The 72,089-nt window shown below is 39.2% G+C and overlaps 1 protein-coding gene across 3 annotated transcripts; it reads left to right on the top strand.

The window, feature by feature from the left end:
- The first annotated feature begins 245 nt into the window (after positions 1-245).
- LOC121508095 (MICAL-like protein 2) lies at positions 246-40,369 on the top strand. 3 transcript variants are annotated; one of them, XM_041784612.1, is made up of 17 exons: positions 4,655-4,720; positions 10,171-10,219; positions 13,467-13,600; positions 19,403-19,544; positions 19,625-19,812; positions 20,103-20,230; positions 22,121-23,374; positions 23,465-23,661; positions 26,161-26,227; positions 27,010-27,152; positions 27,572-27,636; positions 28,780-28,903; positions 29,028-29,130; positions 29,458-29,531; positions 29,612-29,726; positions 32,384-32,430; positions 37,178-40,369. In XM_041784612.1, the coding sequence occupies exons 4-17, from the start codon at positions 19,460-19,462 to the stop codon at positions 37,252-37,254; spliced, it is 2,667 nt and encodes an 888-aa protein (XP_041640546.1). In that variant the 5' UTR covers positions 4,655-4,720; positions 10,171-10,219; positions 13,467-13,600; positions 19,403-19,459; the 3' UTR covers positions 37,255-40,369. The 3 variants fall into 3 exon arrangements, with proteins under 3 accessions (XP_041640545.1, XP_041640543.1, XP_041640546.1); XM_041784611.1 differs by lacking the exon at positions 13,467-13,600 and having other exon boundaries at positions 246-4,720; positions 26,164-26,227; XM_041784609.1 differs by lacking the exon at positions 13,467-13,600 and having other exon boundaries at positions 247-4,720.
- Positions 40,370-72,089: the final 31,720 nt, after the last annotated feature.

Consider the following 72,089-nt stretch of genomic DNA (forward strand, 5'->3'; position numbering starts at 1 on the left):
CATAAGTGGCAGGAGTGGGTGGAAACTTTGGTGAAATGGGACTTAAAAGTGGGAAAAAGTGGTTTTAACTGGCAAAATAGGGTAACTAAGGCAGAGAAATTGGCAGAAACTTGCAAAAATAGGTATTACAAATAGTCAAATGTTAAAATGCACAAAAATGGGTGCAAAAAGGGGTGAAATAGGGTAACAGTCGTAATAATGGGTCAACAGAGACATCAATAGGCAGAAAGTAGCAAGAATTGGTTTAGAAGTGGGAAAACAGAAAAAAGTCTTGGAAACGGTTTTAAAAAAATGAGAAAATGGGTTAAAATTGGTGGGGGAAAGTGGTGAAAATGGGTGGCAAATAAGGCATCTGGTGATCCCCTTAAAGTGTCTCATTGAGAACCACTGCCTTATACAACCCAATTTCAAAAATACAAAAACCTCCTTTTTAATCAGAAGTATGTTCTCTTGCTCAGTGACAGCTGGGATAGGCTCCAGCCCCTGGACGAGCTCGTACAGCAGAGGTCATCAATGACATTTGTAACAGGGCCAGCTTTTTCCTGAACAGGCACTTTGGGGGCCAAACTTTCAAAAAAACTAAAGAAATCTTTAAATGGTCTAATTAAGATATTTTTGTATATATTTATTGTTTTCTTTCAAATACATGCAATTTTTAGGCTCCAACTGTAAGATCAGTCCCTATATCGCAGCCAGCCACAAGGGGGCAACTGAGATATTTTAGCTAAATATTTCTGTGGCTGTCATGTTGTCTATGCTGCTCAGTGATAAGCAAGAAAATTACACTCCAAAAACACCTTAAGCCAAAATTTTCCATAGAAAGCTGCAGTTTTTTTAAAAATCAAGAATGAACTGATAAATAAATGTTTAACATGCATTATATTTGCTAATATTGACTTACAGGTGGATTTCTTCAAAATGGATTAAACATAAAGTAATTCTAGATTAAATAGTTTCAATCTCAGATGTTTTTGGAGTTGTTTTAATAGCTGTAGGGAGCTCATAAAAAAAAAAAAAACATTAAAAATAAACATAAAAAACCATTCCCAAATACTGCATAATTTTTTCCTATAGAACTTTCCGTCTGCACGTATTTTGAATTTGATCTTGTTCTGGGGCCTGATGTGGCCCCCAGGCCACTAGTTGATGATCACTGCCGTACAGGATAAGCAGTGTAGGAAATGGATGGATGAAGTTGTGGACCGCAGATCCTAAAAACTAATTATAGCAAGTAAAACACCAAATGCAAATATGTTAAAATCTTTCACCAAATACTTGATTATTTTGAGGCAAAGTCAGAAATTCACAGTGAAGAAGAATCTTGTTTTTCAGGTGTTCTGCAGGTTGTTCAGGCAGTTTCAGTCATAAGTTTGTGTTTAGCCTCCAGACAGTCATTTTAACTCTCAGTCTGAGTCTTCAGGCAGTCTGCTGCTCCAACAGCCAGCCAGGTATTACTCCTGTGGTGAAGTTTTTACTTTTTCTTTCACTTTTACTTTAATTTTTCATCTCCACTCTGGATAACATCATGCATGCATGGTGTGTATCTGCCCTGCAGACTGCTTATGTCATTAACTGTTCTTGTTTTTACAAGCAGTCAAAGCCTGCTCAAAATAAAGAAATTATTTAACTCATAACTTACTCATTATCCAAGAAAACCAACATTGTAATCCTGAAATAACAACATACAAAGGTCTAAATCTTGAGAAAAAGATAAATTTGTTCATGTTATCAAGGAAAATTTAGAAAAATAAAATGCATGGCCATGTGTCCTCACAGGGCTTCCATACAAAGGTGAGGAAGGAATTGTGGATATACGGTAATTTTATTGTACTGGATTCTTTTGTGAGTTTTTGATATCTTTCCTGTCTTTTACATTATGTAGCTTCAAGTTCCTCTCATTGAGCAAGTATATATCCATGACTGAACTTTAAAGAAGCTTTCTATGATCTGCAGAACATTTGGCCAACAGACAGACAGATGAAAATCCTAACAGTTCAGTGAAGAGGGTGAGGTAGAGCGCAGGTATTTGCTGGCATTGACTCAGCCAAACATCTCTCCCTTTGCTGTGAGTTTGCTGTGTTAAGAACAGAGAACATGTGCAGGTGTCAGGTAACTCCAGACACCACCCAGCCAACAGGACAGGACAGGCTGAATTACACAAGAAACAACCACACCTGGTGAACGGGTTTCACTCTATTATCTTGAATTACTTCACACTATTACACTAAATCAGTAAAGCACCTTCCACTTATAACAAAGTATAAATAGAAACAACATGTGTGTGTGTAATATGTTAAATGAACATGGCTCTCAAACACAACACACCTTCACTTTTGTTCCTGGGTGATTCAGCCGGAGTTTTCAAGGGGAATTAACATGATAGAAGAGCACACAGATCACATGGTGTGGGTTTCTAAAGAAGCTGTATGTGTTATTTCTATTGATTTTATAAAAATCATATGATTATATGCTAAATTTGAAACACTGGAGAAACCTCTGGGTCAGCCTCAGTGCCATCATATAGGAGGTAGAAAGAAAGGATTTTATGATGGTTCAATGATGCTAGAGATAATTTCAAGTATTAATTTCTCACTTCTCATTTTTTAAAACCGTATGGTTATGATGTGATACAAGAGGTTTATAGATATTATGTGCTACTCTGTTAAAATGTTGATTGTTGTCCATATATATTTTTTTATAAATTAAATAGTGCAAGACCAATTTTCAAATTAATGTTAATAAAGTGCAACTTATCTTATTGTATTGAATATTATTATTGCAAATTGTATGGTAGTTACATACATGGGGCGAGCGCCTTAACCACTCGGTCACCTGCGCCCCAATATTGTATCTTATCTTAATGTGTTGAATCATATCATATCATATCATATCATATTTTATTGTACATCGTATCGTACATTGTATCATAAATCAAATCATATCTTATCAAATCATATTGCATTGTATATCATATTGTATATTGTAACAGATCTTTTTGTATCATATCATATCAATTTGTGTCGTATCATATTGCATAGTATCGTTTCTTATCATATCGTATCTTATCATACCGTATTGTATCGTATCATATCATATCGTATTGTGTCATATCGTATTGTGTTGTACTGTATATTGTATTATATTGTATGGTATTGTATCAGATCCTATAAAGTATTGTAATGTATTGTATACCATCGTCTCATATTGAATCATATCATATCGTATTTTACAGTGTAGTATCCTAGTTATTGTAACAGAACATATCTTGTCATATATCGTATTATACTGGATCCTAACAGATCATATCATGTCATTGTGTATCGTATCATGTCATTGGATCTAATCGTACCATCTCATATCGTATCATGTCATATCATACTGTATCATTTTGTATCATATTGAATAATTTTATGTCATTTCATATTGTGTCATATTATAATTTATCATAAGCCTTGTACCGTATCATGTCGTATCATATCAAATCATGCCATATCATATTGTATTGTATCATATCTTATCGTATCCTATAGTGTCTTGTCATATCATATCATATTGTTACTTATGGTATGGTATTCATATATCACATCGTAACAAATTGTATCTTGTATCATATTGTTTTGTAACATATCGTATAATTTTCTGTCAGATCTTATCGTGTTCTATTGAATCCTATTGCATTATTGAGAGTTGTTTTATTGTTGTATCCAGTCTTACCCTCTGGTATTATACTGTCTTGTATTGTATCATACTATTTTGATTTGTGACTTATCTTATCTCTTATTCTGCTGTTTCATCTTTTCTGTATTGTCTTTTTAATGCTTTAATGTTATTAATATTCTGTGTTACATAAAGCACTGTGAACTGCTATGTGTATGAATGGTACAATATCTACATTAACCTACTTTCTTAATGTAAAGTATCAAATCATACATTGTACAGTAATATAGTGCAGCACATTTTTCATGTTACCCACATGTATTGTATTGTATCACTGTTTTCTCTATAATGCTATATTTATAATACTGCATGGGCCTAGTATCCCATCAGTACCATATATTAAAAATAATAAAAAATATAAAAACCGTGAGGCGTCATTGAGTTTCAAAGGGCACTATAAATTGTAACATGAATAGTATTGTATTATTTTGACCACATGCTTATTACTAACTCTCCTCATATCCTCTTTTTTGGAACATATCATGAGAAAAAGTTTGCAGGCTTCTTGATGGCCACAGCTGAAACTCACTGAGGTACTGGCTTACTATCTTATCTACAGACACCCACTCACGCACACGTAAAGGGTTAAGGAAACACAAAGGCTTCGTGAACTCCACCCATGACGCGTCACTGTCGACCTTTCACAGGTGTCACAGCCACTTTCCTTCCACTTTCTCAGTCATGAAATCTTAATTCCCACGAAAACACGCTCTCTCCAGCAGTCTGTCATTTCCTGGATCCAGCGTGTCCGGGCTGCTGTGGAAACTTTCTACACTGTTGTTGAAGGGAGGGGGGAGCTCCGGGAGACTCCAGCAGCCTCAACCACGGATCAGTCCGCCTGACAGGCTCCGAGCTCCGGGATGGCGGCCGTGAAGGCGCTGCAGCAGTGGTGCCGGGTCCAGTGTGAAGGGTACCGGGATGTGAACATCACCAACATGACCACGTCGTTCAGGGACGGTCTGGCTTTCTGCGCCCTCATCCACAAACACAGACCCGACCTCATGTAAGTAAGAACCAGGAGACAACAAGCAGGAGCTCGGAGAAGATCTGAAAAGTCCGATTTTTCGTAAACATACCACAATGCTCCTTATCTTTTTATAGCCACTAAAATGTTAAGGAAGAAAGGAGTGCTGGTGTTGTTTTAGAGCTTCAGTGAAGGTTCAGCTGATCTTTTTAGACAGGGAACAACTTCAGCTGAAGGGTGCGCAGGAAAAGCAGGAACAGGACTCGGACTGTGAGCGACTACAAGGGACCAGTATAAACCAAACTGGCCCCAGCAGACCCAGTAACAACAATATAGCCCGGAGCTTTACTTTTAGACTGAAAAAAAAAAGTCAGATGTCCTTTTTAACTGAATGACAATACACGACATGTAGCTCAATATTTACAAATATTAGTCTTAATACCAGAATTTTATACTTTTTTTTATGATTCTAGTAACAAAATGAAACCATATTATAACCTGATTGATGCAACAGCATTAAAAATACAAGTCCTAGACAGTTAATACTGGGCAGTATTTCATCTTAACTAAAGAAAACTGCAGACAAACTCTTCAGCACTGTCTAAATAAACATTGCCAACAACTCTGTGATCTGTGCTGAGATTTTCAAAATCTTCTAAACATTTAAGTTCCACGTGTATGATAAAATCTCAATTATTTTAATGATCAGTGGTATCAAAACAACAGAAACTGTCTAAATTGCACAAAAAACATGCCAGCATTTGGAAAAGTTTGATATTTTTTAGCTAAATGGGGATATACTGTATAAATAAGGCTGGATAGCTCAGTGGTTTACATCACTGAATGGAGATTGAGGGTTGGTCTCCCAGTTAGGGCATCCAGTGTGGGCCCTCGGTCAAGGTCCTAAATGCCAGGAAGACCTGTCCTGGATAAATGACATTGGCTTTCACATGTAGTCCTTTGCAACCTCCTAGCAGGCTTTAATGTGTTTTGCACTGAGGAGAGGCTTTCTATGCCATAAAGCTTAGATCAGTGGGGGGCTGCAGTGATGGTTGTCCCCCCTGGAACTTTGTCCCATCTCCAGTCAGAGTGACCATCAGGTTCTTGGTCATCTCTCTTACTAAGAACCTTCCCCACTGATTGCTCAGTTTGGCTGGCAGCCAGCTCTGGGAAGAGTCCTGGCTGTGCCAAACGTCTTCCATTTGGGAATCATGGAGGCCACTGTGCTCTTGGGAACTTTCAGTACATCAGAATACTTTTTTGTAGCCTTTCCCAGATCTGTGCCTGTTAACAATCCTGTCTCTGAGCTCTGCAGGCAGTTCCTTTGACCTCATGACTTGGTTTTTGCTCAGTCAAGGTGTAGAAATATCTAAGCAAAGATCAAGAGAAAAGGGTCTGAATACTTATGTCAGTGTGATATTTTCATTTTTATATTTCATAAATTAGCTAAAATTTCTCATTCTTTTTTATCTTTGTCATCATGGAATTCTGAGTGAAGATTACAGAGAATAAAAATTAATTTTTGTTCTGTAGCATCAGGCTATAACTTAAGGAAACTGAATAACGTGAAGAAGGTCTGAACTCTTTCTAAACGCTTTTACTGACCTGTATCTGACATATTTGTGCAATTTAGACTGTGTGCGGAAGTTTGCCTGCAATAAGTATTCCACTGGAGGGTGTCTAGGACTGTAGAACATTTGCAGTCATAGCATCATTTGATTTGTTCATCATTATTTCATTTTTACTAATAAATTAAATGCTCCTAATAAAATGAATAAGATAATAATTCCCCATGTAGCCTAAACAGTTCAAACAGACCATCTTATGGTTAATAAGCATGTTGTCTTTAGTGGTTCTTTTTGTAAACAATCTTTTTATCGAGCATTATGTCTGGGATCTTTTTTTCATCCTTTACAAAGACCCAGCATTAACCCACAATAATCCAACACTTGGCAAAGTTTCAGTGGCATGGAAAAGCTTATTTTTTTTCACCTCAAGCAGAACCAGACCCATGCTGAACAGCAGCCAGCCAGCTTCAACATAAAGTACATAAATTTAAATTATATTGTTTGAAAAACATGGATGTAGCTTAAAAACTTGAGATATTGGCCAGATAGTTCCCCCCATAGCCAGATATGTTATTCTCCATCAGTAATCTATAGTTACCTAAACTTCAAAACATTGCTAGTTCAAGCTTCATAAACCTCAGAACTGGCTCTTTGCTGTCATTTTGTAAATAAAAAAGTTTGATTTTAAGCTGTTGAACTTGTAAAAGAAGCCTTACTTTTGACTGTGTGACATTTTATAAACAGACAGATCAGTCAGTCTAAAAGACAGATCTGTCAATAAAGAAAATAACTTGGTCTGGGTTTCTCTGATGCCTAGAAGACAATAGTCATAGCTGTGCAGTTAATGTCTTCAGATTACTCAATGTTTTATAGTAATTAAATTCTCTAAGTTTAAAAAGCATCTTTATGAATTCATGTGGTCAGTTTGTTTCATCACACTTGAATTCTAGCATACCAACATTTAGTAATTGAACCAGAATGGAGCGATCATAATTTGTTTCCATTACAATGAAGCATCTTGCAAACATGACTTATTCACCCCGTGCACTTACATAACAAAATAGCAAACACTTGATAGGCCTGGGGGAGAAATGTCACCAAAAACATCTCAATAGTGGACCAAAAGATTGCTTTAGACTTGACTTTTATGACCCAGAAATGACTGAGGGGACATCTTGAAGTTGCACTAAGCCTAGCTCTTCTTTGGCTTTAGTTTAGGGCTGCTACTGATAACGCTAATCGTCACCACAAATACACCTTATCTGCTTTTAGAAATGACTAAGCAAAGAGGGCAGCAGAGATATAGTTACTGCAAAGCAAACAAGCAAAAAAAGCTACAAATTCAACCGTCTACTTTAACGAGTAATCATGTTTAGTTTGACAAAAGTTAAATTTTAGAAGTCACAAAATATTAAAGCACTATTTTATATGTTCTTTAAAATAAATGTATCCAGGTAATTAGTGCATTTTTGTTTAGATCTATTAAATAATCCTCTAATTTGTATCATGTTTGAGCTTGAAAATCAAAGAGGGAAAATCTCAAAAATAAGCCCAAGGTGGTAAAATTTTCATCAGAACTCAACAGCTTAAAAAAACAGACAGATGTGCACACATGGAAACAATGTTGGTACCCTTCTGTTAAAGAAAAAAACCACAATGGTCACTGAAATAACTTGAAATTGACAAAAGTAATAATAAATAAAAAAAATACTGAAAATTAACCAATGAAAATCAGACATTGCTTTGAATTGTTGTACAGGAGAATCACTTAAAAACAATTAATGAAACTGGCCTGGACAAAGATGGTGCATCTGCTGCATCTGGCACAGGGTGTTGACATGTGGTGCCCAGTGTCAGAAAGCTTGGTCTCAGTCGCAGGTCATGGGTCCTCCGACAAGATAATGAACAGTCAAACATAGCTATGACCAAAACATTGGACTGTTCTGAAGTGGCCTTCTATGAGCCTTGATTTGATGCAGGCTTAGGTTTGTATTGTCCAGTGTGATGTCATATTGCCTCTCATGTTGTGAGACATTGCCGTCACTGTGTGAAACTTCACAGAACAGTTCTTCAGTCAGGAACTCTCTTATCATACATTTAACTTTTTTATTGCAGAATGGACTTTGAGTTTAGTTTTGCTTGGTGGAGAAAGCTCTGCTCTAGAGATGCTCACTGGGTTGGTCAAACACTATGCTTTGACTTTCCAGAGAACACATGGCTAGAAACCCCATATGGATAGAAACTTTTATGACAATGCATATTCAATACAATAAAATTAGTTCAAATGCAATTAATCCATAGTAGCATGAATATCAATACAAGGATGCAACAGTCATTATGCTATAAAGGAGGAGGCTGGGGTGGAGGAGGTGAAGCTTTGCCAGCAGCAGCAGAGTGGTGCATCAGTATTAATGCAAGCAGGGATTAGTAAGAAGTACGTCATATTTAAAAACACCGCTGTGCTGAGAGAAAGAGCTGTGATTGGCTGTTGGAGCTGGAGGGCAATAATTGGCCGTCAGCTGGGGAGCACAACAAGCTTTATGCTATAAAGGAGGAGGCTGGCGTGGAGAAGGTCATGCGCTTATTGCATTTATACACATCACTTTTTGTGTTCCTGTGCACCCAGAAACCCTGCATCCTTCCTTGTTGTCACACATTGCTGGCCAGTGTGATTTGTTGTCCTAACCCTAACCCTCCCATAGAACAATCTTACAGCCGTTTTTTTTGTCTGTCAAAATGTCATTTTTGATATGATTACTAGGGCAAATATTCCTGCCTTATTCTCACACCATGTACTCCTGTGACCATGTGTCAGAAAAGGATGTCCCGCCTTTAAATCTTGCTTGATAGGCACCCCCAAATCTTATTGGACTGGGCATGGGGCTTAAAACAACTTTCTGTTGCCCCAGGGCAACACTGTATTGTAGAGGGTTAAATCATTTCAATGCTGGCATCGAGTACACATGACTGCTGACTCATACAAGAGATTCTTTACAGGATAGAAGAAGTCACCTGTTGGACAGACTGATCTGTTTTCATGGTCAGACATGAAAATTATGTTAGTGGAAGTCTTTCACCATTTATTTTCCCAATCTGTGCATCTCTCTAAAAAAGAGATCTTCCTTTTGCTAAATCACTACTTAGCAAGCACAGTATTTAAGAATTTCCCGTTCCTGACCATCACAACTTACATTTAGATTCCAGTCTTCACATTTAGAGCTGAAAATCAAACTTGAGCAGCTCTTCTCTGTGTGTTCTGCTCTTGTTGAAGCCTCTATCTGATGTTATCAGGAGAGTAAAAAAGACGGTTATCTCTTCTGTTTTTCTTACTTGACTTCCAGGGAATTTCCACTTGGGAATGATGGTAAATATTTCAACTTGACAGCTGTGAAGTATAATCTGTCCGTGCTCGTCTCTTTGTTTAATATTTCAGACCTTCCAGAGACTTGACTCACTATCTCTAGTTGAACTTTGTCCAGTTTCAGGGAGGTCATTTCATGAAATGCACAGACTTTAGTTTCACTTTCAGAGGAGACACAGCTGTTCCAGTGGTTTCCATTCCAGTTTTTACTCTCAGCCTGAGCAGCGTGGTGGCACATTTCATGTTCATGCCCTCTGAAGCTGTAAACATTGGTGAACGGCCTTAGTTAAATGAATATAAACACTTCATGCCTGTGATGAATGCAGGCTCCTGTAAGTGTCAGCTCTATGACACAGAGAGTGTAGACATGAGATCTGTGACAGCTCTGTGGTAATGAGCTCATCGGTCACACTGTCAGTGCCATGATGTATGTTAAGCCGAGGAGCAGTGCATGACTAAAGAACACATGTTCTCCTCAGACGGCTCGTAAACAAATTAGTGAGGAAGGGAAGCTTGATCACATGTGGTGTCTTACTCAGTTTTTCTCCCCTCTGTTGCAGAAACTTCGACTCTCTGAAGAAGGAAAATGTGTACGACAACAACAAACTGGTAAGACGTGTTCTGCAATTACACCTCAGATCAGATGTTCCCCCACGTGTATAGTACATTTCTGAATCTGAATCTTCCACTTCAATTATTTTTGAAGCTCCTGGAGGAGGCTTCAGGAAACTAAATGTGGCCTGTTTACCTTTATTCTTGAGGATATTGCTGCATGGTTAAAGAGGAAATATCATGTAAAGAACACGTTAGTATTTTTGTATAGCTGGAGTATCTACTGCCCCACAGAATGTAAAAACACACAACAACACAATCCTTTCTTCGTAGTCCACCTGTATCTAAAAACACAAAATCTAAAAGTCATAATAACACCTGTACCTCACCTGGTGTCTCCTCCTACGGCCATGGAAGCACACAGCTGTACTGGTGTGAGAACAGCCTTCAGAATACGAGGGCTGAGAAGGATCTCATTTGCACTAAACATTTTGAGACAGTCTGTATAGATTAGGTCTATAAACGATCAAAACCTCCTCCAGTTTTTGATCCGTTTTATAGTTTGACCCAGCATGGCTCAGATGTTTAATTTAGGGCGCACTAATACTAGATAATCCATACCGTACCTAGACATGATTTAGCCCCGCTGTCTAGTTTGTTTGATTTGTATTGTAAAACTGACCCACCTGATGCATGCCTTAGAGCAGTGTTACTCAACCCTGCTCAACCAAAGAGCCAAATTGTTGAAAAATACCTTTGCAAGAGCCAAAAGCTAGGTGGTGAAAAGTAGCAAAACGGCTTAAAGTAGCGATAAAAATAGGGTAAAGGTGGCAAATATCGTCCAAAATTGGCAAAAAAAATGGCAAAAAACAAGGGAAAAGTGACTGAAATGGGCAAAAAGCAGTCAAGAGTGGCAAAATAGGGCAAAAAAGAGGAAACAAGTTGTATTTAATTACAAAAGGTGTCTTTAATGGGCAAAAAGTTGTGATAAAATGGTGAAAGAAGCCAAAATGGGTTAAAGTGTCAAAAAACAAGAGAAGAATGATTAAAATGGGCAAAAAGCAGTCAAGAGTGGCAAAATAGGGCAAAAAGTAGGAAACAAGTGATATTTAATGGCAAAAGGTAGCTTAAATTGGCGAAAAGTGTTAAAAAGTGATGAAAAGTAGCAAAAATTGTTCAAAAGTAGCAAAAAGGTGGCCAAAAAAACGAGAGAAATGACTAAAATGGGCAAAAAGCAGTCAAGAGTGGCAAAAATGGTTAAAAAAGGAAGCAAGTGGTATTTAATTACAAAATGTATCTTTAATTGGCAAAAAATTGTGAAAAAATGGTGAAAAGGAGCCAAAATTGGATAAAAGTGGCAAAAATGGGGAAATAGTGTCAAGAAGAAGTGACAAAAATGGTCAAAAAAATAGGAAAAAAGTGGTATTTAATGGCAAAGGTAGCTTAATTGGGTGAAAAGTGGCAAACAAAATGGTAAAAAAGGGGCAAAAATGGGATAAATTTGGCAAAAATGGAATAAATGGGACTACTGAGTTTGACAATTAAAGCCGTCTGTGTAAGTCTGGGAAACACACTGATTAATGTGACTAATATCTGAGGTCAAAGTTTCCATTTCTAAGGTTTTCTGGGGGGATTATATTTCAAATTAAGACATAAAAGAGCCACACATAATCACAAAAGAGCCACATGTGCCTCCAGAGCCACACGTTGAGTATCACAGCTCTAGAGTTTTTCTGAAGTCTACATCTGCTTATTCTTCTTGCATTTGTTCCCATACTGCATACTCATGCTACATTTTGGCAAATCAGTTTATACTTATATGCACGAGTCACAACAGCATGGCTTCACAATAAAAGGGTGTGGGCACTAGGTATTCATCCCTTTTTGGGGTCTGTTTTACAAGTATCAAAGGAGTATGAAAGGTTAGATATGCGGGTTTAGGGGTGGAAGTTGAACAGCAAGGATGTAAAGTCAGTCAGCTATTTAGTTATTTAGTTAGAGCTGTCTCATTGCTGAGAGAGCTGGGGGTGCAGGGATAGAGTTTGTGAGAGACAGTAAAGGAGATGTCAGATGAAGCAGTTAAAATCAGACAGTAAAGCTGGTTGTGGTGGAATAATGCTCATTTCCTTGAGTGCTCTAGGCCAGTAGTTCCATCACATATCAATACATGTCAATTTTAATTGTTTTCATTAACAAAATCCCAGCATAACAGGCCTTCACACACTTTTTCTTGACATATGCTCTATGATTAATCTATCTATTATTAGGACAATGTATTAGGGCCACTCTAGAAATTAAAAATAAACAGGATCTGAAATTCTCAAGTTTAAAAGTCATTAATTTACTAGAAAAAAATAGAAATCTGTTCAAAATGTGCATAAACCAAATCTTAGAATTTTTGAGATGAGTCCTATATTATCATGATTAATTATGATAAATAGTCCAAATTAGTCATTTAAAGTCAAAAATTCATGCACTATTTTCAGCTTGGTTTCATTTGAATTATTGGCTTAACCTTGTTATAAATGTAGGATTTTAAAAACTTGAAATGTTTGAGTTTCTGTTGTCAAAATTTAAGACTTTTTAAACTTTGAAATTCTGAACTTGATTTCTTGTAAATAAACAACTTTATGATCCCAAAAATTTAGATTTTTTTTTACCCTAGAAATGTTCAATTTTAAGCTCAAAACTCAACAGATTCTCTTCATTCTTTAAATCTTTTAGGTTGGCCCTACAACTTTATGCTTCCAATCATGATTTTAAAAACGTATATGTACATGTAATTCTGACAGCAACAGAGCAGACAGGGACCCACGCCTGCCCTGAGAGCCTGGACCACAGGTTGGGAACCAGTGATCTAGGCCATATTTTCCAAGTTAGAGCCACTCAGAAGGCAAAGGCCACAGTGGAAGACACTCAGCAGCCTCTTCATGCACAGTTAGACCTCTGCCAACAGGAAGGAGCCTCTCTGATGCTAAGAGAGGGCCAAATCAAACAGATATCTTGCACCATCAGTGTTTGGGTTTTTGAGAAGCCATCAGTATTGTTCCCATTGCTCAGATACTGTGATCTGGACTCTGTGTCTCATATCTCACTGCACATCTGTCATAATGGCATTCTGGGGAGTAATGTATTATATGACTGTATTTATTTCTTTGTGCAATGTTTATGATGTGTGTAGCCTGTGTGCACTTCTGTTCAAATCTAAATGGTCTTTCTGGGACAGTAAAGATTTTACTAAAATATCAACAAATATTTGATAAAGTGCCATCAAAGTTTTTACAGAAGTTCGTGTTTCTCAAAGGGTGAATCCAGCTGACCTAAAAGGCATACTTGAGGCTTTTACAGTGTGGCTGTATGAGGCACTTATCAATACCAAGTGTGAACAGCAGATAACAGCAGAGACCCTTTCAGGGGCCTCCAGCTTTTACCTGGAAGGTGAGCTATGCATCTACAGACAGGGTCAATAGTAGTAATACATATTCAAGTCTCTTAAAAAAAAAAGACACCAGTACAAACATACATATGAAAATAGTGCTAATGCTATAGTTTGTGACATTTTCACTGCTTCAGCATGATCTCAGACTGAGGTTTCTTTTGGGACTATGTTTAACCTTTAACAGCTGTGTGTAACTGCATATCTGGACTGTTATCTACAACTACGCAGGACAGTTACTATTGATAAGTAGCTCAGACACACCCACTTCTAAAAAAAGATATATTTTTTAGAAGTGAGTGTGTCTGAGCTACATATCAAAGTGAGGACATGCTGGCTCTTGTTACATCAAAACAAGTATTGATTCAAGTGATCCTGAATGTCTGTTGGGGGCTAGAAAGTTGGGACAACTGTTAAGAATGAGTGGGAATGGAGAAAAGTTAGCACTTTACAGCTCTAAATGGACCTGTGTGCTTCCATTATCATCAGTAAATGTCTACATACGTTGAAAAGGATCCCTAAACTTTACAAAAAAGTGATTTCTACCACAGCTTAACAGATTTACCTGGCATGAAGGCTATCATTATCACAAATAACCCCTCTCTGCAGACCGTCCACCATCTAGCATCATCTAGTCAGATGGAGGGAAACAAGTATCTTGAAGAGTTTTGTACTGAGCTAAGAAGCTAGCAGAGCCCATTTAACTGTGCTCTGGAACGGCCCGTTAATGTTAGCCACTGCAGCTAGCTCCTGTTTAAGTGCCAGTTTCCTTTCCTTAATCCTTTGTCATTATTTAATTCACATTTAAAAAGCCAAACTGGTACCAAATGAAGAGCCGTTTGGGAGCCAAATCACCAGCTTTACTGAGCTGAGTCAAATGGTCTGGATCTCTAAAAAGAGATGGGATGAGTGAGACTGGACAGACATCAGCTGAGGAAATGAGGGTAGGATCAGAGTTTAATGTCCTAAACTCTGACAAAACTGTACTAAACTAAACTGGAATGCTTTGTTGAGTCGGACCGTACAGTCGCATTGTGTGACATCGCTCATACGGGCTTTAGATGGACGCTTTTTAAATTCCTGCCAGCTGCTGGCGTGAGTTTTTTTCACTTAAAAAAAGTTTGCCTGACTATTCCACTAATTTGGGGACACAGGTCACAAGTGTCTTAAAAATTAAGAATTTTAAAATATTTTTTGCTCTTTTAATGCCTGGCATAGCTCAAAATCTGGCCTTTTTGTTAGCTTTTCTACATGTAGAAATCACTTCTTGCCCCACGAGGGGTGTTCTTCACTGCTGCGTGACATCAACTGCAAAGAACTCATTAAAAAAAACATCTGCCATTTGCTAAATTGTGATTTTTAATACTGGTGTTGGCCCCAATATTTACAACCTGTTTATATCTAGAAAGCATACTGGATTCAAAACCAGGCCAGTTGATTCAAAGACAACAGCCTCTTTTCATGGCGTGTGCAGACATTTCCACTTGGCTACTGGTGCCCTGAGTTCAATCTCTTTTAAAGAGTTACTTTACAGAAGTTAAACTATGCACGACTGCAGACAGGGCCACTAGAGACATGATCTTTAGCCCATAGTCATATAAAAAAGATTTCACTTTAATAGTACTCTAGGGCTGACAAGGGTTAGATTCTGATTAAGCAGTTATTACTTTTGTTAGCTTATTTATTTAAGAGTTTCTCTTGAATCTCCCTTTTTCATTGTCCCATTTAAAAAAAAAATCCACTACTTTGCTTTTAAACCTGTTCTTGTTTCATTTTTGTTCTGACTAAATCTAAAGGTAATAATTCTTTTTTGATACAGACCTGCTTTTATTTTGAAGGAAAATGACAATAATAATAACGTCAGGTAGATACAAGGCTGTGGAATGAAATTAACTGTGGAAAAAGGAACTTTTTATGGATTGAAAAGGAAATAAGGGGACAGTTAATGGTAAATGTTTGATATCACAAGGATTTAGATGACTTCTGATTTGTCTAATGAGCTATCTGTGAGCATGTGATTAATGTTATTAAAGAAAAACTAATGCACTGAGTACGGACCTTACACACTTAACAATTAATGCATTAATGCTGGCAGCCCTATTGTACTTTATATTTGTGGATATTTCCACCACTGCAGCTCTAAATCAGACTGACATGGCTCTGTATTCCTGCATGAGGACTATAATCTACTTGCTGTAGTACCGGTTTTGTTAAGCCCCTCAAAAACACAAACTATCTCTTTAAGGCTAGCTTGCTTCAGGTCTGTTACACTTAAGACCTGCTGTAGCCACAGAGATCTGTGGGTCCTTTCTGTATTTTATTGCTGATTATATGATGCACTGGCCTGCAAACAGTGGAACACCTTTCAACTTCTTATCAGGTGGTGATGGAAAAACCCTACAAGGTATGCTGTAACAGGCCAAGAGAGTCAGAGTTGGTGAACATGGTTGTGAAAACAAGATGAAAAAGCTTTGCTAGTGTTTCATGGGAAATGTAATGCATTTAAGACAAGTCAAACTCTGTAGAAATAGCAAAAGTGTTTGCATGATTTGACTTGCCTTTTCAAGGAAGAGGGGGAGAAATCTACAGGTTGGTGGTTCGAGATAAAAAAAAATCAGTTTTGTAAGAATGTTGTGTACACCAATCACCACCAACAAAACATTACATGCATCTTTGAAGTGTATAAGATGGATTGCACTTGTCAGCATGGTAGGATTGCTGTTGTGATTTTGTTTGCATGCTAAACTCTGGTGTTAGTTTAGGCTTAAAGAAGGTGTGAGTCATGTTAACACGGCTGTTGAGACCTGCAAAAATATATCTAACAATGTCTTAACTGAATTAATCAACAAAGGCATCCAAATATAAATGAATAATCAGTAATGGTAGTAACTGTCACCCTCTGCCATGTGGCATTTCTTCATGTGCATCCGCTCCGCATATTGCATCAGCACCACCTGATGTTAGGTAACAGGATCTTCCAGACTCGTTGATGTCTGCGTCCAAACATAGCTGAGAGGAGAAGTCATTGCCAGATTCAAAGTGTTTCAATCTGGCACTTTGACGTTGGCTGATTTGTTGCATTCTTCTTCTTTTAATTTCTTCCTGGAGCTTCCTTCTTGGACCGCGAGTCCTCTGACTGAAAAGGCCCAACATCGCACACTTTGCTCCTTTTTTAGTGTCACTAGAGCAAGCTTTAATGAGTGGCTTTGTGTCACTATTCATGAACTTTAATAAGACAAGAATAAGAGATTAGAGTATCGGACAGCAGTAAAATAAACCGAGGTTTTTACTGCTGCCTTGATCATCAGATTACTGATAAAGTGAAAGCTCTTTTTTCACATTGGCCTGCTTCAGCCTGCTGTTTTTTCTGCTTCCTTGGAATCTCTGAATGTGAGTCTAGTTTAGAAATTCCTGACTCACCAAACACAAGAGGTGTTGATTTAATCTGTGGTGAGATTGAAGGCTTTTATATGAAGTCAAAGCAAGAAAGTGACGGTAGAAGAAACAGCTTTTATTAAAGAATGCACGAGGCCTCAGCTGAGTCCTGCAAGAAAATAGAAATGAATAGGAAGTAAAAATGGACAGAGTATCATTTATGTCATTTAAAATAAGAACAAGACACTTTGTCCCAATAAAAGGATGAGTGCTCAGTGAATAGACCCCTAATACCAACTTCCAAATAGCTGGGATGCTGTAAAATGTGAGTAAAAACACACAAAATGTGATTTGCAAGATATTTTTAAACTTTATTCAACTGAATACAGCACAAAGACAAGATTATTAATGTTCAGACTGATAAATGTTATTGTTTTTTTTTAAATATAGCCACTTTCTGGATTTGATTCTAGCAAGATGATCCAAAAAAGTAGGAAAAGGGGCTCAACAGGGTTTCTATTGCTGTATTTTGTGCCTCATGATGCACCATACATTCACAGCGGAGACCGGTCAGTCTAGTACCATCACTCTTCTATCGTGAAGCCATGCTGTCTTAGCTTGTGCAGGATGTAGCTTGCATTGCACTGAAATAATCAAGGACGTCCCTGCAATATGATGATGTCATATGGGTATAAACACTAAACACACCAGCAATGCAGCGTTGCATTGTATGACTGCCACTCCTAGCACACACCAGCAGCCGTGCGTTAGTGGTCAGACTCCCCACCAGTCGCTGCAGGTGCTTGATCCCAGAGATGAGAGCCTGCTCAGGGCTCACCTACCTGCCTCACTGGGTTAATGAAAAGACCATAAGAGCAGTGGTATTTTACCAGTGGTCAAGGCCCCCCACTTATTCAACACCTTGAATAGAAGATGGTGCTAAATTTCTTCTTCTTTGCTCTCAAACAGAGCAGACACTTGGCAACAGAGATTGTCAAAACAGCTGGTCTCTCAGGAAAACACTGCTGCGGCCGGCCACACCGGGAATAGAGCAGTGGCGTGCAGTGCGATGTATCCACAAGCATCTGGCCACCGCTGGTGTGGGTTTCTTCATAGAAAATAATGGGAGCTATCATTTTGCCAAACATCAGACTGTGCTAGTATGTGGTTTAGGCTTTACTTGTGCTGAGTGTGGCTTGGCATCCTCTTGCTGAATTAAGTCGGGACGTCCCATATAAAGATGACATCTTGGTGGAGACATATGATGCTCCAAAACCTGAATGTACCTCTCAGTATTAATGGTGCCTTCACAAATGTGCATGTGACCCAGTAACTAATACACCCTACACTATCACAGATGCTAGTTTTGAACTTTGCATTGATAACAATCTTGATGGTCTTTTTTGTCATTAGCCTGGAGGATTTTATGGTCATTATTTCCAAAAAACATTTGAAATGTGGACTCATAAGACCACAGCACACAATAAAGGTGACACTTTAGGTCAGTCCATGTCAGATGAGCTCAGGCTCAGAGGAGTTGGCAGCACCTCTGGAGGTTGTTGATATATTGCTTTCACTTTGCATGGTAGAGTCTTAGCTTGTATACAGCGACATAGGGTGTTAACGGAAGATAGTTTTCTGAAGTTTTCCCGAGCCCATGTTGTAGTATCCATCACAGAAGGATGCCGGTTTTTAACGCAGTGCTGCTTGAGGGGTCAAAGGTCACAGACATTCCATGCTGGTTTTTGATCTTGCCCCTTATGTGCAGAGATTTCTCTGATTCTTTGAATCTTTTAATGATATTATGGACTGTAGATGATATCTCTAAATCTTTGCAACTGCTTATGAGTAACATTGTTCATGAACTGTTGGACTGTTTGCAGTCACAGTCTTTAACAAAGTGAAGACCTTCACACCATTGTTGATTATGAACGACTGAGCCTTTTCAGGAGTGCTGCTTTTAAACCTAATCATGTTTTTATCACCTGTTACCAATCAATCTGCTTACTTTTGGAGTCATCCAAGTGTTTTTGAGGATTCCACAACTTTCCCAGTCTCCCTTTGCCCCTGTCCCAACATTTTTTGAACATGTTGCAGGTGTCAAATCCAGAATGTGTGGATATTTCCAAAACAAAAAAATAGTTTATCAGTAAGAACATCAATTTTTGTCTTTGTGCTTTATTCAATTTTAAAGTGACTGTTTTCTGTTTTTATTCACATTTTGCATGACACAAAATGAACTTAGATTTAATATAAAACAGCTAATTTCTTATCAAAATAATGTTAAGATGCTGATAATCTCCTGATTTTTTAAAGATTTCAGAAAGCTAGACAATTTACCTCTTTCATTAATGGTCTATTTTCGTTTTTGACCACTTCCTCAGATCTTGAGTCTCTGTTTTGTGTGATAACATCGATGTCTTTTCCAGGCCTTCAGCGTCGCAGAGGAGCAGTTGGGAATTCCTGCACTGTTGGATGCAGAAGACATGGTGGCTCTTAGAGTCCCCGACCGCCTCAGTATCCTGACATATGTCTCCCAGTACTACAACTACTTCCACGGACGCTCTCCAAGTGAGTACCCGTGTCTCACTGTGTCTGCCTTTGAGCCTGTAATCATGTGTAATGTGTGTTTATTTGTGTGTTTTCCTCAGTCGGGGGTATGGGAGGCATTAAACGCCCTGCTGAAGCTCCCACTGGGGAAACGCCAGGGAAGAAGAACCAGCCGGTGACGTCTAAAGTGTTTCCCTCTTCAAAGCCGGCCAGAGAGAACAGCCCTCCCCCCTCATCCAACATCAGCCGGCCTGCTCCTTCCCCGAAACAAACCAGAAATACCAAACAGGTGATCTCTACAACCTGAGTGCATCACAAGCTTTCCTAAGTTGTACAACACACTTTCATGTGTCCAGAAAGAGTTGAAATAGGCTTTAATTATGACAAATGTGGAAATTTGTGAGTCAAATGTATGAAAAATGACCTAATTTCTTCCAAACACTCAACTACGTCTGTACCAAACAGCTATGACACAAACAAAAACTCCCACATTGCTTCAGATTTCTCACACCCAAAGAAAGTAGTCATTTCTGCTTTTATAACCTCTCTGAACTTTCAACCCCTCCTCTTCTTTTCTAGGATGTTCCTTTTGAGAAACCTCATCAGACCGGCACCCTGAGCAGCAAATGTGTCTCCTGTAACAAACATGTTCATTTGGTGCAGCGACATCTAGTGGATGGGAAGCTCTATCACAGGCACTGTGCAAAGTAAGGGCCCATGAAAAATAATGCCATAATAACATACTCTTGTAACATATGAGGTCTAGAGCACGGATGTGCAATAAATATTACTAAAGGGGCTACATTGATATTATCATCACTGCAGAATAACTATCATACTTTTAAAAATTATTGCATAGTCCCTTTTAAAAAACTGTAAGTATTTAGAAATCAACGACTAACTTTAGCAGTTTTATTGCATTGCCTGTTTTTTTTGTAAGTACAAGACAAATGAAGCACCTGAAAGGTTTGTAGAAAGACTGTGAAAAAATAAGCAGCAATGAAAGCCAGAAAGACTCACAAATAAGTTGAAACTAAAGGCAGAGAGACCTGCAAACTATCAGCAACCTAAGGCAAAGAGATACACATATAAGCAGCACCTGCGGACAGAAAGACCCACTAACTTGTAGCACCTGCAGGCAAAAGACCCACAACGTAGCAATACCTGCAGGCATTAAGACCCACAATGTAGCATCACCTGCGGGCAATAAGACCCACAATGTAGTAACACTTGCAGGCAAAAAGACCCACAACATAGCAACACTTGCAGGCAATGAGACCCACAACGCAGCAACACTTGCAGGCATAAAGACCCACAATGTAGCAACACCTGCAGGCATTAAGACCCACAACGTAGCAACACCTGCAGGCATTAGGACCCACAACGTAGCATCACCTGCAGACATTAAGACCCACAACGTAGCAACACTTGCAGGCATAAAGACCCACAATGGATCAGCACCTGCAGTCATAAAGACCCAAAACGAAGCAACATCTGCAGGCATTAGGAACCACAAACTCATAGCAGCTGGAGGTAGAAAGACCCACAAACAAGCAACACCTGCAGGCCAAAAGCCCCACAAACTTGTTGCAGCTAAAGGTTTGGAGAAAGACTGGCAAACTTGTAGCAGCTGCTGACTAAAAGACTCACAAATAGGAAAAAATTAAGGCAAAGAGATTCACAAACTTGCAGCACCTGCATGCAGAGAGACCCACAAATAAGGTGATATTAAAGGTAGAGAGAGCTACAAAACAAGCAGCACCTGCAGACAGAAAGATCCACAAACTTGTAGCAGCTTATGGAAGAAAGACCAACAAACTGGCAGACCTTCAGGCATAAAAACTCCCAGCATAGCAATACCTGCAGGCAGGAATTCGCCCCAACATAGCAACACCTGCATTCAGAAAGACCCATGATGTAGCAACACCTGCAGACATATAGACCAATGACATAGCAACACCTGCACGAAGAAAGACCCACAAACTATCAGCACCTGCAAGAGAAAGACCCACAAACTAGCAGCACCTGCAGGCAAAAAGACACAAAAACTAGCAACACCTGCAGGCAGAAAGACCCACAAACTTGTTGCAGCTAAAGGCAGATGCAACAATGGCCCTGCACAACATCTCTAGGGAGAAAGCCCAGAATTTGGTACTCCAGACTTCAGACAGTATTTGACTACAAAGGATCGGAAATTGCCATTATATAAAATATTCATTTAGTTTGTCCAAATACCTTTGACCCCCTTATAATGGAGTAGTCTTAGTAAAATGGCTCTAATTCCCAAATAGTAACTGCTTTATTTTTTGTGAAAATGATGCCGAAAGCCTAAACTCTGGTCACATCTGGATTGTTTTATTTTAAATCCACTATGGTGGTAAATAGAAGCAAAACTATAGAAATTGTGTTGTAGTCCAAAAAGTTACTGACCTAACTATATAAAAATCTGCTCTGCCCACCTCTGCTGCTTACTTGCTTTGTGAATTGAAAATTCTTTCTAGTTAAAATATGGCCTCAACTTACTCATGGAGCCACTGAGTGGCAGAAAGATGTGAGAAGATTTTCATTTTCATACTGTCTCTTTTTTTGTCTTCCAGGGCACTGTCACCAGTAAACACGCTGACACCATTCAGAGATTTACCCACAAACACCGCTTTATCCAAATTCACTCCTCTACCAGACACCACCAAAACCAGCACCACTACCACCCCCTCCAGACCGGGACCATCATGGCAGTCGGAGAAACCCAGCGCCACTCCCACTTTCTCCATCTCTACTCCTGCTCCTTCCAAACATACTTCAGATCCGTCTCCTGCTGCCAAAGAGAGTCAGCCACCTGTAATAGTCTCCAAACTCACACATGCACGGACTACGAATGAATCTCCTCCCACCACAACCACCTCCGTCAGCATGCAGCCCACTCCAGCTCCTCGTACCTCAGCGATGGCGGCAAAGACACTCCAGTCCAAACTCAAGTTTTTCCAGTCAGACAGCACGGCTAATGAGGAGGAGAAAAAGACAGCAGTCTCAAACTTTGACTTTAAAAAGGATGCAAATGTGTCGGATAAATCTAAGATAGCTAACGACACAGAAAAGAAGACTACAGCCACAAACTATGACTTTAAAAAAGATTTAAAAGTGACGGAGAAAGTCAAGATAGCAAACGACACAGAAAAGAAGACCTCAACCACAAATTTTGACTTCAGAAAGGATCCCATTGTCACTGATAAAGTTAAGACTACAAATGAAAAAGAAAAAATGACTACAACCACTAACTTTGATTTTAAAAAGGATTTGAAAGTCCCTGATAAAGTTAAGACCACTAATGAGGCTGAAAAAAAGACTACAACTTCAAACTCTGACTTTAAAAAGGAGTGGAATCTAACCGATAAAATTAAAACTGGTAAGGAGGAAGAGAAAAAAACTACAACCACAAACTCTGACTTCAAAAAGGATCAGAATGTCTCTGCTGCAAATGAAAAACAAAAGACGGGGTTCTCAAACTTTTTCTTTAAAAAGGATTCGAATGTGTCTGATAAAGTTAAGACTGCCAACGAGAAAGAAAAACAGACAACAACCATAAACATTGATGTCAAAAAAGACCCCAGTGTGCCTGATAAGAGTCAAGGGATCTCAACAGGTCAGCCTGTGACTGTGGTTGTAAATATTGGCAAAAAAGAAGCAAACACAGGAGAGGAAAATGCTGCAGGTGAAGACTCAGGAAAGGTGAGTGAGAGCAGTAAATCAAAAGCATCAGCTGCTGCTTTCATCTCTAAAAAACTGGCTGAGGAGAACAACAATAACAACAGTAAACCTGCATGGACCAATATAGCGCTGAAGAAGACTGACAAGTAAGTCATCTGAGCACACAGATATGTGAAATATTAAGCTTTATACTGCCCCCTACTGGTGAATAACAGCATTTTATCCCCTCTTATCAGACCCTCTGAAGTGGAGACGCCAAAGAAGGAGACAGGAGGAGTCAGAGGGAGGGTGAGGCTGAGAGCAGACCGGTCGATCCTCGATGACCTGCAGACTCCAGAGACCTCAAATTTAACTCCAACCCCAGGGGGAAAGAGAGCCAGAACTCCAGACCGGCCTGGCTCAAAACCCAGCAGTGTTTCACCAAACAGATCAGGTAAATTCTCCTTTGATAGTTTGGCCTCATAGCAATCAATTTGCACACATGCAGTTAGAAAAAGGTGAATTTTTCTGTTAATCTAACTGAAACTGGACTTTTAAGATTACTCCATGTAAGCATAAACTGTAAACAAGGTCATAAAAATCACTGTCAGCACAGTTTGTGTTTTTTCTCCTAACCCACCTGCAGTTTACCAAAGGCGCTTTTATATCAGGCATCTGAGTACACTTGAGCCCAGAGTCTGGTTCCAGTTGGCCAGTGTGAACACAAGCATACGATACTTTGGCACCAGGTCAAGTCTGCTTGAAGAGGTGGTCTCTGGGAAAATACAGAAGATATAATGATAGCTTATTGATCCCCAGGGGTGAAATTCTGGAATTTCACCACGATAGAACTAAATGAATACAACAAAATGTGCAGTAATTTGCAGGTAGGAACCATAAATCAAATAAGATAGGAGGTATATACAATTGAATATTCAATTAATTAATCCCCAACCTTTTCCCTTTTACCTGTATGTAAGAAAAGCTGACCTACTAAGATCCTCACAAATAAAAAAGTGATACACTGCTGTAAAAAAATCAACATTGATTTTAAATGTTTAATTAATAAAACCCATATGATATGTCCATATAGATTTTTCTGACCAAAATACCTTTGTATAAAATATTCAAAAAGGGTTTTATCATGATTTTAGTCATGCAAATATGTACACATCTGATTTTTACAACCTTAGAGCATCAAAGCCTCGTGCCTGAACCTATTGTTGGGTGCCAATGATGTAAAGTGACATAGTTTGACCAGTTGGGTGTTGTATGTGGGAATAATGAAAGCAACAAGGCCCGAACATTGGGCCCTCATCAGCAATTAGAGCTGTAAAGGCGATTCTAAATGTGTCCTGTCTTTTCAAAAACAGTCTCATCTGTACAGCACAGACTCATTTCATCCTCTGCTGGTAGATGTGGAAGTATGATGAGGGTCAGTGTTGGCGTCTTAAAATAATAAAACCATCCATAGCAGCTTGCAGGATGGATGCAGTTCTCTGCACAAATGCAGACTTGAGAGGTTGCCACTATTGTCTCTTCTCTCTTCTTATTGGTAGATTTGCAAATCAGCTATGTGCAGAACACCATCGAATCATCTCAACACAGTTCAACTTTATTTATTTGCACTTTTCATTCATAAAAGCTTGCCGCCTAAAGTGCTTCACAAATTACAGACGGATAAAAAATATTACAGAAATCGACAACAATAGATGAAATCATAAAAGACTGAAACAAAGAAAAAGTACTAAAATAATAATCATAAATGAAAATAAATAAAAGTAAAAATAAAATGAAATTAACATTAGTACAAGACTTAAAACATGACGACAGACATTGAGCATACTAAAGTGTGCTTGGGGTCAGAAAGAGTTCACTGATGTGAAAGCAGATGAACGGGATGAATGGAGGGAGGAGAAGGTGTGCATGTACATGGTACAGAACGCCCATAGACTTAACTAAACTAAACTAAAACGAAGCATTGCAAAATAAAAACTAAACTAAACTAGCAACCTAGCAGGAAAAACTGATTAAAACTAAACTGAAATGTAAAACACAAGGTAAAAACAAAATAAAAGTAATGAAAAGCCCAAAACCTTAATTCAGACTTTGAAGTTATTTTAACATCCAGTCTTCATGAACTGTGAAAAAAGAGGCACAATAAAATTGTTCACTCCGATTGAATTGGTTAATTTTTGGGCTTTTATGCCTTATTTGAGAGATGAGACACTGGATGGAGGCAGATACTGGGGGGAGAAATGAGAGCGAGAGAGAGAGGGGAATCACGTGCTAGAAAGGAGCCACAGGCTGGATATGAATCTGGGCTGCCTACTTGGAGGTCAGCAACTTCACATGATGTGCAAACATAACCACTAGGCTATCAGCAGCCCTTGTTTGATTTTTTTTTAGATTTCTTGTTAACAGTTTTCAGACAAAGTATTACACACTATATATTGTAACCATCTGGGCCTGTGTTCTAGGGTTAATGGTGTTTTTTTTGTGCATTCGAGGCAGTAAAGTTAGCCAGAGGTGTAAATCAACACACGTCTGTGGTGTCCATAATGCTCACCATTTATTATAAACTACAGGTCAGCTTTACAAAGCCATATAAAGCCTAAGTGAGTAAATCTATTAATTCATCAATATGCACCTTAAAGGCAATATAAAATGACAAGATGCACCATGAGTTTTGAGTATTTTAGTCATGCTTCTTCCAAACATAAAAAAATGAGCCTTCAAAATCAAAGTTTTTCTGTCTTGTGTTTTATTACAGTTTCTTTTGTGATAAATGTGGACTGCTTTTATATTGTTCTCCATGTAGGTTTGACCTTAGGTTGATCTTTATCACAGTATTGTGGAAAAAAGGATGTGAAATAGATAGAGAATGATAGAGAATGAAACTCTGGTATAATGAAGGAAGTAAAACTCAAACCTCTTTTTTTTTTTCTTTCAGCAGCGTCAGAGAACGAGTCTCCTGCAGACTGGAGGTCAAAACTCAAACCTGTCTCCAAAGAAACAAAGTAAGACCTTTTAAAGACTGCATCTTATTCAGTTTTGTCACAACACTCAGGTTTCCAGTTTATTTTCCATAATGGTTGACTCTCCCAGCAGGGATTATCAAAACACCTTAAGGTTGTCAGCAGACCAGATATTTTAAATCTGAGATGATTCTAGTGAGAATGAAACAATATCATTACCTGTTTTTATACCACAGCGACAACAATAGAAGTCTTGGGTGCCAAAATTAGAAAAAAATCTGGCCAATTTATTTTGCATTTTTTTGATGCCATCAAACAGTAAAGTAACTGATTGTCTTGTTTTACAAAGTTCTGCAGTATCCAAAATCTCAACAACGTCACACACCAGTAAAATCACATTACAATGACATCATCAAGCGTTACCATAAAAGGTCTCATTTCCTCCTGATGTCCTGTCCATCCATCCATCCTTTGATCCAGTCTTTCATCCATCTCTCCAACCAGTCCTCCCACAGGAAGCCTGTACCTGCTGCTCCTCCAAATGTCTCCGCCATCATTCGTAGTCGGAGCTTTCAGCCTTTTCCCTTCCGCCACATGCGTGTGATCTCCAAATGGTGTCAAGACTGAGCAGAGTCCTCCGCGGTGCGACATATGCTCAGTGCTCACGGTTTCTTCCCCCAGATGACCTTTCCTCCCACTCTCATGAATCAAAACGGAGGAGGAAAGACACAGACTGCTGCAGGCCCGGGCTGGGAGTACCTGATCAAGCTCAAACGTCACCACTTATTAAATCCAGTCTCTCTTCTTTCTTTGTCTCATTACAGACCGACTGGTCCTCCTCAGTCCTCACCTAAGCCATGGACTAATGGAGGAGGAAAGACACAGACCTCAGAGGTTTCAGTCGAGCCTTCACCCTCCTCTCATCTCTCCACTCCGAGCATTTCTGTCACTCCTCCAACATCTAAGGGTAACATCAGTGGTCTTTAATCTGATTTAATACAGTTTAATCATCTTGCTTCTAAATCTGATTTTATCGTTCATGGTTATATCAAATATATCAAGTCTTTTCAGTATGATCAGAAAGAAGGATCTTTATTCTTAATACATGTTCTATGCATTTCTGTAGTTCAGTCCTGAAGAACTCGATTAAGGGGTAACCCCCGAAACTATGATAATGATGGGAAATATTTTTGCTTCAATTTTTCTAACATCTCTTATCACTAGACTTTTTCTATGCTGATGTAAACATTTTAAAAATATTATTCCATCTGTACTCTCTCCAAGAGATGGAGCGAGTTGTTTTCTCTTCATACTAAAATATCTTGTTGTTTCTAACATATTTATTTGATTTTTTTTCATTTGATTTTTATCTCTTTTCTTTTTCAGGATTCCTGGATGGTCAGAAAGACCAAACTACAAATGGCACCAAGTCAGAATCAAAGATTGTCAAGGTACAGAAGCTTTAACTGAAAAGTAGCTTTTGTTTACCTCATAAAACATCAATGTACAGTTTTTAAAAAGTTTTTGCCAGAATAAACTTTTAATGAAGATATCCTGGACTATTGTAGGCCACATTAATCCTCCATACCGTTGGTTCCCAGCCATTTAGGTTTGCACATACTAACTAAAATCATAGTAAAATGCTAATTTCAGTCAGGAACACTCTCATCATACATTTTACCATTTGATTGCAGTGGGATATACAGTTTTGCTTGGCAGAGAAAGTCTGCTTAAAAGATGCTCCCTGGGTTAGTAAAGCAGGATGCATTGACTTGCTCCCTGGAAAGAATACAATAAAATTAGTTCAAAAGCAATTAATACATATTAGCATGAATTTTATGAGGGTACAACAAGCTTTAAGCTATAAAGAAGGAGGCTGGGGTGGAGGTGGTGAAGCTTTGCCAGCAGCAGTGTGTAACATCAGCATTAATACAAGCAGGGATTAGTGAGAAGTACGTCGTATTTAGATACACTGCTGTGTTGAGAGAAAGAGCTGTGATTGGCTGTTGGAGCTGGGAGGTGATAATTGGGATCATCTGGCCATCAGCTGATCATGGCTTGGCTTATGACTACTGTGTCCTGCATGAATGAACGCTGAGTTTCATAAAACAGTTGTACAGTTGTCTTTTTGTAAGAAAAGTAAGTAGCATATTTTCTCAGGATTTTATCAATGAAAACACAACAATCAATTTTGACTTATGACAGCACTGTATCACCTTTTTTCATACGAGTCTTTGGAGGGGGACCTCAACTTTTTAATATACAAATGGGGGGGGGCTCAAAGGAAAAATGGTCGAGAACCACAGCTCTATTTTGTCCTGAGTCAATCAGCATTTTTGCTGCCAAGCGAACTCCATAAAATTGCCATAACTAAAAGAAGACATAACAAAGAGGCCAAACTGAAGCTTCATTTTTTGTAACTGTGACTCTTATTTTTCACTAAGTTACTAAATGCAACGTCCTTTTTCCATCATGTTGTGGCTTAAACATAAGATGTATATGTTTAACAAAGGTGAAGCTTGAGTTACTTTCTTCCTTTATGATTTGGTCACATCTCCACTGAAATTTTTCTCAATTTTGTATTTTATCTGCAGACTAAGCCTGACTACATTCAGAAAGAGGACATTCTGAAGGAGCTGCAGGAGATCGAGGATAATTTGAATGAGCTGGAGAGGAGGGGAGTGGAGCTGGAAGTGAGGCTTCGCAGCAGTGAAGAAGGTGAGATTGTAAACGCTCACACCCTTTATGAGCCTCCTCTTCAACAAAAAAGAGGCAGATTGGCAGGAAGTGGAGGAAATGGGATTAACTGTGTTTGGATTAACTGTGTATGTTTGTGTCTCAGAGGGTGAAGATGACTCTCTCATGGATGAACTCATGGTCGAGTGGTTCAACTTGATCAGGAACAAGCAGGTGGCCATGCGCCGGGAGTCTGAACTGGTCTACATGTGAGGACAAATGCACAGACACACAAACACTCTAAGAGAAGGGCCACGCCACTGTTCAGCGATTAGTGAGACAGACTTGTAGCCAGAAGGTTGACAGTTTGAATTCCCAGTGTCCTCCCTCCTCCGGCCCACGGCAGGACGTCCTGGAAAGCAGACAGCTCGCCCCCTGCTGGCTGCAGTGGACTGAAAGTGTGAAGCAGGATGCTGCATAAGGGAACCCTGCATATAATGACCTTATCAGATCAACATATACATGTTGTACAGAGAAATATGCTACACCCAGATGAATGAAAACAACATAATAACATGTGAATCTTCTAATTCCAGTGGTAGAACCCAGGACCTGGAGGAACAGCAGCCCAGTGTGGAGCAGGAGCTCAGGAGACTGATGGAGAAACCAGGTGAGGATTTGGAGCAAAGAAAGTGAATTCAACATGAGATGCATCTAACATCAAAGACTAACGTGCTTGTGTTTGATCAGAACGTCTGAAAACAGCGTGGGACCGCAAGAGAGAGGAGGAGCTGATGAACAAACTGATGGAGATAGTTAATGACAGAAACGCTATCGTAGAGGGTCTGGATGAGGACAGAATCAGGTGAACACAGCTGTTAAAAAACACATCAGCAAATATGAACTTCTTCACATAGAACAAATAAGATGACCCTAAATGTATAAGATGTTGAATCTTTAAACTGAAATCCAAATTAAATTACATTTTTTAGCCGATTACCTACATTACTTCACAGCTAGAGAAATCCTTGTTTTTAGTTGTAACAGGTCATGTCAAGTATTGATTTCTTTGTGGACTTTCTTTTTTTTTAAAGATTTATTTTGGGCATTTTTGTGCCTTTATTTGATAGAGGAAGGACAGTGGATAGAGTCAGAAACGGATGAGAGCCGGGGGGGAGACATGGGGTAAAGGGCCTCAGTCCGGATTCAAACCCAGGCTGTCCGCATACATGGGGCGCGCCTTAAACCACTAGGCCACCTGCGCCCCTTAACATGGATTTCTATCCGTTTCTGGCTTTGGATGCCAGGTGGTAAAGCTCAATACTTTGTGTGGACTTAGGTGGGCTGAAAACAGTTTGATAGCTCAGACTGGATACAGAGGCAGTCTTGGATGCTTTCATCTAGACTTGATTGGTTTTGTAGACACAACACGTCCTGGCGCACATTAAAACATGGCTTTGTCTGTCTAGCCTTGCTCAGATTGATATGACTTGAGATTATGACAAGAGGGAGAAAAGCTGTTAAAGAGGCACTGCTAGCCCCTTAGCTTGTGGCTAATTGCCCCCATCCATTCCTGTTGCTGGCAGCATCAGCATGTAAGGATTCCAAGCCACTTTAATTAGAATAGGATTGTTATTTGCATAAGACTCAGGCAAGTGAGGTCCGGTGTCAGGTCTTCACTGAAGATGTATTGTTAATGCGTAGTATGGATGCAGGCCTTAAAGTAAGATTTTTTTTGCCATTGTTCATGGTTTTTGACACCCTCTTTTACTCCGTCTACCATTCCCCTAACCCCTGTTGCTCCACTTGACATTTCCAAGTTGAGTTGAGGCACACTGCTCTGCCCACTTCTACTGTTTAACTCTTGTTCAGTCAGGAAGGCTTGCGTTATACATTTTGCCATTTTATCGCAAAATGGTTGTTCAGTTTTACTTGGCAGAGAAGGCTCTGCTCTAGAGATGCTCTCTGGGTTAGTCAAGCAGACACTTTCAAAGGAGTGCATGGCTAGATTCAACCATATAGATAGAAACATTTATGAAAATGCGTACTGAATATTAAGAAATTCGTTCAAAAGCAACTAATATGTAGTAGCATGAATAAGAATATGGAGGTTCAACAAGCTTTATGCTATAAAGGAGGAGGCTGGGGTGGAGGAGGTGAAGCTCTGCTAGCAGCAGCAGCATGGGGCATCAGCATTGATGCAAGCAGAGTGTTGAGAGAAAGAGCTGTGATTGGCTGTTGGAGCTAGGGTGGGATCAGCTGGCCGTCAGCTGGTCATGGCTTGGCGTATGACTACCATGTCCCACATGAACTAATGCTGAGCTTCATTTATGAACTGAGGACTGTGTTAAATGAAAACAGCTTCAGAGTCATGCATGTGTCCTGTTTTGCAAAACCGCATCTGCCCGCATCCAACCTGACCCGTGATTAAACATAATGTTTACATACAGGGACTAACTTTTGACTAACGTTCTTTGTTTTCAGCTGCTGTGTAATCATTTCCCTAACAACAATGGCAGTACAGCAGATTCTCTGGCTCATGCATGTTGTGCACACAGAAAAGCCTACCTCAGCACCTTTTCCTAGCTTTCATGCATGTAAACACACACTTACAAATGCATGCATACATCACTGAATACAGATTTTTGTTAAAATGACTGGCCACTTGTATATACTATAAAATAGACTGTAAAAGAAAAAAATTCAAAATGTGAGAGGGAGCGTGACATAGAGACTTGTTGATTAATTCCCCCAGGCTCCTATGGTGCATTTGCACCAAGTGTAAGTCCACAAATGAGCAAATAAACACTTATAAATACTGTGCACAAAATACTTAAAAGCTTCAAGAAATTCTGATTCTGATAATACTTGACCGTATTTGCTTATTTAGATGTAAAACGATGGTAATCATTGTCATATAGCCTATGGTTTTGTCTTTTCTTTATTGTCACCTGCTACCTGCCTTTACCAACAAAATTATATAATTTGTATTCGCCCTGTAGCTGAATGCTTTCGCAGGTCACCGATCTTGCTGATCCGGTGCAGAACTCTATATTGCCTTCCATGAAGCATATTTAATAAATAGTAATCCACTGTTTTTGTTTCATGGATAAATGTCACATGATGACAATGATATGTATGCTTTCAGATGGCAGAAAAGCATTCATGCAGACTATTAATGAATAAAAAATATGCTTATACTTTGAATTCAAAAGGACTTTTTTGCATGGGGAACAGAAAGCAAATATTTTCAAGGCAAATGTGGATAAAAAGCCAACAACTTCATCGATTCATAGACATCAGTCTGCAAATTGGATAGAATGGGCACAGTTGGTTAGACCTGCAAAAACAAGTCTCTAATTCAGTTTGAAAGTAATGCTGTGTTCTGGTTTGATAAGTGCATCCAAACACCTGCAAAAGAGTGTACAGGTGTTAGTGTATGTTTAAAAAACATGTATGTGCTCAAAAAGGTTTGCACTGCTGTTAATCTGTACTTTTTGCATTCTTTCTTCATTCTCTCAGGGAGGAAGAGGAGGACGAGGAGCTGAACAAGATGATGAGGAATTTCAGTGAGTGTCTAAACCACCTCCAGCCCCTTACACACACAAATCAACACACACACTATTCATTAGTTATCACCACCTCGGTGTCACTGCAGCTTAGCTGGCTTATAAATTATCCAATTGATGATTTCCACTGCGGACGCCTCTAATTGAAGTAGGTAGAATTCTCATTGTGGTTTATGGAAATGTGTTGAGTGTGCTGCATTTTTAAGGGTGCCACTGTACGATGTTTTTATTTCATTTGATCTAATGACTGCTAATGGAAAAAGCACCAAACAAAATGCCCCCTCCCCTGTTTTTGTCAGTGGTGTTTCTATTAAATAAATGGATAAAGTAGCTGGTTAATTTGACCCTCTGATAGAGGAGAGTTAAAGCCGGCTTCATTTGCAATTCATGACTAAAAAAGCAGGGCTGAAATTGAGGAGATTTATTGAACTTCAGTGAAAGGTCGTTACGCTACAGCGAATGAATGCAGACTGTGGGCTAAAGACTAGCCATTTCATTTTAATGTATTCATAAAGTTAATGCCAAAGTTTCACTGTTCATTACAACTCTGAACAGCCGTGTTAGTTTACTGAAATCAAGCACTCAACTTTTTACAACAGCCACTGCACATACCTCTTTGGTCTGAAGATTAACAGCAATATCTTTATATAGAAAGCTCCAGTATAGGATGCATATATCTATATTTATATTTATATGTATGGATTAAATGCACCCCAATTCCAAACAAGTTGGGATGTTTTCTAAAATGTGGATTAAACATATAAGATACTTACTTTAAAAAAAAATAACAGTCACATTCTTAATTTGATGCCTGCAACATGTTCCAAAAAAGTTACAGGAGCATGTTTGCTGCTATGTTACATCACCCCTCTCCTAACAACTCTGTAAGCATCTTGGGACTGAAGATACTCTTTCCTCAAGCATTGAAATTGGAATTCGTTCCCATTTTTGCATGATGCACATCTTGATTGAAGCTCAACAGAGCAGATTTCTGTTGTATCATGTGCTTTATAATCCTCCAAACACTTGTAACTGGAGACCAGTCTGGGCTGCGTGCAGGCCAGTCTCGTACCTGTACTCTTTTACAGCCAGGCCATGCTGTTGTAACTCGTGCAGAATGTGGCTTGGCATTGTCTTGAGATAAGCATGAACATCCTTGAAAAAGCCATCACCTGGGTGGAAACATATCTTGCTCCAAAACCTGCATGCACCTCTCAGTAATAATGGTGCCTTCACAGATGTGCAAGTGACCCATACCATAGGCACTAATACATCCTCATACCATCACAGATGCTGGTTTTTTGAATGTTGCATTAATGACAATCTGGATGGTATTTTCTTCCTTCATGTTGTTTTTCTTCAAAAATAATCTGAATGTGGACTCGTCAGACCACAGCACACTTTTCACTGTAGGCTAGTCCATCTCATATTACCTCGGGCCAAGAGAGTTGGCGGCTTTTCTGGATGTTATTGATATGGCCTTCACTTTGCATGGTAGCATGGGGATATAACTTACATTGGCAGATACAGGAACGTACTGTGTTAACTAACAATGTTTTTCTGAAGTGTTCCTGAGCCCGATTTGTAATATCCATCACACAATTATGATGGTTTCGAATGTAGTGCCACCTGATGAACTGGCATTTAGTGTTGGTTTTCAGCTTTGCCCCTTAAGTGCAGACATTCCACCGGGTCTCTGAATGTTTTTTTAAATTATAGACTGTGGACAGTGACATCTCTAAATGACTTGCAATTGCACATTGAGGAACATTGTTCATAAACTTGATAGCATGATTAGCAGTCTTTCAGAAAGTGAAGAAAGTCAAACCTTTTCAAAAGTGTTCTTTTGTAGAAGAATCATAGAACTTTAATCTAAAAGTATATCATTTTGAACACTAAATATCTTGTCTTTTTACCTTATTCAGTTTAATTTAGGCTCAAAAGGATTTTCACATCACTGTTTACAGTTTTGAAATGAAACATTGCTCTTCCAGTTGTGCATCTGTACATAAATAAACACCTCTTTTGCATAAATTGTGATTTAAAAAACAACAATAAGAAAATATGGTCAGCAAAAATACTTGGGTGGTTCTGTTAATTTTGGCAGCTATTTTAAATTTCTTGGTCTTTAAATTTAATGACCTTTAGTTTAAGTCACATTCCAGTCATTTCTAACCCTCATAGTTTTAGTGTAGTTGTAGTTGACAAAAACTCAAAAACACTTTAGTCCAGTTTTAGTCAATAAAAAGTCCTTACAATTTAGTTCTTTAAAGTCACAACATTATTACCTCCGCCAAGGAGGTTATGTGATCGGGTGGGTTTGTTTGTTTGTTTGTTTTTTAGGTTGTTAGCAACATAACACAAAAAGTCATGGACGGATTTTGATGAAGTTTTCAGGAAATGTCAGAAATGGCATAAGGAAGAACTGATTAGATTTTGGAAGTGATCCAGATCACCGTCTGGATCCAGGAATTTTTTAAAGGATTCTTTACTATTGGGAGACAGGGCTAATGGCAGAGGTCTGTGCTGTTACCACTTTACACCAGGAGATGGCGGACATGAGTAACTTCGACCCCAGCAGCATGTTTTTGGTGTGTTTCTATTTAAAGTTTTAGAGTTTATAGAGTTTGAAAGACGCACGCCCGGTCGAGGAGATGAATCGGAGTCTAACAGAGAGAAAGACAGCGAAATGTAGCGAGAATACTCACAATGCTGGGAGAAATAGAGGAACATTCACCCTCTGCCATGACTTCCAGTTGTCTAGTGAGACAATGGGTGAGACTGTCAGTGCATCTGTTGGCACGGACAGGCAATGCTTCCACCATGACAGCCCACCCGTAGCGAAGCCAATGTTTTGCCTCACCGTGTCTCCACCCCACCAGGGAGGGAGTAATCGGCAAATTAGATTTTGGGAGTGATCCGGATCGCTGTCTGGATCCAGGAATGTTTTTAAGGGATTCTTCACTATTGGGAGATAGGGCTAATGGTGGGGGACTGCGCTCTCTGAGTGCTTTTCTAGTTCTCTTTTTGAACTTATTTAATCAGCCAAGTTGTAAAATTACTAAAAGTGTAAAACACTCATTAATGCACTATCAATATTTGAACTGATTCAAAATACACTAAGAAAATACTGAAATACTTTATATGCACAGTAAAGAAAAATCATGGATTTTAATTGTCAAACAGTCCAGCACTAACACTTTAGAAGGGTTGTTTCAGTTCTGAAATACGTCCCATACTGCTTAAAATGCAGGTATTGGTGTCGGTGAGTACACGAGTTTATGCACTGATCTGATACCGTTTGGTTTAGCTTTATATTTTGCTTCATTTAGCCATGCTAAATGTTAGCGCTATAAACTGGAAATCAGTTCTTCTTCCCTGGTGGAAGACACTTCATGCATGAGCTACCATTTTTAGAGCGGAGAAGAAGAACCAAAGGACTCACTGCAGCAGCAAAGTATGGTGGCTGGGTGACACTTTTTCTCTGAATGTGATTGTTAAAATGCCTTCTAGACCAGCGCTGTCATAGAAGAAGAAGTGACACAGTTTATCAAAAGTTAAATAACTTTTGAACCATAAATCGTTGCCTCTTACTTGTTTTTCCTCTTGAAGCTAGTCGTTGTGCTTTCCCATTGATGCTATTGATGCCTTTGAATCCCTTGCGGCAGCATTTTCAGTGAGCCTGGAACTCGTGTGACTTTTTGGGACTTTAATGATTAAATCCACACCAGCAAACCTGATATTGAATGTCTTTTTATCCATTTAAATCCAGTAGTGATCCTTAATTACCGCTTGAATGCTTAATTGAATGCCAACCGCCATATTGTTTACTCTTTGTGAGGGTCTTTCAGCCAATAGCAGGCTGTTCCGTAATCAAGTCATGTTGCCTGAATAGAGCATAATGGAATTAGAGACAGAGATAGCCTGTGATACAGCCCCCTGTATTATTATTATTATTATTATTATTATTATTATTATTATTATTATTAATGTTTAACACTAAAACTCAACAATTAGCAAAAAAACAACTGTAGGGCCACAGAGATGCTGTACATTATGATTGGATTTGTTCAGCTATGTTCTGAGTCAAATATCGGTCTGATATAATTTGCTAGTCTTCACAGTTAGTCCAGAAAGTTCACAGTGGTATTGGATCAGTTCTCGGTATCAGCCGATACCCAACACCTTGATATCGGAATCGTATTGGGAAGGAAAAAATGGTATCAGAACATCCCTACATTTTAGTCTCATTTTAGTCTCCCTGATGAAAACTAAATTTACTTTTTGTCAAACTCTAATTTTTACTTGTTTAAGTCTTGTCTTCTACATGGAAAAAATGTAGTTGAGTAACATTTTCACTCATGATTTAGACAACAAAATAAACAAGACTGGGTGGCCCACTTGAGTATTATTGATGTGTGGGAAACAGTGGATACACATGATAATGATCACGACAGAATTCAGCTTTAACAAAAAATGTATTTTATGTATTTTAAAAAAGCAGGACTGCAGCCAATCAGCAGGGTTCACTTCAGGACAGCTGCTGCCCCGTCCATCTTTATATACAGCCAGTGATTCGCACAGACAGGCAAAGTTTTCTGTTTTAGTTTGTGCTGCAGAGACTGCTTTGGAAATCTTTTTTTCCTTCTAAGATCTGACAGAACTATAAAGCTATCTATCATGTTTGTCTCTAATCCTGCTTCTCTGTCTCTCTGTCTTTCACTGTCTGGCTGCCATTCTCTCTCAGGTATAAAGAAAGACAAACCAAAGAAGAAGTCTCCGATGTCCAAACTGTTCGGCTGGGGGAACAAGAAAGAGGGATGATGCTCTGCAAAAACACAGCGCTGCGACTCCTCACTTTGATGTTTTTTTTTTTTTTTGCTGCTCTTGTTGTAGTCTTAATGTCAGCGTGCTCAGGCTGTGATTCAGGGGATAACACGGAGAGAGCGTGAGGGTGTGCGTCTGTATCTGTGGCGTTTAAAGCACTTATAGAAGAATGCCCTTCCCTCTGTCGCCTGCATCAATCAAGATCTGACGTTCCTCCTGCCTGCTTGTGCTCCACACACGCACAGAGACTCGGAGAACGACGATGTTGAGGGGTTAATGACTCACCAGCAGTGATGTGATTGGGTTCAGTGCTCCAGTTGTTAGCTTTAATACCCTTCTAGTCTTAATCTGCCTACTTAACGCTGTCAAACACACACTCTCTCTCTCACACACACATTTTCTCCTCACATACACTCTCCAGATGTAATAGGAGTTAAAGAACAGAGGTCAGACGCCTGTTTCCTGCTCTCTGCTCATGTTTTAGTCCGTATTACAACTCTCCACTGACTCCGTCTGACCCTGTTGTCTTAGATTACATGTTGAACTGAATTTCTCTTTTCATGTAAAGCTCTTTCTCTGTGTCGAATACGAGACACATATTTTTTTTATGGTGCGACAACAAGCTTACTGAGACGGCTGCCCTTTGATGAGGTGACATGTATTTATATCGTCTTTTACTTATATAACAGCCACTTTTGGATCAAAGGTTTTTAATAGGAGGTTAAGGAGTCGTGTGAGGGCTCAAACAGCAGAGAAATGTAATTCTGATCAATGAAATTATTCAGTTTGTTTCTATTTCTTCTAATCTGAGGACTCAAAACAAAGCCATGCCTGCTAATATTGCTGCTGGAGCTCAGTTCTAAATTTTCAGGCTCTTTAACGGGTTGTTGTTGTTAAATGATGAATACCATTGCTCCTAAAATGTGCCCAGCCAAGGTTGTCAGCTTTTCAAGTTTTATTTCTGGGTGTCCATTCTTATCTTTGATGGCTGACACTGGATAGCAGTAGAAACTGGATTTGAACCCAGCCTTTCTTAGCACACAGACATAACCTTGAGGCTACTGGCCCCAAACCTGACATGCCAGATCGGCTGTTTCACATATCTACTCCATGGGTGTATTTTGCATTTGTCTGGGAAAGCTCCCATAGAAAGTGCTGAGGAAGTTGTCAAAAAGTTCTCGGAAGGTGATTGGTGGAACACTCTGTCTGCCTCATTCGTGATGGGCCAATCAGAGCGACAAGACAAAGTGAAGTTGTACGCATGCGCCTCTCTTGAGCTGACTGCTGCTGTAGACTGTTAATGGTGGAGCTTCTCTGTGACTAAAACTGATGCCAACGCTGGTGGAGGGACATGCAAAATGTCTTCTGTGCCAAGACAAGCTTTTGGTGTGGCTCTTTCTCTTGTTCTAAAAAAGAAAATGTGGTCCAGTTCATATTAAACTGCCACTTTCCTACTGCTACATCTGAGCTAATGGCTACTGCAACAGCAGCCACTGGATACACCTGCAGACCCCACCCATAACCATGGCAAACCCATTGCAAAACTTCACCCAAAGCTACCGCCTCATTCTCCTGAAATGATACTGATTGGTCCAAACAGTGTTCGGTTCTGCATGGACATTGTGGATTGGAGCTTTTCTGGCTGCTTGTGAATCCCTTGTTCCTGGTCAGAAAATGATCGGACCAATCAGAGTCATTTTAGAAAAATGATGCAGTGACTACAGGTGAGGTTTAGTCATAGTGACTGCAAGCCTGTAAAAAATGGCAGGAAGCATGGATGAAACAATAACTCTAGTTTTGTGAGAACTGAACAACATTCCTTTATTAACCATCTAAGCCCTAAGCTACTTTTAACCATTTTGTCTCGCCTGGACTTATTGTCTTAAAAAGCTTGGTAAACATAAACCCTGTAATGCAAAGTCAAGCTCTAAACATCTTTTAATTTAGGACAACCTGAGCTTTAAGAATATGTGTGCTGCAGCAATGTCATTTGAATTTTCAAAAAGTTGCAGGATTATAAAGACAAAAGAAAAAACTAAATGGAAATTAAAACTCGAATACTTTTTTTCCCCAAACTTGTTCTCCGATCTCTTGAGGACCAAAAAGTTAAATGATAATAATTCTGTGACAAAAAGCTATTCAAAATATTCACATTTATTGAAAAAAGTCAAATAACTGGTGTCTCTTCTTTTTGTATACGACAACATCAGTCTCAGGGGGGTTAACAGAAGAGCCAATGACCTCACTGAAAGGTTTTCTTAGTAGGAAGATGGTGTAGCTCTTCTCACAACCAGCTACCAGAGTTTTTGTTCCCTACTGGTACCACTGATAGTAAACTGCTTTGACAGCTCCCTGTTGACCTTGTGTTATGCAGTTTGGCCTGCTTCTCAGGGTGGTGCACTCCTACTACGTCATTAGTTTGTTGCAGAAGGTATGCACACACGGGCCTCATTGATGCATCTCAGAAGAGAGATGTTTTGCTGCTCTGACTGGCCTGTAATGAGTGTGATAGATGGAACATTTGTCCAGTTAATGGCATTGAATCTCCCCTGGTCAAGCCTCAGGATCCACCTTTACTCTGACAAATACATTTTTAAAAAAATAATTCAACCAATCGAATTTTTCTAATTAGGAATAACACAGTTTGGACGTGAGATAGTGTAAAGCATCTTGTCATGTCTTCTTGATGGTGTCACAGCTCTCCCCAGTCCATTTTGTCTTTAAAAGAACCCATACTTTATATAGGTTGTGCCACTTTTTGCCAAACTACGAGCACTAAATTACACTTCTTCTCCTTTTGTTTTTAACATTGAATGACAACCAACATTATTTACAACCATGCAACCTAAACTTTTTATTCCCAAGCATGCATGCAGCTCACTGCAGAAGCCTCTGGGACCCACTTTTAGGTCCTGACCCACTACTTTAGAACCATGGGACTGTGGGGTGTTGCCCATATGGAAGTGAAATTAATCTCTAAGGATATGGGAACAGTCAATCTGGTGTGCCAGTTTTAGAGCAAACTATCTAAATTGCTCCAATACCTCTGCAGCATTTCAGTGCTGAAACATTGCCAATGTTTTTTTTTTTTTTTTTTTTTTTGCAATTGGGACAATAAGCAGGAGTTTACCTTTTGAGTTTTGGTAGTTTAAAACAAGAAATTACCCAATATTTGTTGCCAAGGATGTCTCTTTTGGTGTTGTGGTGTAAAGGTTTAAAATTCTGGTGTTTCATGATGACCCTACATTCAACATAAAGATCACCTTATCCCTTTGAGAACTGCAGATTCTGAAAAAAAGCAGCCTTAAAGATTCACTTACTAATGATTCAGAGCTTTAAACTGCCCATTTAAGTTTAATATGGTAACAAAAAAAGGCCTCACAGAATACATTTAAATGCTGAGTTTATAGAAAATCTTCGATAGAAGATCTCTTATAGAAGATCTTCAATGTGTTCCTTAAATCTCATATTTTCTTCCCCATAAGCTGATATTTCTTCATAAAATGACAGGGCTTTGTGTGAATGCTTTGTAAAAACTCCAGTGTGTCATGTTTAGTTTGGTTTTCTTTCTCCTTCCTGTTTGAATCGTGCTCTCCTACAGTCAAAAAGGTAATTTATGTTTTACAGACGGGTGGATTAGAATGAATCTGGTTCATGACTTTCAGGTTTTTAAACAAAAATTCTTCCCTGGATGTTTGTGAGTCTTTAAAATGTTAGAAGTGGTCCACATTGGATCTGATTTTGTACATATCAGGAATAATTTTTAACATTAATTGTTTACTGGGCACTGACGCAGACTTTGGATTTCAGTGTTGTGATCAAACTTTAAAACATCTTTGTATATACTAATGTTCCTGTACATGTAATTCCCTTAACTCTTTATTTTTGTAAAAACTGTTATTTTAATGGACAAACTGGCCTGGATTTTAAACAAACTGCTCTTATATAATGACTAAAATTCAATAAAATGCAATAACATCAATCAAACTTGCTGCTTTATGCACTGAAGTGGTTCGTGTTTATTTTATTGACTGTGTTGAATGCACCACCTTATTTTCATCTTGCAGTATCTTTGATTTTGTGTCTGTTTTACTGATTTTTGGTCAGATTTTGCACAAGCAACAGCCAGACAGCTCTAAAGGTGGTGCATTTTCTCTTTTCAAACACCAGGAGGCAGCATGAGACTTTGTACTTGCACAGCTCGGGATGTTTGGTCAGCAGAGGCGATAAATATCCATAAGACTGAACCCAGACGTGGACTTAAAGGACGAAGATTTAGAGTTTTAAATGCTCTGTATGGAAAGTTGATATCACAGAAACAGATTTGCTTTAATTTCTTAATACAGAAATTAAAGCAGTGGACACATATTTGGTTGTAATCTAAATACACTAGTGTATTGCTTTGTAAAGCATTTCCTCCAATAGTTCACTCAAAATGCAGAATCCTGGAGTTGTTTTAGGGTCATTGATAACGGTAAAATCTGCTCTTTTTTGCTGTTAATTTAATTATGATCCTTACTCCCTGAAGCAACATGTTCAGTGGCAATGTACCAATATTAAAGGCCCATTTTTAAGTGAACTAAATGCACGACGTTCTATGTTTATAACAGCTCGGTCATCCTTTGTTGAGTACAGCCACTTCTGCAGGGATCACTACACCAGTAGGCATGACAATAAAAACAGAGATATAACACAGTATGAGTAATCTGAAAGTATCACACTGCAGGTGTCTTTTTGCTTCTATATTGCTGCAGAAGCTGCTTTTTTTCCCATACTGCAAATACATCAAACCCTCTGTTAACAGAGGGATGTTGGGCACATTATAATCAGGTTTGAAAAAATAAAAGAAAAAGTTTCAGTCAAGCAAGGAGAGATAACATTTTTTATATGACTTATAAATTATTCTTAAAAAGGCCTCAGCCTTTATAGCATGCAACCATGCGCTACGCCGACTATGATCCATGCGCCTGTTTCCCTTTCTGTCAGTGAAAAAGAGAATTTTATAATTCAGCAAAATAATAAGGGAAAAAAGCTTAAATATATTTTAAAAATCAGGAGGTTATGAGGTAAGAAAGTGCCAACAAAATCCAGGAATTTCAAAATGTTTGTTTCTCCCCTTTTTCTGTTTTTAAAAAGTATGTCTCACATATATTAGTAGTTTCTATTTTTTCCACGGGGCCCTATTTTGGCAGATTATAACTATTTTAGACCCTTTTTTGTGAAATATCACCATATATATGTTATTATGCAAACATGTATTGATATCCATATCTCACACAGGTGTGATGTGGAAAAATGAAGGAGTGTGTCTCTCCTTATTATCCTCTTTTTTCAGATGTAGCTGGGGGCAAATAGGACTTTCCTTGCTTTAACAGTTGTGACATCACGTTGTTAGCATTGGCATTACAATCTTTCCTGAAAGTTTGCAGTTAGCAATGCAAAGCCATGTTTTCTAATTTTATTTAGCCTCGCTGAGCCTCCCAGAGTCCTAGCATCATACAAGGCCCACCACAGACCACAGGCCCCCCCTTTGAGAAATCACCAATCTATTTTATGTGAATTCATATCCTCAGTTTTAATGTAATGATCCTTAACCCTTGATCCGTGCATGCAATTGATAATTTCTGAGTATTTGTTTCCATTTTGATAAAAGTAATGTAAATATGAGCATGCAGAGGGCCTGAATCTGAAACAACTCTCACATTAAATATTCATTTGTAAATAAAACAGAAGACACTTTATTATGATGAAAATGTGTGTAAAAATATGAATGAAGAATATAAATATTTGAGCAGCTCCCATGAGCAAAGACATATTTGGGGTTGGCACAGAGTCGGAATCTCAGTGATGCAAATGGACTAGCTTCTGGACTCACCATATCCTCAATGAGAAATCTCGGCCCACTCAAATTTATTTGAAGAAAAATGTTGTAGTTGTGACTCTAGGTGGAAAAAAACAAATGACTGAACACCGAGACAGGACAAACGTCTAAAAGGTTCACCCTGCATAAGTCCTAGGTGGACGCAGATGTATGCATGCATATGTTTCTGTAACACATTTTCTAGAACTGTCAACTATTTGAGATATTTTCATGGAAAACCAGCTTTGCTGTTGCAAGACAATGATATAAACAACCAGAGGAAAGGACCAAAATGTATTTGTTAACATGGCAAAATTTAGTAAAATAAAACGTACTGATGTTTGTCCATCAGGGCTTCCATAGACTTTGTGCCTGAGCCTTTTCATTCGTAACCCCGTGTCCCACTCTTGAGTCCCAACCCACCAGAGAACCAGTGTTCTATGATTAAATGGTGTTATCATTTTTTATTGCTGGTTAAATGCAAGTCAGATAGATCAATATTCGATAGGCAACAACTCCTACTGACTTGACTTAGTATTGCTGATTTTTTTCATAAAATATCAGAACAAAAATCTAATGTGTAATTCATATTAATGTAAACTCAATTTTTGCTATGTAAAGTAGCAATCAATGCTAGGTCCTGAATTTTTTAGACAGTAACACATATTTTTGTTCAATCATTTCCTCCATTCACCACCAAAATGGATTTGAATTAAAACACAAAGATGTGACTGAGGTGTAGACTTTCAGCTTTAATTCACTGCTTCCCAAAGTGTGGCCTGGGTTGATATTAACATAATATTTTATTGTATATATTTTCAGCCAGAGGATTTAATGCACAAGTTAAGTTTTCATCAAGTTTTTTGTCTGATGAACAGAACTTAACTAGAGTTGAATTTACTGGTTAATCTTATTATACCACCCACTTTCCTGTTGCAAAAATATACCAGCGCTTTTTAAGACATTTTACAAAGAAAGAGTTTACGAATATATATATTATGTTTAAAAATAAGTATTAAAAAATATATGTGACTTTGCATCTGTTTGCTTGTTATATGAAGAGGATTTTGTTGGCACAGAAAAATTTTCAGATCTCAAACTGGCCCATGGCATGCTTAAGTTTTCCACATGCTAACATCTCAGGAGGGCTTAGCTTTAGCTATGTTAGCTATGTTATCTATAGATAAGTTAGCTTTAGCAACATAAGCTTAAGCAGAAATAGCTAAAGCTCAATGAGCTATGTAGATATTGTTGATACGTAGCCCACATAGCTGCTTTGTGAGCTTAGCTTTAGCTATGATAGCTACATTACCTGCATACCTATGTTATCTATGTAGCTATGTACCTTACAGAGCTACATATGCTACATAGATAGATATGTGGCTTACATTGCTGTGTTGCAGTGTTAATTTTGGCAGCTATTTTTAATTTTAGTCTGTCTTTTGATTAAATGTCTTTTCGTCACATTTTAGTTACTTCTATCCTTTCTAGTTTTAGTCTAGTTTCAGTCTAACACATTTTAGTCTTTACTTTTAGTCCAAGCCTTTACTCTCTTGTCTCAATCTGGTGCCAAATCATGGTAGTGTGTTTATACCCTGCCAAACCTGGGGTCCCTGCTTTCTACTGCTAAGAGGCAGAAGAGATACAGATGCGTTGCTTTTTGACAGATTTACCCACAGTGGAGAAATATCAGGGATTTTGAATGTCAGACGAAAACTGAATTACATTTTAGTCTCGTTTTTAGTCATCCTGATGAAAACTAAACTTACTTTTTGTCAGTTTTAGTCATCACAGATCTATTTTGGTTAATCTTAGTCTAGTTTTTGTCATGGAAAAAAGGCTGTCGAAGAATAGTTTTAGTCACAGTTTTAGTCGACGAAATTAAAACTGATGCATTGTGAGCTTAACTTTAGTTACATTAGCTATGTAGATAACTTAGATATGTAGGTAACGAAGCCAGCATAAGTAAAGCTAAGTTCACGACCCAGCCATGTAAGCTATGCATCTATGTTACCTATGTAGCTCTATTAGCTACATAGCTACATAGATAGCATAGCTACATAGCTAACATAGCTAAAGCTAAGCTCACGAAGTAGCATTGTTCATATGCTCTTTAGGCAGTGTGACAAACAGTGCAGTTAGCTCTATTTTGATGTAGAAAATGGGGATAAAGTTTTCCAAAAACTGTGCCAAATACTTTTCACCAAAGTATTCTGATAATCAGCTCAGGGTTGTGGACGTTAGCCTGCAAAGACTATTCTGCAAACCATCTTACGTTACAGTGTGAAGTTAGTTTGTAGGATGTATTAACTTTACTTTAGCTGGCTTAATGCAATTATATTTTACATTTCATTGGATGGGAAACAAACTGAGGAGTGGTTTAATGCCCCAGTGTGGTCTGTTTCCACATTACTTCAAGATGATTTGTAAGTGCTGAGCTGGCATGCGGACCTTTTTGCTGTCAAAATAGTTGCTGACTTAACTTCGTCATAGTTTATTTCTTCTGTTTTGAAACTTCTTTGAGCCTCAGCAGGCAAAAACATGACATGAACTTGGACAAGAACATTAAAATTGAGTATTTATATCATTATCTCATGTTATTAGTATTCCTGGCTGAAAAAATGCAGGAAAAGACAGTGGGTAAAGATGTAAAAGCAGCTGTAATCTGCTGCAGCTAAACCTCAAAGGGTCAAACAGACACTCATCCAAACAGGAACTATTTCCCTCTGCTGCTGCAGAAACTATCCATTTACAAAAGCAAGAGGAGCAGAGAGAGGAATAATACAATAAGAGGAGAAAAAAGCAGGGAAATTGACTTTTAGCTTCAAGTTGTTGTTTCCTTTATATCTTTTAGTGTGAAAATACAAAACGGTGTAATCTTTTCTTCTCTAAAGGCAACATCTGTTCCTGTTGTTATGTGTGAAAGTGTTTGTTGACTCCTTTCTTAAACCATGATAAAATGTTCCATCAGCGCGCCGCGGTGTGTCTGAATCAATCATGTCTCTGCTTTACTTGGGAACGTGTTTATCTTCAGGGTGAAAATGTGCCTTCGAGTCAACTCAATAAGGTTCGTTTAGAACGTGGGAGAGCGGGGCTTTTGGTACAGACTGTAAATATACCTTTGAGGTGGTTCATCTACATAACACAGAGGGCCTCACATTTCCTTCACACAGACTTTGAACACTTCGGCTGAAGCTCAACGCTGCTCTGACATGATGTGATTCAGCTCTTCCCAGCTTGTATCTCTCTAATCTGTGTCAAAAAGAGTACAAACGCCACATTAGCATACACTAAACCTGTTGGTTTTATTGTTCCACGGCCTTTTTTGCTCTTTTCTCACTAGTTTAAGGTTCAAAAGGAAGTGATGTTCACAATCGGACACACTTTCAGCTAAATCATTCCCTCCTTTCATCATTTTAGAGGTGTTCCCTTTAACATTCTCACACAGACGTTTTTAAACTCCAGTTTTCTTTCTTTCTACCGTGTTAATTTATCATGTTTTAGTCCCATTTATGTCAATAAAAGTCTTTACATTAAAGTCAGTGATTTGAGACAAAATATTTATTCTCTTTAAAGTGACTAAAAAAAACTCTCATAGAAATGCACTATTGATACTTCATCTAAAATAAATGAATGGAAATACTGATGTACTATGAGCGAAGAATTTTGACTATGGGTGAAAATACAACCCTAATTCCAAAAAAGTTATGGCGCTTTTAAAAATGTCCATAAAACATAATGCAATGATTGTCAAATCTCACACACCCATGCTTTATTAACAACAGAATTTTAACAACAAAACAGAAGTTTAAACTGGGACATTTTACCATTTCATGAAAATATATGCTCATTTTAAATTTGATACAGCAGCACATCTCAAAAAAGTAGGTATGGGGCCATTTATTATTATCATTTTACCTGTTCCTTCTCTTTTTTTTATCTGCTATGAATCCTCTTAGTTTTGTTTTATTGCTAATAATGTGGTGCCATCTTCTTGTATATATGTTTATGGTTTTACTCCCATATAATGTCTTTCCCTAGATATTCCCTAGACAGGCTAGTTCAGCACCCGTACTCTTTTACTGTGAAGCCATGCTGTTGTGATGGATGTAAAGTAAAGTTGTACTTTATTCATCCTCAAAGGGAAAGTCATAGTTTACACTCTGTTGTTGTTTTTACATATTACACACACATTGAGTTACAGCCCTACTGCTCTTTGTTAAATGCTGCCTTGCTCAAGGGCATTTTGACAGTGCTCAGGACATGATGGAGCCTCTCCAGCTACCAGGCCAAGGTCCGGCTCTGCTTCCACCAGGATTCGAACGAGCGACTTTCTGCTCTCCAGCCCAATTCCTTCCAGCTGAGCTACTGCAGATGGATACTCCTGTTTCCGTGTTTCTCACTGGCAAATCCATCTTGCAAAGCTCCCATCTGAACTGTTTGGGCCTGGTTAGAAAGTGACAGGACCAATCAGCGACGAAAGGCAGAACTTTCAGGTGCAGCAGAGTCGTGACATAAACAGGAGCAGCAAGAGCTGGTGCAATTATGGAGGAAGAGCTTTACGTAGATAAAGGAACATTTTCCTGACATTGTTCTGCATTTTTTAAACCCAGTTTTATGCAGGCTGGTGAACCTCAGCCCATCTTTACTTCCGTGAGACTCTGCCTCTCTCTAAAATGCCTCTTTTATACCCAATCATGTTTCTGAACTGTTGCCAGTCAACCTAATTAGTTGCAAAATGCTCATCCAGCAGTTTTTCATCAGTACTGTTTACTTTTCCAGCCTTTCGTTACTCTGTTCCTACTTTTTTGAGATGTGTTGCTGCCATCAAATTCAAAATTAGCTAATATTCTTCCTAAAATGTTAAGTCTCAGATATAATATTTGATATGTTGTTAATGTTCTATTGAGAATAAAATGTGAGTTTATGAGAATTGAAAGTCATTGCATTCTTATTATATTTACATTTTACACAGCATCCCACCTTTTCTGGAATTGGATTTTTGAGAACAAGCTGCTCCAAACCAACTACCCCATGAGGGATTTATGAAGCTGAATTAAATTGGGTTGGCTGGGTGCTTATCAACAGTGCTAAAGAAAGTCCTAAACTAAAACATGCTGACTAAAAGACAAAACAGGCTATTGGAGCTTAAAATTCTTAAGCTAGGACCCTAAAACATCTTAAACTTTATCAAAATACTCTTCTGATAAATTAAAAGTTTCTTTAACATGTTTTTTTTTAATAACTAGGAGTGAGATCAGACCTCTGAGAGGAGACAGGAAGTACAACACTCTCTCTTCCTCACTGATTAATCCATTGGCCCTCCTGCCCTGCTAACCACTGTTAGCTAGCATTAGCATGACTGGAAACTAACATGGATCCAGCTCAGAGATGTCTGAACCTCAAACTCAACTCAGATGTGAAACTAAACCGTCCACTAACATGTGGTAAGTGCTGAAAAAATGTGTCGTCTTCATTGTTAGCTTTTTAGCTTCAAACTGGTTGAACCATGTGGCTGATGTGAAACATGCAAAACTGTCTGCTGCTTTCAACTCTGCTTTGAGGCTGTTTTGGTAGTTAGAGGATGGCAGCTCCACTAACTGGTCTTCAACTGGCATTTAAAAACATGAAAATGTATCCAGTGTCAGAACTTTAACCATGTTAATATAACACAGGAAAAAGTTAACTTGGCTGCTTTGTTTGTTTGTTTGTTTTAGTATGGTTTTGGCCTCCTTCATTGTTGACTGGTCTTTAGTATTTTTCTTTCCAACTCCCAAGAGACTGTTGTGTTTGAAGAGATGTTTAAATTCTGCCAACTCTGTGGCATTTGCATTATTTTAGTAGGATAGAGCTGTAGAGGATGCTATAGGTTTAACTGGTTCAGTATACTATTATTCTGAACTTGCAGTTTTGACTGCTAAAGTTTGTTCTATCATGTGCTGTTAAAAACCAGGATCATAAATACCGAACCTGTTTTATATCTATGATTCAAGGTCTGGGAGGCCACAGTGTGATTTAGTGCAGTAAAATAATTGTGTTGACGCCACACACTTGAGGATTATTCAGATGATTGTTTGCCATGATCCTGCACTTGGGATCTGCAAAATCAGGCTTAAAGCTCGAGTATGTAACATTTGATGAGACCCGTGTACAATCAACTCTACTCCTCCTCCCTTCCTGTTCGTCTCCATGTTCGAGCTCTGTAGCTCCGCCCCTCTTCTCACATACCTCCTCACAGATGTAAATGCCCCCTCAATCAAATACTGACGGATACTGATGGTGGCTCTCATGGAGTGATTTTGCTCCGCTTTTCCACTGAAATCAATGGCCGGATTACAGGTAAGAAAACACTTCATTTTAGTCTGAACAGATACTACATAGGACCGAACACCGCTTGTAACTCCGCCATTGTATCAACTTCTCAGCCGTGATTGGCTGCGAGTGCTAGCTTCCTCATTGGCTGGAGCATTGTCCCTTGCAGGTTTTCCTCAAGTGAGAGTGCAGCATGAGGAGGTGTTGAAGAAGTGTGTTATTCTGTTAGATGGCTTTAACGACAAGACCCTGACGAGTTGTGTTGTTTTTGTGGGCATATGATACTAAAAATAAATCGCTTACTACAGGCCAGCCTCGGTCACGGCTTGTATGACCCAATAATAAGGTTGGTTCATGTAAAGATGGGAAGGAACGTTGTGACAAGGCTTGAACACTTACAGTAGTCTGGCTTCAGTTCATTAAAAGTGCGCAACATTGAAGCTTTTCACCCATTTTTTGCCGCTCTTTTTGAACTGTTTGCCACTTTTATCAAATTTTTGCCCCTTGTCACCCATTACTGTTTTTTTTCACCACTTTTGCCCATTTTGCAACATCTTTTAGTTTATTGCCTACTGTAGCTGCTGTTTTTGCAATGTTTTGTCAATTTTTGAGAGTTTCGGCTGCATTTTACTATTTTTGCTACTTTCTGCCCATTCCTTGTCGCTCTTTTAAGCCATTTTGCCACCTTACCCTATTTTTTTTTTATCAGTGTTTGCTCTTTATTCCCTACTTTAACCCACTAACACCATTTTTTTTGTTACTATTTTAACCCATTCTTGCCACCTTTCACCTATTTTTTGGGTCTTTTCACAATCATACAACTATTCACTATATTCCCCAAAAAGTTTATCTCAGTTTACTTCTATTTTATTTTACTGTATCTGACATTTGTGCATGTTGTAGCATAGCAATAAAGTCTGCCTTTACTTTCCTTATAGTTCAGTGTGTCCATCCACATTGTTAATATTTTTAATAAAAAGGTATTTCTGTTTTTAAAAAACAGGGTGTAAATTTTGGAAAAGGCTAGAGTGCACTACAGCATGAATAAATGAAATTCATGTTTCGTTGCTTTGATAAGAGTGGTTATTATTCAGGATAAAAAAATGGTTATCACAGCTTTCATTTACAATGGACCATGATTTTACTGACCTCCATGGGCCCCCTGTTGGCTGGGCACAAGAAAGCTCTCCTCTTTATCCCCCCTTAAGGGTGGCCTTGATTTTTCACTATTAGACCTGATAGCAGCTCTAACCTATATTACTGAAATCCTGTGGACCATTGCTAAACTTAAAAGGCTCATTCATGCTGTATGCATGAAGATACTGACTCTGACCTCTGTCTGCAGCCTGCGTTAATTTCATCTGTATTTCTGCTCGTTTTCAGGGAGCTTGTGGATATGGACCAAACATTGCAGTACTACTAATAATAAGCATAATCTAAATGTACTGGTAGCAGTACAAATAAGGACTTGGGTCCTTAAAAATCATGGATTCGGTTACCAAAATCAATAAAAATTACCAGTCCTCATAGTGTTTAAGAAAGAGTTTTGTGTACAAGCATAAGGCCTGGTCCCCACTCTAACTTTTACCCCTATCCTTTGTTTTCCAGTTCCACAAGTTCCTGATACAGTACCTCGTCATTAGTTGTCAACACATTTATGCAAACAGACGCCATTTAAAAATAAAATGCCTGTTTGAAATCGAAAGGACCATGATGTATTGAAACAACATTAAATTATGATATTAGATTATAATTTTCAGATCCTGCTAGTGATTTAGAAGCTTTCCTTGGATAATCTCTAAGATTGGGACACTCTACCTCTAAAGGTGCAGAATGTATAGTGGCAGAGATAAGTGGAAGGAGCAAGGGGTGAATCAGGATTGAGCCTAAGTGTATTCTTTGTGATGACAGCACTGGAAAAGCGATCAGCTCAGTGGATCCTCTCTAGAACCCCTGGACGTCGCCCGTGGAAACCCTTAGCATGTGGTCTCTGCTTGCACAAACACTCACACGCATGCACAGTGAAGCGCACACACCTTAGTGGTGGTGACAGGAGGGAAAATCATCTCAGGACGTCGGTTTGGGTCTCTCTTTGTGTTTCTCTAAGTGTCTGTGACAAGCCTGGGTAATGATCTTTATGTGTGTGTGAGTGAGTAATGCCTGCAGACAGATTAAGCTCCTGCATGGATGGATACTTGTGTTTCTCTGAATGATTAATGCTAAAGACAGAGAGGATATGCGCTCAATGAATCACAGCCAACATCTAGCAGAGTAAATATTTCCACTCACGTTTAAAATCAACACTTTATAAAGATCAAATGTTGTTCTACTAAATGATCTGCATTAAAACACATAACATATTATTTTTATTCCTTGTATGTCTTTCTAAACCAAGACACAACATAAAGCCTTCGAAGGATTTTTTGAAAATTCCTGCCTTTCCCAAACACTTTGTATGGGAGATTTCACAGATGAAATAATCCATACAATAGAAATATGAAACAGTCTTCCTGTCCTGTCAAGTAATGTAACCTGACACATCAGATAGACCGTTTCATATATGCCTTGCATGGATGTATTTCACATTCATCTGGGAAGGCTCTCATAGAAGCCTTGGTAAGGGCCGGACTTTGCCCAAATTTCTTGGAAGGTGATTGGAGGAACGTTCTCTCTGTCACATTCATGACAGGCCAATCAGAACAACAAGGCCAAGGCCAGTTTGGGGACGTGCAAAAAACTTGCCAAGACAAGCTTTGGGTGATGCTCTTGCTTTAAAAAGAAATGTGGTCCAGTTACAATCAATCTACGGCTTTCCTACAGCTACGTCCGAGCTAATAGCTACTGCGGTAGCAGCCATTGGATACATGGCAAACCCCACCCCTAATAATCGCAAATCCATGCTGAAGCAGACCAGGAGAAGAGTGCAAACATATTTTCTGAGCTATTCACTCCACTAGTAGCCAGTGTACACACAACAACTGTTTTCCCACGTTACTCTCACAAACTCAAGCTGAACCAGGTCGACAGAAGAGATAAAACATTTCATATAATGAAAAGCTTTTAGTGTTGTTTTTATTCTTAATTTCGTACAGAAAAATGGTCCCATTTTAGTTGGACTAACGCTATGCTCAAGCTATATCTGAACTGGTGGCAGCCATTGCAGACAGCTTCAAGAACAACCAAACCCCGGCTATAGTTACCCTCATTCTCTTTAAATGATGCTGATTGGTCCGAACAGTATCTGGTTTGGCATTAACATTGTGGATGGGAACTTTTCAATTTGGATTTGCCTGATGACAGGGATAGAGTCTGGCAAATCCACATGCTTTGCAAGATTAAAGTAACTGTGCGACAGCTTACGATGGGGAAAGTACTCCAAAGTTCAGGGTTCTGTTGTCACTTGTGAGTGTGTGCAGTTGTGCGACCAAAATATCAAACATGCCAAAAATCCATCCAACCAGTTTGGAGCAGCTGGTGTGGCCATGGTGGGCCATGGTGTCCCCATGTACACTGCACAGTGGAGGACAACCATCAAGATGAAAGTCGGCCTGATTCCCAAGTGTGCCACCTCAAAATGATTTAAGTTGTGGAATTTGAAAGTTTGACGACCAGGACATGCCGGTAGTCGAGTGGTTAAGGTGCGCACCATGTACGCGGACGGCCCGGGCTCGAATCTGGCCTGTGGCATTATTTCCCAAGTCTCTCCCCACTCTCTTCCCTGTTTCCGAGTCTATCCACTGTCCTTCTCTATCTAATAAATGCCCAAAAATAAATCTTTGGAAAAAAAAAAAAAAAAAGGTTTGACAATCAATTTTGACTTACTTTAAAAATGTTAGCGTTAATTTCTCTTTCAGATAGGCAGAAAGCAGAGGGCATAAAAGGCAATGTCTGCTGGTCATTGAGTCCTGACAAGCGCACTTTTTCCCTCTCATCTCCATAAATAAACATTGCATGCTGTCTGCTTTATGCTCCTCGATGACACGGTCGCAGGCTGGATCAAGTGATTAGTTACTGTTATAAATGAATGAAAAACGATGATCTGAGGTTATTTTGTAGGCTGTATGAGTTTAAAGAGTTACCGTGCCGGGATCATGGAGATCAAAGGCAGGTGTGTGCTGATCGTCTCTCAATTATTTGTTTTTTTTAGTACGATGTGATGAGCCTAAAAAATGTATTAATGCTTCAAAAGGCTTGTCGTGTTTATTTAAGGATCATTAAGAGTACCAAGCAGGTGCAGTAAGGAACCCGTATGGATTAAACTGGTCCCCAACGAGGTGATTTTTAAAATGTATTTATTTTTAATTTTTAATTTTTTTACCTGTACGACCAATCGATTAGTTGGTGCCTGGGTGCGATTTTGGTCAAGCAAGTTTTTCTTTGGAAAAAAGTGTTCAGTAATCAATCTGCATCTGAATTGTTCAACATTTTGGTGAATTATCAGTAGCCTGTAAATCCTTATCTGCAAAGCCGATGGAATGGCCAGACTCCAAGTCTATCATCAGGCAAATCCATCTTGCAGAGCTCTCGTCTGCAACGCTTGTGGCGAACCAGACGCTGTTCGGACAAATCAATGCCATTTGAGGAGAATGAGGCGATAGCTACGGGCGGGGTTTAGTTGAGCTGTGAGCCGACAGGAACCATGATGTTACTCCCAGTTAGCTTGCTGGAGTATAGAGGCTGTTTTATCATAACTGGGGTGGGGGGTGTAGTGTGGGTCTGTATATTCAGTGGGAGCTGGCAGAACGGTTGTCTTGGCTGTAGCATTGATATGGCGTCAGTTTAATCAGGACTGGACCACACTGTGAGATCCTCTCGGTGTTTAATCCACAGCTCCTAAACTACGGTAGCGTTTACAGGTAGTTTTTTTTGCATGCGTGCTACAACGGCCTTCCAGGAATTTTTTTGAAAAGCCCGGTCTTTCCCAAACACCTTGATAGCAAGCTTTCCAAAAGAAGAATGTGAAATATCCATTCAAGATAAATGAACGGTCTATTTGCTTGTCAGGTTATTTAAATCCAAAATTTCTGATTCCCCTAATAAATAACAGGGTTTCATCACTTAAAACATAAGGATCTATTTAACACAAAAAGGAGCATGGTCAGCCTCTACACTATCCTTTTTTGAGCTCATATTCTCTGTTAATTTAGGTGAATGGAGACCAGCAGCCGCAGAGAGAGCTTAAATCAGAAAATAAGAGCAGCACTTGAGTGGCTATCAGTATCATAAAGGAACAAAAGTGACAGAGGAGAGGAGAAGGGGAGGGAGGAATGAAAGGAGATGATTTGCAGCGTTAATCCAAATTGAATTACATTGACAACATCTCTCTCTTTCTGGCTTTATTTTCTAGATTTTTCTTTTTTGTTTCTTGCTCTTACTTGGAGTCCTCGCAGATGATATGAAACCGTTTGTCTTTGTGAGAAAACATCTGGCTGTTTTTCCTCTTTTAAAAAAAACTAACTAATGAACAAACAGCAATCAGTAGGTATTCATTAGACTCTCTCTCTATCTGTTAATAGAGTGAATTAGCATATAAATGAGAGATAGCATGTGATAGAATCCGCTCTGCTTCAATCTGTCCATTGGGACTTATGATTATCTCTTCCTCCTTCTTTTTCCTCGCTGCTTATTACTCTTCTCCCTCTCTGTCTGCCTTTTCTGTCTCTTTACAGCCAATTAAATCTTCTTCTGTTTCTTCTCCTTTTGCTTTATTTTATCGTCTGGTACAGTTAAAGTGAGTCGCCGGCTCTCTTTGTGATTATTTGTTTACCTGCGTGTGCGTTCAGGCTGCCTCTGTTGTGCGGTTAGTTTAAGCGGACTTAATTGCTCCTGACTAATTAGCAGATGAGTCGAGGCTTCTGGGAGATTCACAGCACACACACAAACACTCATGGGAGAGACGTAAATACACACACTTCTAGCACCTTTTTGGTTCATGTCCTAAGTGTGGTTCTTTGTGTCTCCAGACGACGGGGGCCCAGCGGTACACAGCGGGAGGTGTTAATGATGTGAGCGCTCTGTGTTCTCTGCTGGGAGCGAGCTGTTGTGTGTAAGCTGCTGTCTGTCACCACACCGACACCAAAACATCTTCATAGTTCATCTCTGCATCTGCTTTTCTACTTTAAAGCTGCTCTGCATATTAAAAATCATGAATCTGCTGCCCTCGCTCCCTGCCAGACTACACTCAGACAACTTTATTAGTGCATGTGGACCGATCTATTTTTGTAATGAGGCCTGCACCGTGCGTCACTGGCTCACAGTTGTTAAATGAACACAAACCAAATGCGTTTCTTGTTTGGCCTGGTGTATCCAAGAGTTATCTGTGTGTGGTGTATGTTTTTGTTATGTGAGTTTGTGTTACTATGCATTTTTGCACAAAGATCTTCTGTGTGTTTGACCAGCCACCAGTGCTGAAAAATGAAGAGTAAGTAAGTACAGTTCCTCAAGTGTCCACATGAGGCTGACTGCAGACGTAGTGTGCTTTAATATGGAGTTGCAGCTAAACCAGCTTCCACTCTCTTTTTGAGGGCTTTCGACAAGATTTGGGAGTGTTTTTGTGGGAATTCGTGCCCATTCATTCCGTAGAGCACTTATGAGGTCAGGCACTGATGTTGGACAAGAAGGAGTGTCTCAAAATCTCCACTCCAGGCCATCCTAAAGGTGCTCAGTGGGGTTGAGGTTAGGGCTCTGTGTGGGCTAGTAAAGTTTTTTCCACACCAAACTCAAACCATGTCTTTATAGTCCTTCTTTTATGCACAGTCATGTTGGCATAGAAAAGGGCCTTCCCCAAACTGTTGCCACAAAATTGGAAGCATAGCATTACCCAAAATGTCTGAAGCATTAAGATTGACCTTCACTGGAAATAAGGAGCTCAGCCAAAACCCTGAAAAACAACCCCATACCATCATCCCTCCTCCTCCAAACTTTACAGTTGGCCAAACCCAGACTCACCCATCTAACTACCAAACCGAGAAGCATTTCCACTGCGCCACAGTCCAGTGCTGGTGTGTTTTATTGTACTCCATCTGAGGCTTGCATGCAGCTGCTTGGCCATGGAAATCTGTTTTACGATGCTTCCACTGCATAATTTTTGGCCTTACAAAGACACTCTGAGACCGACGTTGTTGTATATGAGGAGACACAGGTTACAAAAAGTGGAATAACTTTTGAACCATAAATTGTTTTTTCCTCTATTAGCCTGCCGTTTTGCCGTTCTAGATGCTATTCATGCCTTAATAGCCCTAACAGAGGATTTCCCTGCAATCCTGGAACTTGGGTGACTTTCAGGGGTCTCTGAAGATGAAATCCACACCAGTAACTCTGATTCATTCATTTTTGATAGTTTCTTCCACTAGTGACTAATGTTATCCACCATATTGTCTGTCATAGGGGCTGTGGCAACCAATGGCAGGCTGTTGCACTGTTGCATCACACTTTGCCAAACTGCATGTCTTTATTAGAACATGGAGTCAGCCTGAACAGCTCACAATAGAGAGACAGACAGAGAGCCTGTGATGTTGCCATCTGTGTCACTGCAGACAGGAAATGTTTTGTTTATTGCTCAAACAGCCAATTAAAAAAGTGCAAGGACGTTTTTGTAAATATGTGAATATTATGAAGACTTTTGGTCACAGAATGAGAATTTTGTCACTTTTTGGTCACTAGGAGATTGGAGAACTATTTTATGCAAAAAAAAAAAAAAGTTTATAATTGATTTCTTTGTGTCACACATAAAAATCCTTGAGTTTAAATTTCCATTAAGTTTTGTCTTTTGTCTTTATAGTCTCATAACTTTTTCAAATTCACGTGACATCGCAGCACACCTTCTTAAAGCCCAAGTTGACCTGGGGAAAAAAGACGTTCAGAGCTTAATTGTGCCCCACAGTGTTGATGTTTTACAAGCTTTTTAAGAAAATAAGTCCAGATGGGACATAATGGTTGGAAAATAGCTTAGAGCTCAGAGAGTTGAAGTTCCAAACTCTTCAGCTGTAGAATCAGTAGAATGTTGGTGACTTTTACACACAGTGGGCCTTAGCAGTCATTGACCTTGCTCTGTGATTTTACATGTTTTTCAACTTTATGGCTAAGTTGCTGTTGTTCCTAAATGCGTCCACTTTCTTATGATATCAGTTACAGTTTCACAAGCCGTATTGCAAAGTCGGCATCCATCACATTACCACGTCTCGAGTCACTGAGCTCTTCAGAATGACCCATTTTCTTTCACAAATGTTTGCAAATGTAGTCTGCATGGCTATTTTTATTCACCTGTGGCAAAGGGTCTGGTTGAAACACCTGAATTCAAAGTTGTGCATAGTTGTGGCCAAATACTTTTGTCCATATAGTGTATATGCTTTTGCACAATATTCGGCAATATTTCCACAGAAAGTTTGAGGGAAGTTGTGCTATTTTTCTAATCATTGTTAGTTGTTTTTTTGCTGCTAGCTGTTAGCCACATTTCTCAACACTGCCCCCACTATTGCCTATGGTACTACGGTGCTTGGGTCGTATCTGCAAGCTTTGAGAGAATGTGCAGAGACACGGACCAAATGAATGCAACGTGAGTGAATGTTTCCTCTGAGAGCAGAGATGCTTAAATGTTTCAGCGCTCTCCCTGTGAGCCACCTGGATGAGACAGCACCACAAAGATGACTGAAGCCAGAGCTCGATGGTGTCCATCATTAGGATGGTTTTCTTTGCTAATGTTGGTACCATTTTCTTCTGACGCTGCATTTTCTCTGAAAATATGGGAGCTTTTGTTGGCTGCATGCACACAAACAGAGAAGTTGCTAGAGTCAACATTTGCGTAGTCTTACTTATTACCTTATGAGGACATGTTTTCCAGTAACCAAAAGGTTTAAGCACTCCAAATGAAACACATTTTGACGCTGCGGCTTCAAACCAGAAAACCAAGAGGAAGATTTATCATGCAGAGGAACACTGGCAGCGCTGTTTCACACCACACAAATCTCCTTCATCTCTGTTTTGGCTCTCTCTTTTTTTAAATCTACATTTTTTCTACTCTTCGCTTCACTCTTTCCCAGATTATTTTCTGTTTTAGCTTCGCGTTGATGATTGGTCTATATAAGCTGAAACAACACACGCCCAGACTCACTTGCAGCACACCGAGATGAGGATAGATGACACTGGAGTGAGTGAATTAAAGTGAATCTCAGCGTGTTAGTCTTCCCCTCGCACAGGAAGAAAATCTCAAGACACTCACTCCAACGCACACACGGAGCGAACCCTTAAGGTCTGACACCCTTTCAGATCTCCGCATTAGAGCCTGTAATCTAATTCCCGGCTATCGTTTTACAAATCGAATCATGACACACTACTCATATTCAATATCACCAAACCTGCAGCCTTTTAGTTTGGCCTCTCAAACCAGCGTGTAAAAGCTTCATCACGGGCCGCGCTGATGAAATTACCCTCTATTATCCGCCCTCTCTCTTTCTCTTCTTCTCACCAACTCTCGCTCCCTCCACTCGCTCTTACTTGAAGGAGTGTGCAGATTTAATTTGCAGCAGGACTCATGAGCCACTTAGCGCGATCTCTCTCCGTGTGCAAGGATTGATTGATTAGGTCTTATCTTGTTATCTGGGTCTGTGGTCGTTTGATAGGCCTGTTTGTTCTCTCACTAGTCTCTCAGTCTTTCTATGTGGATCCCTTTCCTTTTATGTAATTTCATGCCTCCGTCCTCGGCGTAGACGGTGTCTGTGTGATTGTTTGTGTGTCTCGGCCTGCAGCTCCTCCATCCTTCTCCTCCATTCAGGGAATCAGACGGATAATGACGGATTGTCTCGCAGGATCAGAATCAGAAAATTACAAGCTTTTTTTCTGTCACAGACTCAAACCAGCCCCTCTCTCTCTGCAGACTCACTGTGAGCTGATATTTGTCCTCATTCACCAACTGCTCTTAAGAAGAAATTAGTCGTTTAAAACCCTTTACGCAGTTTTAAAGAAGACCCGATGAACACTAGAGAGCACTCTTACGAACATTTCAGTGCTGATGTGATGCTAAAATAATTAATTCTGCACTCTCAGAACTCAGATATGCCTACTTTAAAAAAACCCCCACAACAACATATACAATCTCAAACCAAAAAAGTTGGGACACTGTGTAAAATGTAAATAAAACAGTGAAATTATTGTAAAATCTCATAAACCCATATTTTATTCATGCTAGAACATAAACAACACTGAACAGCTGAAACTGAGACATTTTACCACTTCATGACCAAAGTTAACTCATTTTCAATCGTCAATTTGCCATCAATTTGATGGCAGCAAAACATCTCAAAAAAGTAGGGACAGTGCCATGTTTGCTATTGTGTAGCGTCCCCTCTTCTTTTAACAACAGTCTGTGAATGTTTTTCGTTTTATGACCATCCAAACATTTTTTACTGGTGAAAGATCTGGACTGCAGGCAGGCCAGTTCAGCACCTGGACTCTTCTACTGTGAAGCCATGCTGTTGTGATGGATGTGGTATGTGGTTTAGCATTGTGCCCTGAAAGAGTCATTGTCTGGATGGGAGCATATGCTGCTCTAAAATCGCTATCTACTTTTCAGCATTGATAGTGCCTTTCCAGATTTGTAAGCATCTTTCACCATGGGCATTTATGCAACCACATACCATCAGAGATGCAGGCTTTTGGACTGTGCATTGATAACAAGCTGGATGGCCCCTCTCCTCTTAAGTCTACAGAACACAGTGTCCGTGGTTTTCAAAAAGAAATTCACATTTTGATTTGTCTGACCACAGAACAGTTTTCCATTTTACCTCAGTCCATTTTAAATGAGCTTTGGTCCAGAGAAGACTGCTGTGTTCTGGCTTGTGCTCATATATGGCTTCTTCTTTTTATGATAAAGCTCTAACTTGCATTTGTGGATGACTGTGTTGGCGGACAATGATGCAGTGATTTTCAGAACAGAATCATGCCTGTTTTTAATGCAGTACTTCCTGAAGGTCTAAAGATCAAAGGAGTCCAATATTTACACCTTGTGCACAAAAATTTCTCCAGATTCTCTAAATCTTTCGATGATGTCATAGACTGTACATGCTGAAATATCCTTAGTTTTCCAATTTTACATCAAGAAATATGTTTTTACTGAAACCGTTCCACAATTTTTAAAAGGCAGTTTTACTGCTGAGAGACTCAGCCCCTCTAAACTGCTCCTTTTACACCAAGTCATGTTACTGGCCTAATTAGTTGCAAACTGCTCCTCCACTCTTCGAAGCCAGAGAGAAAAAGGTCCATCCAGATTGTTTTTTAATGCAAAACTCAGACTGCTCATGGCATGGGTTACTTGCACATCTGTGAAAGCATTGCTGACACTGGGAGATACAGATTGCTACACACTTCTATCCTGGTGGAAAAGTATTTTTCAACGATGTCCCTGCTCATTAGGGGTGGAAGAAAAAATTGATACGGCATAGTATCGTGATAGTTTGTCTGGTGATGTATCGGATCGTCTTGTCCACCAAGTATCAGTTTTTTCAAATTCATTGCTAATATGAACTGAAGTCTATGATAATGGATGTTGTTTGGACAATTGTTTGTCCAGTGAAGTCAGCAGAGGTGACAGTCATAGAGCAGGATAAAGTTAGTACAACAAACATGGCAGCACCTGGGGAAGGACATTAGGACTGCAAGCAAGGCATGAATGAGATGGGCATGACACATGAGGTTTGCAAGAAGTGTTTCATCAAAACAAAATACTGCTGAAATATGTCAAACATGAGGGCAAGGCTAATGCTAAATCAGCTAAACAGCTGAAAATGGTATAAATCGCAATATATCGCAATATATGGTATTGCAATACTCACTGTATTGCAAAATGTTTAGAATTGCAATAATATCGAATCATGACCCAAGTATCGTGATAATATCGTATCGTGGGGCCACTAGTGATTCCCACCCCTACTGCTCATATGAGCACGATGATGCAAAACCCCACTCTACAAGGGTTATGGCTTGGCCTCACAGTAAAAGACTGAGGATAGTAGACCGACCTGCATGCACTCCAGACAGGTCTGGAGTGATTCACAGGTCTGTGAATCAAGCAAGAAGAGGGAGGAATTCCACTTTCAGTAACTCAAAAATAAAGGTCTTCATTTGTAAGACACTAGCCAAGAGTTGTTAGAAGAAAAGATGATGTTACAACGGGATAAAAAGGCCCCTTTTTCAACTTTTTGGAACAGGGTGCAGGCATCGATAGAATCCTGTACATGTACAGTCCAATGGTCCATGGTTGCAATTAAATGTTTATCTACTGATGCGCTAGCAAGCACAGAGAGGGATGGGGTTACTTTTGCTGTCTTTGGCAATTAGCACGGGCCTTTGTAGAAAAGTAACTGCTTGCAGCAAGGCTTTTTTGATTGGAAAGACCACTGAGTTTTTCAGTATTCCCTTATCAGTAACTCCGTAAATGTACATAGTTTTTATCTGTTCCCCCTTTGGACATGGACATTTGATTGCCATCTTTTTCTCTCATTTGCACAGGCTTTGCACATGCAAAAGCAGTGCAGTCCTTTGGTTGATCTGACCCTAATACTTGTTTTACATACCTGAAATATATGTCAGAATTACAAACCTTAAAAGCAGGGATGTTTTGTGGTGCTCTGACTTTGATAGAAGACATCATCAAACTTTTCTTGACATATTTCCAGCATTTTAAGTTCCTGTCTTCCTCCATCACCTCATTTTAAACCTTGAAATCCAACCTCCTGCAGGGCTAAAACGAAACCCTTCCTCCTCACCCCTCCACCCCTGTGTCCTCCCCCTCCATCAGCTCTGACCACCTGCGCTCCTCTTCCTCTGCCTCCTCCTTTCCCGATCTCATCCAGCTTCTCTTCCTCCAGTCTGCTGCACTTTTCCCACCGTCTGCCCCAATCTGACTCATAAACACACACTCACACACAAACAGTTGGAGCGGCAGGTTCCCTCTAATGACGTCCTCGGAGTATAATTAGTCTGGCCAATTAACAGCAGTAACGATGCTTGCATTCATTATGTCAAATTACAGTGTGCTGACAAAGTGTCAACTCAGCTACGCTCACCTGCTGAGTGTGTGTGTGCCACTTTATGAGTGTGTTTTTGCTAGTTTATTAAATCCTACTTCATCATGGCGGTAATAAAGAACGTCTTCTACACATACACCCTCTGTATACATGCATTCAATTAGCACGCTCGCAGTAGATCTGTTATTCTGCTGCCTGTCGTCGTTGCGATGCTCTCGTGGCCACCAATAAGGCCTGTGAAACCATTTGGATCAGTACATTGCCTTATTAAATCATGGATATTGATTTCCTGTATGTGTGTGTACACGCTGTTATTAAATGCTATATATTACCAGGAGTCAGATGGGATGGGTGGAGCTGTGATCTGTGAGGCCCGAGATGCCGTTTTACACACGCACACACACATATTTGCATAACAGTGATGAATAAGGGGTGCTGGGTGGGGGGTGGGCATGAGGTGGATTCATCTTAATTAGCATCTAAGTCCTCTGGAGGTAAAATGCTTGGCTGAGAACACGCACGTAGACATACACACAGTAACACAAAAACACACTAAAAACATGAACAATTGAAAGGTGGCCATGCGTCACATGTATATATGAGATATGTGTTTAAAAATGTGTTTTATTTGGATTATTTCAGAATCAGAAAACCCACTGGGAACTGTACGTTTCAAATATAAACAGTCGAGTAATAAATAAAATATTTATGATTCAATCTTAGAGAAGTATAAAGTAGCATGAATGTGAATTTCCTGTGTTGTATCTCAGAATTAGCTACAGACAGGGGTGTAGCTGGGGATTTTGGGACCCCAGAAAGAAAATTTCACTGGGCCACCCTTCACTGGCTAGCCAAGCAACAAATTTTTCATCATTTTTACAAAATTTGAACCATAATTTCCAATATTTTTACACTGATTGAATTGAATTTACTTGCATTATTTCACAGCACTGTGAAACACCATTTGGACAGTTTTCAGAGTGGAGCAGCTCCACCCCCCCTTTTACCTATTGTATTTGATACAAATTTCTGTCTTTTGGCAGATTAATTTTGTGGCTCTTGATTCAATGATGACACTAATCACTAAAAAAAACAACAACCCAAAACTCATTTTTCATTGCAGGGTTCCCAGGGACCCCTCCCCACTGTGGGCACGGGTAATCGATATCCTTTCCCCCCATGTCCACAGATTCGGTGGAATAAAGAAGCTCAGTGATAGTTCATGCAGGACATGGTAGTCATACACCCAGCTGTGATCAGCTGATGGCCAGCTGATCCTAATTATCACCCCCACCCAGCTCTAACAGCCAATCACAGCTCTTTCTCTCAACACAACGGTGCATTTAAATATGACGTACTTCTCACTAATCCCTGCTTGCTTTAATGCTGATGCATCACTCTGCTGCTGGAAAAGCTTCACCTCCTCCACCCCAGCCTCCTCCTTTATAGCATAAAGCTTGTTGCACCCTCATATTGAGAATCATGCAACTATGGATTAATTGCTTTTGAACTAATTTTAATTTATTCAGTATGCATTGTCATAAATGTATCTAATGTGCTCCTTCTGCAGAGCTTTCTCCACCAGTTAAAACTGTTGATCCATTTTGCAATAAAATTTACATGCTACAAAAATCAATCATGCCACAGTGGTCTGCAGTGTTGTTTTCATTGTTTTCTGGTGTATTTATCTACCTTAGATCAGAAGATAAAATTAGTTTGTTTTTTTGTCTGATCAGTGCAGCTTCCTCTTTTTATGTGGCTTTTTATAAATTAGATAATTATAACAAAATTAATGATGAAAATAAGGGCCCACTCAAGGTGAGTGTTGAGGGGGGATCTCTTGTTTGCATTCAGATGCTGGGCAAAGGAGCAATCCGGGGAAGTGATTAGTATGTCTGAGATTAAAAGAGCTCTAGCTGTGTGCAGTGCCTATACAGTGTCTATTAGAAGTATCCACCCCCTTGGATGCTTTACCCTTTTTTATTTAATAAATCAATATTGGTCAATATAGTTTGCCTTTTTTTTAATTTTTACAACAAACAAATGAAAAAAACCTCTTTAATATCAAAGTGAAAACAGATTTCTACAATGTAATGTCTATTAAATCAAAATATTTAATGTTAAAATAATTGACTGCATAAATATTCACCCCCTTTAAAGTGACTAATTCAACAGAGGTCCAACCAATTATGCTATTAGTCTGACAATTAGTTAAAAAGAGATCACCTGAGTGCAGTGAATGTGTCTCAAGTGATTGTATTGCAAAGACATCTTGAAGGTCCAGTCACTGGTTAATCAGTATTCCTGGCTACCATTACACCATGAAGACAAAAGAACACTCCAGGCAACTCAGAGAAAAGGTTACTGAAAAGCTTAAGTCAGGGGATGAATACAAAAAAATATTCAAGACACTGAACATCCCAGGAGTTCAGTTAAATCCATCATCAGGAAATTTGAATTTGAGAATTTGAGACATATGTAAATCTGCCTAGCTGTCCTCTTAAACTGAGTGAGCGTGTAAGAAGGAGACTAGTGAGAGAGGCCACCAAGACTACTCTGAAGGAGTTCCAAACTTCAGCAGCTGAGGTGGAAGACTCTATACGACAACTGTTGGCCGGGTTCTTCATCAGTCAAAACTTTATGGGAGAGTGGCAAAAAGAAAGCCACTGTTGAAAACTCAGATTGCATCTCGAGTTACCAAAGGGCACGTGGGAGACTCCATGGTCAAGTGGAAGAAAATTCTTTGGTCTGATGAGACCAAAATGGAGCTTTTTGGCCATCAGACAAGACATCAAACATCAACACAAACACACCTTCCCCACTGTGAAGCATAGTGGTGGCAGCACCATGCTGTGGGGATGCTTCTTGGAAGCCGGCCCTGGAATGCTTGTAAAGGTAGAGAGTAAAATGAATGTGGAAAATATACGAAAATCCTGGAGGAAGGCTTGGAAGAAGATTTTTCTTCCAGCAATACAATGACCTGAAGCAGACAGCGAAAGCTACACAGAAATAGTTTAGAGACAACAAGGGGAATGTTCTGGAGTGGCTGAGTCATAGCCCAGACCTCAGTACAATAGAGAGTTTGTGGCTGGACTTGAAAAGGGCTGTTCATGCCCGATACCCATGCAACCTGACAGAGCTTGAGGAGATGTTTCAAAAAATTTAGCAGTGTGCAGATGTGCAAGCCTGACTGAGACCTATCTACACAGACTCAACCAAAGGTGCATCTACTAAATGCTGACTTTAAGGGGATGAATATTTATACAGTCACTTATTTTACCTTACATATTTTTATTAGTTAACCCCTTACAGCCTGTTGTATCATATTTGATACATACATTTATGATACCTCTATCTAATCAATATTAACAATAAATTACTAAAAAAAAAAACCCTTCTGAATACAATCTGATAAATGATAAAAAAAAGCCCTCAAGTAGATTATTAGTTAGCAAAAACACCTAATGTATCAAATGAGATACAAAATATATATGTTACATTTTATGGAAATTTTGATTTTTTGGATTTCAGTATAAAGTTAAATAATCATTTTAGTCCCAATAAATTAGAATTTTCTGGCTATAATTTGTGTTTTCAGGCTTTAATTGGTTAAATTGGCATCATTAATAGAAATCAGTTTTCACTTCAACAAAAAAGAGTTTTTTTGGAAATTTTATTGATAAAATCAATAAAATATTTCACCTTCAAAGCTTTAAAATGCAAACAGAAATTTGTCCCAGTGTGCCGATTACAGCCAAAGGTCATGTTATCCACTGAAACTTTGTTTATTTCATGTATTTTAATAGATTTTGGGCAGCATGGTCTGTGGTTAGAAAACAAGAGAGTGTGGTTGCAGAAACATTGTTAGCAGTGAATATATTGCTGGTCTAAGTCCCTATAGAGGATTTTTTTAATGTTAATTAAAAGTCATAATGCAAACCGTGATATTATTTAGGAGTCATTTCAGCAGATGCATTGTTTGTTGCTTTCTACCACTCAACAAGTTTACATTCATATTTACTGGCCTGGACTTCATCCATGCAGAGGACAAGGACCAGAGCAGTCCTCTGATGGGCAATTAGCTCCTGAAGTGACACAGACTTCTACACAGAGCATCAGACAAACACACAAATATGAACACACACAAGAGGCAGTGCTGGCTTGCTCTCTTGATAGGCAATTAACTTCCTTCAGACACCTCATCAGCAAGTGAACAAAAATCCCCCTCTAATCGGACACACAAACACGCACACCCGTCCTTGCAGCTTTGCATATGCAGTGTTCAGTGGAGCATTGATATGCAGCGTGAGCTGGAGAATCTGTTCCCTCTGCTAGCGCCTTAGCATCGCTAAAATTCAAATACACAAACACGTTCAGATGCACACACCGAGACACACACTGGCGTATACTCATCAGAGGGATCAGGGGGCAGATGATTCGTCAGGAGTCCTGCGGAGTTAAGTAATCACACTCGGGTGTTTAATCACTAACGAGAACCTGATGATGCTCTTTAATTAACACAACACTAATTGAAGAGGGCTGGCGAATCACAGCTCTCAGTCCTCTCTGCTATTTGAATAATTAGAGAGCAAAGGATTGTGGGCGAGGAGCCTTCAGCAGAAGGGTGAGTAGATGTGAAATTTATAAAAGAAGATTCATATTGAAAGAAAGCTGCTTGAGACGTGTTTGTGTTGTTTTTATTAACCAAACACACGACTAGAAACACTTAAACACTGAGCATAACTGATCCTGTTATTACAGATGATTTCCACAAAAACATAACAAAACAATCTTCAAAAAACAGTGGTACAATGTCAAATACAAAGGTTCAGGAAATTAATGAACATGTCTCTTGCTTTCATCTGATAATGGTGGCAAGGCAGAGACCTAAAAAATACTCTTGGGCAAATCTTGAGCAAAATATACTTCATAGTGCTCTCTAAGCTTAGCCCAAACCTTTGGAGTTCACAGGCATGCCCCTGGATAATTCTTGTCCGTAGTAGGGCCTTGCATGTGCTTTTTCAAAGGTATGATTTAAAATCCCCCCGAATCTGTACATCATTAAGAGGAAATATAACAGTTCCACCTAAGAAAAATATTTAAACCGAAGAGTGAAAACATCCTTTGTGTCATGAAAAGCTTTCAGTTCCCTTCTTTGCTCTTTATTAACAAAAAAATGTGTTCCAGTTCTTATAAAAAAGTCTCTATGCTATAGCTACATCCGAGATAACTGACCCTTGTGGCAACCATTATTAATGACTCACAGTATAACTAAACCCCGCCTTTAGCCACTGCCTCATCCTCCTAAAATGACTGGTCAGAACTTACAAACAGTTCTGCACAAACTGTGTGGATTGGAGCTTTTTAAAGATAGATTTGCCTGATGACAGTCTGGCATGTCAATCTGCTTTGCAAGATTAAAGGTGATTAGCCAGTCTATTTGCTCAGAGACAAGGTGAAACGATTGAATCCAAAGATGCTGATATTTCCCTATTTACACAATTTCCATGATTTTTTTCAGTGTTCAGTCTGGGAGAGAGTGGCGGTGGATGGCACAGAGATATCGTTTAATTAGTAACCTGAATGATCTGGGGCTTTCGGGGAAAAAGTTTGTGTCTTAAGCCTTGTAAGCCACCTCCTGGCTCTGATGTTGGTAATAAGGAATGTAAAACTAATTTGGGACACACGCTCCAAGGTAATTGTGCTGATTTTGGGTCCAATTGCCAAAGTCAGCAAAACCAGATTATTCTATGGTTCTAAATATTTTCTTTCCAGATTTTCTTGAGTTCAGATCATTTTAACCTTCACGGTCTTCTCAGAGGACAATGGTAGATGTGTGTTTTGAAATTTTTTATTATGAATGAATCTGTTTGTGTGTGTTATGTTGAGCATCTTGTATGCCATGGCGGTGTGAGAACAACACACATAATTTAATGTCAAGTGTGGACTGTCAGATTTTTAAATCGGTTACCATTTAAAAATTCATCAATGAATGCCAGCCTTAAGACACATTGGTGTATTAAAAATTTAAGTGTATCGCGTTAGTTCAGGCAGGCCATGGAGACAAGCACCACCATAGTTTAGATCAGCTGACCTCACACAAGTCTTCATCAGCTGACAGCCAGCCGATTTGCTCTGAGCATGCTATTGGCTAACTGCAATCATGCTCTAATATTTAAACTGCTCTAGCCTGGCGATGCTTTGCTGCTCCCTCTGCAAGCTGCTTTTGCAACCCTCCTCCGCCCCAGCTCCTCCTCTATCCTTCACCTGACTTAATCAGTGTCATTCTGTTGTCATTGATGCCTGCTCTGCTCTGCGTTCATCCCTGCTTCTCTCCCTCCCTTTGGCTTTCTTTGTGGGCACAGGAATAGCAAGAATGTGTGCTGTTCCTGCTTGATGCTGTCCACACTGGCTCGTGGAGGGGCAGGGGGATCCCAGAACAGCCACACCTCTAAGTATAAATAACAGCAATGGGAGTAAAATTAATAACCGCTAACAAAGAGAATTTAACAGTTTTTAATTTGGCCAAAATGGTGCACAACATGGTGCACAATGAAACAATAACCCACACTTCCTGGCTGCATTTGAATCTGTCTTAATTTGCACATTAACATTGCCTTCCTTTACTTTATGTCTTACAGATAATGTGCTCTAAACTGATGATTTCATACCATAGAGGACCTAATGGGGTGATTAAAGCTATCTGAATTTAGCTGCATTGAACTGAACTCTTCACACTTTGTTTAAATGATTAGACATTATTTGCCAAAATTACAGTTAATTTTATTCTGCTTGTTCAGAGACCACAGCCTGCTCTGGATAATACAAACAGATAGAGGTGGCTGCTATAAGCTCTTCTACAAACACTAATGTTGACTTTATACCTTCGCTTTCTATATTATTGGCTCTGGTTAATTTTTCTCAAATATGGGCTCTGAGCTACACACTGGAAATCTTTTATCATTACTATTAGTATTAAAAATGGAAATGTTTCATCCTTAAGTTGCAGGATTGACACAAATGTTATCAGAAATGAACAAATATTGGGCTAAGGAGAGGATGTATTTCCATTTAAAGCTACAGCTGTTCAGGAAACGAATATCAGTTATTGGTCTTATCTCAGTTAAGGTCATATATGTAGGACATATGCACACACAGAAACCTGATTATTCATAATTTATTCAACGTGATGAATACAAGCATATTCTAGTATCGGATAACTGCATCTTATTTCTGCAGGCACCTGTGTTGTGTTAACCTGACATGCCAGATGGATTTGTTTCACACATCCTTCTAGAAAACCTTCAATACATGAAGTTTGGAAAACGGCAGAGGATTTGAAAAAAACTCAGGGTGTGATTGGATGAATGTTCTGTCTGTCACATCTTTACGGGCCAATCAGAGCAACAAAACACGTGATGTAACCGCTATCGAGGTGTGCATGCGCAGCTATTGAGGGATAACGCAAACCATGACTACTGTAGACATGTGAGTACACGACTTTTGTCGTTTTTGAGAAGAGATCAACTCAATATTGTTCTTTGTTTGTCTTTAAACAAAGAAATGTCATCAACTTCTGATAAAACTGGTGTTTTAGCAGTATCCACGCTAATCTCTTCTGCCATAATTGTGCCTGCCTCTTGTTGCTGCTTGCATACATCACGACTCCACCGTGCCTGAGAGTACTGCCCCTCGTCGCTGATTGGTCCCGTCACTTTCTAACCGGACCCAGACGGTTCAGACAGGAGCTTTGCAAGATGGATTCGCCAGTGAAAAATAAAGAACCAGGCGTATCCATCTGCTTTGCAAGGTTAGTGTTGTGTTATTTACAACACTGCAACCATTGTAAATTCTGAGTAAAGTAAGACTGCTGTGGTATTAGTGGGCTTAACACAAGTACATAACAAACCCTGTTGGACACATCTGCCTGCTTTGTGAATGCAGTGTGATCCCTGATCACATGACTTTGTTTGTAATGTTCTCTTTTGAACTGTTTTATCCAGCTACTAGTAAAGTGCTTTGGGTTACCTTGTGTCTGAAAGGTGCTACAGTATGTAAATAAACTTGCCTTGCCTTGTCTAGTAAATGCCAGTGTCATGTTGCAGATATGGTAACAGGATCAGAAAAGGATACCAAATGTTGACCATTTCCACACCTCTGTATGTCATCAGCCTGTCACTGCCACCATGTAGGACAAGGGATCAGAGTATGAGGGTACCTAGCTCTCATTGCTCTCAGGCCAGGATGTGCTTGGAAGCACCAAAGGTTCAAAGCAGCATAACTTAATTTTACGGCAGAGTTCTGGTTTTTGTCTGTTTTTCTTTAACCCTTGAACACCTTCTGTGTCGCCAGTAATGTGCCAGGCAAGCACACTTTGCATTAACATAATTATGTGACTGTTGCTATCGGAAAAAATTCAGTTTCACCAATGTGTGGTTATTAGGGTAATTCCTTTTCTCACAGAACTCTAACATCAATTTCCCTTTTTCTGTTTTTCTTCTGGTTAAACTGTTAAAACACTTTTTAACTTGCAGTTATTTATAAATAACTGCTAGATGTTGAAAGTTCCAAGAATATTGGACAAAAGCTCTTACTCACGGAACATTTTCTGGGCCTCTATTGTCAAAATTAGAAAAAGAGTCCAGAGGCTCCAGTGTTAAATGGTGAATCGTTTTAGAGTAGTGTTTCTTAAATCAAGAAATATTTTTAATAAAACCACTCCAAGTGGTTTATTTACTTCATATTATGCCATGTTTTCTTTCAATGTATGTTTCTGACATAATGAGGGAGAAAAGATGGTAAAAAGCGGCACTGCCAGCCCCTCCATGAATACACAGTGAAGTAGTGCATTGGGGAATGATTGAGGGAGAGGAAGCACAGCTCACAATAATGCACAGGTGGAGGAAAAAGAAGCAAATATTTAGATTGGTCATCTGTTCTGTAGCAACTCAGAGCAGACTGTAGTCTCTGTTAACCCTCTAAGGCTTTAGGTTTTTTGCCATTTTGTTTTGCCTGAGTTTATTGTCCTAAAAATCGCATAAAACATCAACCCTGTGGTGCACAGTCAAGCTCCAAACATTCTTTCTTCAGGACAACCTTGGCTTTAAGAATATGTGTGCTGCAGTGATGCCACTCGAAAAAAGTTATGGGACTATAAAAGAATAAAAAAAAACAGGAAAAAAAAAAAAATCAAAGATTTTTCTGTTCCTGTCTGCAGTGACACAGAAGGACACATCACAGACTCTCTGTCTCTCTTTCTCTCATTTATGAGCGATTCAAGCCATACAAGGCACTAAGTGTATGGACATTTGCTTTTCAGAAAACATGATGTGATGACAGAACAGCCTGCCATTGGTTGTCACAATGACATTGTTAAAAACAATATATAGTGGCTAATGTTAAGCTAGCGCTGGAAATTATCAAAAGAGGATTTAAAAATAGGTAAAAAGACATTCACTATTGGAGAAACTGGTGTGGTTTTTAATCTTTGAATGCCTCAGAAAGACACCAAAGTTTCAGGCTCACTAGAAAAGCTTCTGTAAGAGCTATGAAGGCATGGATAGCGTCATTAGAATGGCACACTGGAGGGATTCCAGGGAAAAAAGTGGCTACGATTTATGGTTCAAAAGTTATTTAACTTT

Source organism: Cheilinus undulatus, linkage group 4 (assembly GCF_018320785.1).
Source record: "Cheilinus undulatus linkage group 4, ASM1832078v1, whole genome shotgun sequence".
Lineage (NCBI taxonomy): Eukaryota > Metazoa > Chordata > Actinopteri > Labriformes > Labridae > Cheilinus > Cheilinus undulatus.

Excerpts from the sequence above, each read along its gene's own strand:
- LOC121508095 (XM_041784609.1), top strand. The coding sequence starts at position 4,578 with ATGGCGGCCGTGAAGGCGCTGCAGCAGTGGTGCCGGGTCCAGTGTGAA. Across the intron at positions 4,721-10,170 it reads AAACACAGACCCGACCTCAT|AAACTTCGACTCTCTGAAGA; the intron begins GTAAGTAAGAAC and ends CCTCTGTTGCAG. Across the intron at positions 23,375-23,464 it reads GCGCTGAAGAAGACTGACAA|ACCCTCTGAAGTGGAGACGC; the intron begins GTAAGTCATCTG and ends CCCTCTTATCAG.